Raw genomic sequence first — 71,183 nt, forward strand, 5'->3', positions numbered from 1 at the left:
CGATGGTGAGGCAGGTTACCAGGATAATGTCGGAGGATGACGAGCTGACTTTTATTTTCTTTATTTTCTTTATGTGGTGCTGAGAATTGAACCCAGTGCCTCAAACATACTAAGCAAGCGCTCTACCACTGAGCCACAACCCAGTCCTCCTTTTTTAAAATTTTGAGATAGGGTCCTTAAGTTGCTGAGGCTGGCCTCAAACTGTGTTCCTTCTGCCTCAGCCTCCCCAGTGGCTGGGATTACAGTTATGCACTACTGTGACCGTCCACTCCCTCCATTTTGATGCCAGCTGCCATGAGGTCCTCACCAGAGCTGAACCAATGCTGGTGTCATGCCCTTGAACCTCTAGAACTGTGAGCTAAATACACCTCTTTTCTTTATAATGTACCCAGTCTCCAATATTTTGTTATAACAACAGAATATGGACTAAGACAATCTTCCATGACTGTTACAGGCTGAACTATGTCCTCCTAAAATTTATATGCTAAAATCCTAAATCAAGTATCTCAGAATGTAGCTCTATTTAGCTTTTATGGAGGGAATTAAGGTAAAATGAGGGTATTGGACAGCTCTAATCCAATATGACTCGTGTCCTTCTAAGAAGAGAGTAGGACACATATAGGATGAAGAACAGGAAGAAGATACCATCTGCAAGCCAAGGAGAGACAGAGGCCTCAGTAGGAATCACACCTGCCCACACTTTGATCTGGGACTTCCAGCCTCCAGATCTAGAAGATGAATTTCTGCTGCGTGCATGAGCCAGCCAGTCTGTGGTTCTTTACCACAGCAGCCCCTCTGCACCTTCGCTTGGGCTCACAGCTCCTGCAGCCTCCAGACCTCGCCATCTGCCTGCCTTCTCCCAGGCTCCCTCCTGTCTTCTGCACCTCTTCTCGCTGGCTGACGTCCTCCTCCATCTCTGGCTCAGCTTCTTGAGGTATGATGGCTGCTGGCACCAGCTGTCCATCCCCTCTGTGCCAGAGTGTGTGCTCAGACCTCAGGAGCCAGATCTTATTTAAACCATCCCGACAGGCCTTTGGGGACAGTTGCTGTCATGAGCCCTCACACTGACAAGCTGCTCAGAGTTTCCGAGGGAAGGCAGTTGCCCAGGGCCACCAAGCTAGTGTCAGAAAGAGATCCTAGCTAGCGTGTGTGGAGCAGCACCTTCGTCCCAGGCTGAGGTGTAGATAGCTGGCTGCTGGGCCCGACATGGGCAGGGTGCTGCGGTAGCATGTGAGAATCTGTAGTGGGCCTTGACTCCTCAGAATCTGTGGGCTGCACTATTATTTCCTGTGAGCCTAAAACCGCTATAACAAGATTAATAAAACTGTACTATCGGGGCTGGGGATATGGCTCAGTTGGTAGAGTGCCTGCCTTGTAAGCATGAGGCCCTGGGTTCAATCCCCAGTGCCACAAAAAAACAAAACAAAACAAAAAAAAAAAACAAAAAACTGTACTATCATTCTGCATTTTGCAGGCAAGGAAACAAAGCCTCCAGGGTTTAAATGAGTCAAGTGCTCTGATGAGAGAAATCCAAGTTGTCAAGCTCCAAGGTACAGCTAAACTTGCAAAAAGAGTGTTTTGGGGCTAGGGAAGGGCCAGTGTCAATTTTAGGGGAGAGCTTGGGAGGGGACTAGGGGGACAGGGACAAGGAGCCATCTTAGAGTCTGGGCTCTATACAGAGAGTGACCAGGAGCTATTGGAGAGTTCGGTGTTTTGGGTTTTTTTTTTTCTCAATATTTTATTTTAAAAATTACTTATTTTGCGGTGTTGGGGATTGAACCCAGGGGTTTGCTCATGCTAGAAAAGTGCTCTGTCACTGAGCTATATCCCCTGCCCTTTTTATTTTGAGACAGAATCTTGCTGAGTTGTCCAGGCTAGCTTCAAAGTTTTGATCCTCCTGTCTCAGTCTCCTCAACAGCAGGGATTCAGGTGTGCACCATGGCACCCACCTAAGTCTTTAAGAGGAAGTTGGGGTTCACAGAACAATTGAATGGAAGGTACAGAGATCGTGTACACTCCCTGTACCCCACTATCACCACCACACCTAGGAGTGGCACATTTGTTACAGTGGATTAACCTCCATGAACACATCACTGTCATCCAAAGCCCACAGTTCACACTAGGGCTTGCTCTTGATCTTGCACATTCTATGGGCTTAGACAAGTGTACAACGACATGTCTGCTAATACACCATCATAGAAAGTATTTTCCTTACCCTCAAAATCCTGTGCTCTGCTTATTCATCTCCCCTCCTCAACCCCTGAACTTTTACTCTATTTTTGCCTTTTCCAGAATATCACAGAGTTGGAATCACAGTGTTAGTCTTTGCAGTTTGGTTTCTTTCCCTTACTTACATGCATTTAAGGTTCCTGAGATTTTCATGGTTTGATGGCTCATTTCTTTTCAGTGATGAATAATCATCACTGGATGTAACATAGTTTACTTATCCATTCACCTACTGAGGGACATCTTGCTTCCAAGGCTGGGCAATGGTGGATCAGCCCACAGTGGACATCCATCTGCAGGTTTCCATGCAGTCTTCGACTTGTTGGAGAGCTTCAGGTGGGGTGTGGCAGGGTGTTGGGCAAGGGACAGGGCCAGCTCTGTTTTGTGGAAAGATCCCTCTGGCTGCTGTGAGGAGTCTGGAGTAGTTCCCAGGGAGAAAGGGGAACTGAATGTGATGACTGATCTTGTGACTCCAGAGCCCATCCTCCTATGAAGGTGGGTGGTATGTTCTATTATGAAACCAGCAGCCCGCCAGGTCCACCCATGAGTAGAGAGCACCAACCTGTCCCCAACCAGGCAGGGTTCCCAGCTCCTTCAGGTGGTCCACTGCTCCACGCTCCTTGGAGGCATTGGTGGTCAGCAGGACTCCTCCCCTCCACAGCCTCATCTCATTTCTTCCAGTTACTCACTCTCCTGAGTCAGAACACAGTCTGACCTCTTATCAGGCCTGGCTTGTCTATTAGGTGTCTAGGGCCATGATAGTTTGGGGGCCCTTGTCAATGTTCTGATATCTTTTAAAATTAGAAGGGGACTGGGGTTGTAGCTCAGGGTGCCTGCCTAGCACATGTGCAGCACTGGGTTCAAACCTCAGCACCACATAAAAATAAAAAACAAAGGTATCATGTCCATCTACAACTAAAAAACTTGTTTTAAAAAATAAAAATAAAATCAGAGGGACCCTCATAATCCAGTCTGGATTATATTCATCTTTATGCTAAGTTGTAAAATGCAACTATATAGTCATTCTCTTGAAAGTTCTTGGGCTGAAGAGGGTGGTGGAGGCTCCAAATGCCAAGGTGACCCCCGTGTCCCAGAGGACCATGATGATGGCCTATGACCTGCAAATACACAGTGGAACCCATCTATCCCCTGGGGGTTGAACCCAGGGACACTCTACCACTGAGATACATTCTTAGACTTAATAATTTTAAGACAGGGTCTCAGGGCTGGGGAGATAGCTCAGTCGGTAGAGTGCAAGCATGAGGCCCTGGGTTCGATCCCCAGCACCGCCAAAAAAAAGACAGGGTCTCATTAAGTTGCTCAGGCTGATTTCAAACTTGCAATCCTCCTGCCTCAGCCTCCCAAGTAGCTGGGATTACAGGTGTGCCATTTTAATGGAGGAAAGGAACCATTGAGGCAAATGTACTTGAAGCCCATGAAAGCCACAATGGGCTCATACTTTCAGTTTATTCCTTGGGTCTTATCATGTTAGGATCCGTTTCTTCAGTTTGGACGCCATTATTAAACCCCTTCATTATAGTGACCAGGAAGGAGAGAAAAAACTCCACTGGGATTGAAATGTTACATTTATACTGTGTTCATAGCAACGTTATTCACAATAGCCAAAAGATGAAAGCCATCCATCCTCCCATGGATGAACAGATACACACAACGTAGTCCATCCACACACTGGAATAGGGTTTAGCTTTAAACAGGAAAGAAATTGTGACACAGGCTACAACATGGATGAACCCTAAGACATTATGCTCAGTCAAATGAGCCAGACACCAAAGGTCAAATACTGCAGGATTCCACTCACAGGGGGTCCCTAGAATCATCAGATCCACAAAGACAGGAGGCAATGGTTACGCCAGTGATCTGATTGATACACACTGTATATGTGTTGAACTATCACACTGAGCCCTATGAATATCTACATTATATTAAAAAACACACACACACACACACACACACAGACACACAAATCTGAAGGCCTCGCTCCCTATTTAAACCTACAGGGCTGGTGATGTAGCTCAGTGATACAGTGCTTTGCCAGACATGTGCAAGGTCCTGGGTTCAACCCCCAGTTTTGGGAAAATAAAAATAAAGTGAGGGACTGGGGAGGTAGTGTTTAATGGGGACAGTTTAGTTTGGGGAGATGGGGATGTTCTGGAGATGGATGGTGGCTACGGTTGCACCACAATGTGAATGTACTCAGTGCCACTGGGCTGTACACTTAATAATTGTTAGAGGGTAATTGTTATGTTCTATATATTCTACCATAATAAAACCTAATAATTGCGACCAAAAACAAAAAGAATTCAGGAGTCAGATTGCTCCTGTAAATCTGGGCAAGGCACTTTACCTCTCTGAGCCTCGGTTTACCTGGACATAAAATGGGGATAAAATTAAATACCTTGTAGGGTTGTTGTAAGGAATGGAGGGTTCAGCCGTCTTTGGTGACATCCAACTTTCAGGGACATGAGTACCACACAGCTGTGTTGTTAAGACCTGGGGCAGAAGACAAACGAATGGAGAGCCTTGGAGCTCACCCAATAGCCTATTAGTTTCCGATTCTGCTGTTAACAAATTGTTGGGAACTTGGTGGCTTAAAACAACACAAAACTGTCCTCTTACAGTTCTGGAGGTCAGATTCAGCAGCCTGAAGTCAGAATGCCAGCAGGGGTATGCTCCCTGAGGCTGGACGCTTTGGGGAGGAATCCATTTCTCACCTTTTCCAGCTTCTAGAGAGGACTAAGTTCCTCAAGTCCATGCTCCTGGACTTCCCGCCAGTAGCGCAGCACGTGGCTCCAGTGGTCGCAGTATCTTTGGTCACATCTTCCTCTACTTCCCTTTGGGATGACGTTGGCCATCTGAATAATCCAGGATCATTACCCCATCTCAAGACCCTTAACTTAATCCCATCTGCAAAGTCTCTTTTGCCATGTTAGGGAACATATTAACAGATTGAAGGCATTAGGGGCTGGACGTCTCTGGGGATCATGATTCTATCTATCATATAACCTGGGTCAGAATCCACCTATACCTCCAGGGGCCCCCCCCCCTTTTTTTTTTTGGCGGTACTGGAGATCAAACTCAGGGCCTTGTGCTTGCGAAACAAGCACTCTACCAGATGAGCTATCTCCCCAGCCCCAGGGTGGTCCCTTTTTTGTAAGCTCTGGTTTCCTAACCTGGGAAATGAGACCAGTAATTTCTGGTCACATGACTGCCAGTGGGTGAGGACCCACCGGCCCCAGTACAAGGCCAGGCAAATGGGGGCCAGCCCACTCCATGCAGGCCCTGCTCTGAGGAGATGCAGTATTTGGAAGGGTTGATTTCAGGATCCTCAGCTGACAGCACCCATTCTGAACACTGCAGTAGCCAGAGAACCCCCTCTGAGTAAGTTTCAGGGAGATGGGGCTGGGATGGGCTCCATTATGCATTATCACGGGCTGTCAGCACAGTCGTGTGGGACACTTGGGTCGCCTTGGCATTTGGGGCCTCCACCATCTTCTTTAGTTGAAGAACCTTCAAGAGAATGATAGACCCGCCGCCTCCTACCCCAGACCCAGATCTGGGTGCACACCTACACTTGCTTTCAGGGCATCTGCCCCTAAGATTTTTGTTCAAGGCGCCCTTTTTTAAAAATGACCCTTTGTGTGTGGGGTCTCGAGCGTGCTTGGATTAAGGTGGTGCTTTCTGAGGGGCCCTAGTGTGAATCTGTTGCTTGCTATGCATTCTGTACATCCAAACAGACCACCCCTAGCATACCATCCATACTTGTGACAATCTAGCCAGCTGTCTTTCCGGATGTAGCACTTTTATGTGGGTGAAGGAGAAAGTTTACGCTAATCTGTAGGTAAAAACAGCAATCAAGTCCTCCCACCTGGATTCCAGACTTCCCTGAGGGTCCTCAGTCCTTGGTGGGCCTGGCATTCTCCTGAGAGACAACTTCTGGGCCTCACCCTCCCCAAGCCTCTACACTGCTCATAGCTGGCTATTTGGCTGGGGTTGGGGTGTGCAGTTTACACTTCTGACCCACATGCCCCCACGCCCTGCCTCTTGTACTGGGTTCCTTCAACCGGGAAGGGCCCTTCAGTGGCTTGTCCTGAGGCCTGGTCCCTCTCACTCCCTCCATGCAGTGGCTCTCTGGACTGCACTTTTCCCTTCGGATTCAGGGCCTCACTCACAGGAGCTCTCTTCCTCCCCCTCAAGTCTTCTTTCCACTTGAAAAAAACTGGACAGAATGCAGTCCTAGGGAAGAGGTGAAAGGCAGATTTTGAAACTCCATGTTCTGCAAAAAGTCCAAAGACAAGCTGAAAACCCCTGAACAGAGACTAAGAGAGAATTCCCCAGTAGAGGCCATCAACATCTGCGGGAAGGGCCCTAGGGAAGAAAGCTGGCTGGGAGCACAGGGTGAAGAGGGGAACACGTGAAGGTTGGCCTTGTGGGCCTAGACTCTCTGATGCTGAGATCTTGAGCTTCTAACTGTCAGCATCCCATCTCTGGGCAAGTTGCAGAGTTACACTTGTATTCCTACCCCCAAAGGAATTTAGTCCCAGAAGTCACGCTGACTGGCTTCAGGAGTGGCCCTATTAGGATCCACCATAGGGAAAGGGGATGAGGAGGGATCCATTGGCCATCTTCAGGATAAGTGAGGCCAGATTTTGGGGAGAGCTGGTATAGAGAGTAGATAGACAAGTCATACTCAGGGACCCCAGGTGGACCTAAGGACTGTGAATCTATAGTGAAATGGAACAGATAACAGATGTCAACTTTGAGAAGTGGGGCCTCTGGGGCTCAGAGGGGAGAAGGCTGGCTTGTGAGCTCATCCAGGAAAGGAAGAAACATCTGGGCAGAACCAGGAGGGCCATGAGAGAGCTGGTCACAGAGCACACCTGGATTGTCTGTGGACTCCATCCCTCCCCACATGGGTAGAGGCCGTGGCGGCCCAGGCTTACCAAGGAAGGAGGACATCACCAGGCGCTTTACTTGGCCATGGGCTGCTCACGAGTCACACACGATCACCCCTACACCATCGCATCTCAATTATCCCACTTCATTTATTACCAAAATATCACAGAATTCCAATCATTGGTAACATACAGTGTTTAACACAAACCTGATACCTGCAGAACGAACTGAGTTTCGGACAATTGAGTCGTTTGGAATCATCGGTAACACCCCGAACCATCACTCCGTACTTCAAAAATACGCTTTTGAGAGCTTTGGAAGCTGAATTAAAATGTCTACACAGCTATGAACAATTGTTTAATAAAACTTTTTCATGTTTCCATTACATGTAAATATATCAATTTGGCATCTCTATAAAAACTCTGAAAATGGTGCAAAAGTTTCATTCTCTTTGAGAAAGCCATTGACAAAAAATATTCACACTTCACTAAAATTTTGAAAAATGGTCTTCTTTCAAAGCTTCTTTATTAATCTGAAATCTTCTGGATTATCAAAATCTAGGTTTGCTTTTTCCTCCTAAAACACTAAAGAACATTTATTCACAAGGATTTAAAGGAAAAAAAGAAAAAGGCAATGGGGAGATGGAAAACTGATAAGGGCTCCCCCCCACCCTCTTTTTCTGAAAATAATTTTAAAAAGCTAGTTACATAAGCATCCTCAAAAGAACACAATGGGATTCATTTTATTGTTGACTTTTGGACAGCAGTGTCAGACTTTATTGAAAACAAACCCATGTAAAAACAAAGTTAAAATGAAAAATGGTACCTGAAAAATAAATTATTTCATATAAAACAAATCAATAACTTAAAACACACTAGTATACAAAATGTCTAGCCATCTACTGTACAACACGGGAATCAGTTGAGAAAGCCCCCCCTCCCCCAAAAGCAAGCCACTGTAAACGGAACATCACGTGGGAAAGGAGGTGGCCCCAACCAATGGACAGGCCTTCTCTTCTGGGGGAAGGAACACACAGTCCTCCCAAAGTCTCCATCAACCTAACTTAGGTACTCTTAGTTGCTGACTTATAAGTTGTTTTCTTTTGTTTAGTTTTTAATGACCAAAAAAACAAAACAACAACAACAAAAAAAAACTGAACTATATAGCGGAAAAGTTGTGGGAAAATGCACTACAATCATCAAAGGACAGGGGAAAATCCCTGTTGGGATCGAGATTCAGGTTCTACTGCTTTTGCAAGAATGTGTCAATAACCAATGCCACTCAACAGAAAGCACTTGTGACTTCAGGGCTGACTTGGGAAGAGTGGGGACAGGACCTCTGGAGTAGGATAAATGCTGGGGGCCTCTCCTAAGGAGCTGCCTCAGGTTCCATAGGTCAGGCAGGTCCTGGAAAGATGGGAAGGATGGAGGTGGAGGGATGGGGAAAAGGCCCTTGCCAACTTCATGTTACTCTCTTCCACCTAACACAGGGGAGGCCAGCTGCACAAAGCTTGTAAAAATAAAATCAGGCTGAATCTGATGAGAATCGGAATAGCCAAGAGATGTCAACTCTGATTTTCAAAGTCATGGGGTAGGTAATGTCTTTTTAACACCTTATAGACCAGTGGCTCTTGTCGGCAGGTAAATCAGGGCAGGTAACTAATTGCCACTAACCACCTTGGGGGTTCATCTGCTTGTGTGGCCCAGCAGGGACCCCTTGACTGCCAGCTCCGCGGCATAGGCCTTGGCTCCCTACAGCAGCACGGTTCAGTCCCTGCATGCACAGGGTTTCCTGAACTAATGCCAAGTGCAGACTCTCAAAGGTTAAGGCAGCTGCCCTTGGCAAGGGGGAGACTCACCTGCCAGGAGGAGGCAGAACCCACTTGGCACAGTCCATTCTGGGCCCCAAGGAAGCCCGGCTTTCAGACAGTCACATGAGATGGTGGCTGTGGAGAGGGACTAAGTACCCCAGGAGGGAATCAGTCACAGTACTTCAACCAGAGGCACAGCCAGCACAGAAAGCCACTGCTTGGCACATTACAATGGAAAGATAGATCAGGCAAAGCCACGCAGCGGAGACATGAATAATCCAACCAGAATCAGGTTCACAAATTTGGAGCTGCTGAAGGTTTAAGAACTGCCATGGGAAGTTACATAGGTCAAAAGGAAATTCAATCAAAGCCTCTTTGGTATTTATTAAACCAAATTTTTGATAAACTAACATTATCTTATTTTTTCATTAAAATTCCCAAATTTCTCCCAAAGGAGAGCACTCATTTTTGCTCCATACAAATATGATGAATCTATGTAAATATTTTTAAGAAATAGTTTCTTTTGTGTTGGAACTTTTTCTTTTTTGGCAGGGGAACCAGGGATGGAAGTTGGGGCCTCACATATGCCAGGAGAGAGCTGTACCACTGAGCTACAGCCCAGCTCCCGGGTGACTTTTAAAAAGAGGGCTTTTCCCTTTGCAAATGGGCCTAGATAAGATTCAGCAAACTCTCAGAGCCCAGGACCAGCATCTAGTACCTTGGTGGGAGTGAAAATTGCTTTTCGGGAGTGCCATTTCAAAAGCTAGCTCCTTCCACACACTGGCACATGAAAACTCCCAGAGAAATGCCTCAGGGTTTTTATTAGAAGACTGTTCAAACGGTGAAGAAGTAAGAATTTCACGGTAATGAGAAATTCCAGGTGACTCCCAAAGGCTCACACACTCCACAGTTCCCTCTCACGTGTCCCAGCATCAGAATGGTCGCTACAGTCCAAGCAGGAGGGCAGGGAGGAGAGCAGTGGAGGCTCTGGCTGCTGGCTCATCACCTCTTCACAGTTTCAGCTTAAGACGAGTTCTCTCCAGGGGTGGGACGCTAACTAAGGCTGGCAGGAATGTGCGGGAGTGAGGGGCCTGCAGGTGAGGTTCTGGGATCAGGAATCCCACCTTCCCTCACGGGATGTTGGCCAGAGGAACCTGAAAGCCCATTTTTCCAGGAAAACATTCTGGTCCCATGGGGAGGAGTGCTCTGGGGCAACAGAGCAGGGACCCTCTTTGTGTGGAAGCTGGGCAATGGGCCTTGGTTCTGGGTTCCATGAAGAGGCCGTGGACTGGCTTAGAGTGAGAAGGGAAGTTTCTGGGGAGGAGACAAGGCCTGGGTGCAGAGCAACCTCTTGGATTTGTGAGCACAAAGCACACAAGCCCCTCTGTGAGGGATCAAGGAAAGGGGGTCGGGGACAGACAGCCTCAAACTGTCCAAGGGCTTCTAGAAATGCTGACCTGCTCTGGAGATGGCTATGGCTGTCACTCAACTTTCCACTTAAATAAATAAGTAGCTAGATAAATAAATAAATAGATAAATAATGCTGTCATTCCATGACATCAAAGAACTAAAAACCAGCCTGTCATTACATGTTTCAGACTCATGTCAAGGTTAAAAGCTGCAGATACTGAGTTATCCTGGTTTGGATTCTCTCCACACACTATTTACTTATAAAATCAGACCACATTCCTGAGGAGCTGCGGGGACCAGGCCTTGTTTACTCCACAGGCCTTCCCTCGGACCCTTCCTACTGGATTCCGGATTAAGAACCACCAATCCATGACTACCCATTCCTGAGTCTTGGATTCAGAAATTCTTTCTCTTTGAGGCAAGTGTTTGTTTCTTAAGATCTTATGACTCCTCCCTGCATGCTGGGCTGTCTGTGCCTTCCCTAGCCAAAAAGAAAGAAAAGGTAAAACAAAAAACAAAACAAAATTCGAGCAAAACAAAATCAAATTTAATGGTCTTAAATGCAAAAGTAAAAACAAACAAAAAACACAAAAAAGCAAAAGAAAATTAACAGAACAGAACAACCCAAAATGTCAAGGCAGTTATGAAGAGAATTTTGAGGGTTAATCTTTAAAACTACAAATCAAAGGTTTTTGTTAATAGATAACTGGCAAGAAGTAAGTACTTTTCTGCTGAGTGTCCATATGAAAGCAAAATTCCAAAACAAAATTCGACTAAGATAGAAAAAAGTCTAGCACTCACAAGGAGGGATGCGAGAAATACAATGCTCAAATGTTTATGTGTTATTAAAAAATAGAGCTATCTTATGTATTCAAGCTATGTTAAATGCTCTTGGAAACTGGAGAAATCGTTGTGAACAATAGTATCTGATGTGTGGGGCACTGTGCATGCAATGTGTGGACAGAAATTCGGGATGTCAGAGCAGCGACACATTTTCAGGCGTGCCTGGAGCTCAGGTCTGACTCTGGAATATACTGGAGTTTCCCTGAAACTCTTTGGTCCATTCCCATTGGTGCCCGGGCTTATGAAACACCTTTGTGTCCTTCTCTGGAGGGCCCAGCCTGGCCTGACATGTGGGACCCTCCCCTCCCTGGTGGTGGCCCACGTTGGACTGGCCCGCTGCCACTCCCAGGACCACTTGGCAGAGCCCAAAACTGAGTGAGCAGGAGGTGGCAGAGGGACCTGCTTGGGAAAGCAATTTCCTGTCAACCAAAGCATACATTGCTTAAAATGTTGAAGCAGTTGAGAAAACGCACACTCGGCATCTGTCTAACATCTTTAGATTAAAAACTAAAACTAAAAGATCATGTTTTTTAATCCAGTTTGTGGAGACATCAAATGAAACGAGTGTTAGACAGTCTTAGAAGTAAAGCATGCTTCAGTTTCACCACCATCCAGAGGGACTGGTTAGTCAACGCAGTCTACTTAGGTTTCTGTTTAATATATATTTTAAAGGAAATAACTTAAGAAACTTAAAATTGGTCTAACATTGTGGGATTTCAAACATTTGAACATGTCGGTTGCATCCCAGAGTATAAAAACCTTTTCACTTCTCATTTAGACTAAGACAAACACTTGGTGAAAATTGGCGCAAAATGAGTTGTACACTAACAAAAAAGTTTCAACTTCTTCACTCTTAATTATCTATTCCGTACAAAAAAAGCATGAGCGAGTTATTTGTGGGACTTGTTGGTTTTGAAGGAAACCTGTAAGATTTTGTCCCCCAGGCGGTAGCCATTCAGACTTGCTATGGCCATTGCAGCTTCTTCATAGTTTGTCATGGTCACAAAACCAAACCCTTTGCACTTGTTGGTGTTGAAATCACGAATCACTTTCACATTGGTGACTGCGCCAAAGGGGCCAAACATCTGCCAGAGGATCCCCTCATCAGCGTCTTGCCCAAGGTTGTAGATGAAGATGCACCAGCCTGAAGAAGCGTTTCCTGGGACATTGACACCAGAAAGCCCACTCATGTGATCTACACCCATAGGGGAGAACCTAGCAAACAGAGAGCACAACGTTCAGGTCAAGGTCAATGCAGGCTAGCGCGAGAACGCAGGAGGGTGGGGGGCGACCAGGATAGGGACAGAGAGCTCAGGCGCTCTGGAGCACTGGGCCCCTTCCTATTCTACGCAGCTGGGTTCCTCCAAGCACGAGATGCTCAAGGCTGGGGCACTGTGTGTGTTAAAAATGACTCCCCCCGCCCCCCAATCAAACCAAGAAGAACTCAGTGTCTCAGTGGAAGTGTGGAATCTCTGCTCTGCGGGGCATCAACTTCGGAGCCCAGTCAGTGACCTCCAGCGGCAGCGCCTTCCACTCCTCCCTGTGTGTGTGTTGGGGGGCCTGTTTAGCTATTCCTGAATTTTAAATTATGGGCGCCTCTTCCACATCCTCCTATGAAAGTGAAAGCTCTCTGTAGGAGCCTGACTTTGCCATCCCGATGGGGGAATTCCTTTGTGCTATCTGCATACACGTGTATGTGAACCTGAGGAGTTTTCCACCTTTGCACACTCCCCTCATCAGGACTCCTCTCCCAAGTTTCATGGCCATCTCTGGTTAGAGCACAACCCTGTGAGAGGCCACTTGCAGGACACAAGAACTTCCTACACAAAGCTCTAGGCTGGCTTCACTCACCCCCCAAGAACCAGCCGAACAACCAAAGGCTGTGAACTCAAGAGTCAAGGGTGGAACCAGGAGGGACACCAGCAACCACAGGTCACCTGACTTGACCAATACGTGGAACCCTTTCCCCAGCAACACTTTTAATAAAAAATAAGCCTGAAAACATGTGGACACTGCATTAAGGATTAAGATAGATAATAAAACTGTTAGTGTAGCTGTGCTGCCCTCTCACCTAAAATTTAAAAAGTGATGGACTTAGGGCCAATTTAAGAACAGTCAGGTATAATACAGCATCTGTGAAGCTGACAGCGCAACTTGAGAAGTCTCGCCTGCTCCGAAATAACACTGGGCTTCCAGCATGGGCCCCAGCAACCCAAGCCTGCTCCCTGCAGGCCCCACTGGAGGAAAGGCAGGGTGCCTCAGGCGCTATTGAACAGTCACCCTCTTGAGAGACACAAAAGAAGAGTGACTGGCCCTGGAGGTGTAGCTCACTAGCCCAAGGATTATTTTCAATATAAGAAGAAAGAAAGTAAGTTAAACAGCCCACACTAGGATATCTGAGTTGAATAAATGTCTCTGATGGCCTTCTGGTAGTCCCAAGGCTGTCTGGGACCACAGTGAGACCACAGTGTGACTGATACAAGGTAAGAAAAGGCACCCAGGTGTCTATGGGACACTAAGCCAAGTGGGTTTTGAATGAGAACTGGAAAGAGGTGCCAACTGTACAGTCCTGAGTCATGAGAGTCCCCTGCATTTTCACACAATTATTACCATCTGCCCTCCCTATCCATGGGTTCTCCACCCGTGATCCAACCGACAGCGAGTGAAGGAGATAGGCAGATGGAAACAATGGCGTCTGCCCTGCCCTTGTGCAGACCTTCCTGCACACCATGCCCTAACCAGACAGACAGTACAATTGTTATGTAGCGTTTACATGATATGAGGTATTCTAAGCCATCGAGAGAGGATCTGAATGAAGTACAGGAGGATGTACAGAGGTTCTATACAAATACTGTGCCATTCTGTATAAGGGACTTGAGCATCTAAGGGTTGCCCTGGAACCAAACTCCATGGATACTGAGGAACCACTATACACTAAAAAATAATCTGACGTTCTACTTTACCATCTTTAATTCAAACGACTCTCATTCTGATGAACTATCTTTGTTGGCTGGTCTTTCTCCTGCTGATGAGAGCTGGTTTCTTTGACCCTGACAGGTGTGAAAGTCTCCCCTCCCCATTCTTGTCTTTGAGGGGATAGGAGATCTGATCCTGACTTGATCTTGGGGCTTTTCTGGATGCCCCTGGACCTAACTCCAATTCCTTGCTCTTGTGGGGTTTTCTTCCACCCTTATCTCAGTCTGCCTTCTGTGGTGCAGCTCTTCCTCCTCCACTCCCTACTCCCCCGCTTGCCCCTTCCTCTCCTCTCTAGCCATCACGTCTCTGACTGTTCCATCACGCTCCTGCTGGATCAGCAATGCTGTTTCCCAGTTTCCTCTCTTTTCCAATTCTTCTGACTGTGACCCAAGTCCCCTTTTCCTCCTCCAGCCTTCCCTCGTTCTCCAGATGCTGCAGAGCTCCTGACACTACTGGCTACACACTCCACATTTTTAGAAGCGTCACTGCTTGTGCTATGGACTGCTAAGAGTCCAATTTTAAAACCTAGCTTCTGTCCAAAGACACTTCCCCAGTCCTTGTCTGTGAACCAGGAGGCTGAGACAGACCAGTTTCAGACGGAGTCAGGGTGGGAATGCTATAACTCCACTGTGAAAATGACACCTCTCAAGGTGGCATGTGTGCAAGTGAGCAGGGTCTACCCAACCTCACTGCCTGCCACAATAGTGAGAAATCTGCAAAATCACCAAGAAAACCTACCACACCTAAGAGAAGCCCTGTGCCACTTCTTGACTTTCTGACAAAAAAACAAATAAACAAACAGTGGCCCTTAAATTAGGCTCTCCAATTTGAAAACAAGGTAGATGCATGGGAAATTTTGCCTCAGGGCCACAGAATATCTGAAACCAGTTTAAAAACTCTGGATGGGGCTGGAGGTGTGGCTCAGTGGTACAGCCTAGCAAGCTCATGGCCCTGGGATCCATCCCCAGCACAGCAGAACAAAACAAACCCCCAAAACTATCTCTGAACCAAGAATGGTTCTCATCTGAGAACACCTCAAGGGGTATTTTTTGCCCCACAGATACAGAAGAATCTTTTAAACTCATGGCTCCATTCCCGTGTTACTGGAAACTGCACTGGAGCACTAGCCACTTGCCCTCCCAGGGGCTGGTGGGGGCTGGTGCCATACTTTCAATTCCAGCAAAAGGCAATGCCCCAAAGGAAATATGGTCAGCCCTCTGTATTCACAGATGCAAGCAGCTGTAGATTGGAAATGTCAGATCAAGAAAATATTGATCTGTACTGAACACACAGACTTGTTTCTTGTCCTAGGTTCCCTAAACAATACAATATAGTACAACAACTATTTAAGTACATTTATATCATATCAAGTATCATAAGTCATCTGAAGATGATCTGAAGTATACAGAAAGATGTACATAGATTCTATGCAAATGCTATACCATTTATATAGTAAGCTTCTTGGGTTTTGGTATCTGAGGGTATTTGCCCTGGAACCAATCCCCTATGGATACCAAGGGGCGACTGTAAATGGCTTAATGGATTTTGTACGGATTTTTTTTTGATGGGGAGCAGCGGTAGTGATTGAACCTAAAAGCACTTTAACATGAGCTAGACTCCGGCCTTTTTTATTTTTTATTTTGAGACAGGCTCTCACTAAGCTATCCAGGCTGGCTTTGAACTTGTGATCCTCCTGCCTCAGCCTCCTGAGCAGCTGAGATTATAGGTGTGTGCCACCACACCCAGCTGTATAGATGCATTTTTTATGAAGATGGGGCAGAACTAGAAAATGATCCTCAGGTGCAACTGTCTACGAGGATCAGCCTAGCATTCCAGCATCTCCCAGCTTGTAGGGTCACCCACCCAGCAGGGCTATGTGTAGTTTGAAAGAGTGTAGCTGGCCCAGAACAGAGAGCCAGAGCGCCAACCTCCAGACCCACCTGAACCTTTGCGCCTGGTGATGCACAGGGCCTCCGAACCGCCTCGCAGGCGAGTGGTACAGCTGCGAGAGGAGCGCCACGTTTTTGTTCTGGTTGGGATTGGCTGCAAACTTCACTGTGATGGGCTCGGAGGAACCTGGGGGTTTATGACCATTGAAACTGGTAATTGCCTCTTCTGCTTCCGACCGTTTGTCAAACCGGATAAACGCAACCCCTCTGGACAAACCTTTTTAACAAACCAACAAAAATGGAGTTAGGGGGAAAAAAATGCAAGGACTTTTAAAACTGAAAAGCAAAAGTCAAGTCAGTCTACTGTGGTTTAAACTGGACGTCTGGTTAATGAAATAAAAATTAAACCTAAACACAAAAGCAAATAAATGGATTAAAGAAAATAAACAATGACTAATAAAAGGTTTCAGACTTCCAAATTGAAGAAGGACTCCACAGTCTTATTGCCAAAAGATATTTTGGTGACAGACATCCCAAACAGACACCTGAACCTACTTTTTAAAAAAAGCAACATCAGAAGAGATACGACATCCACTGTCACTATTGAGCTGCCAAGTGCCCACCAGTGTGGGTGCATAGACATGTGAGGAGGTGGGGGCAGCCAGGTGTGGCGAGGGGCAGGGGCAGGTATGAGAACTCCTGCCTGGCTCTGGGTCTCTGTCCTCATGGGTCTGCTGTGAACAACAAGCTAAGGGAGTGTGTGGGTATGTTTCTTCCCAACCTGCTCTGAAGGCACTATCAGTGGCTTGGTGCCTGGTTCAGCCTGCACACCTTCTCCTTCACCCCAGGAAGGCGTGGGGTCCTGGAACCAACCCTCTCCCCAGCTCTTTCTTCCCAGTCATCTTACCCCTTGCAAACTCTCTCTCAGGCTCTGGGACCTCCAAGAAGCAGATGGGGCCACTTGTCCTCTTGGCAGAATACTTCCCATGCGTATACAACAGAGCAGAGCCCACCCACTGGGTCAGGAGTCACCACTGGGGCCCCCTTTGAGTGGGAAAGGTCTCCAGCTATCTGAAGGCAGGTCCTAGGCTGGAACACAGTCCCTCAACAAAGCGGCCTGAGACATGAGGCCTGACTGCTGAAACAGCATCTACCTAGCTGGGGTATGAGATGCCAAGTCAATTGGGTGGAGGAGATCTCAGTCATCCTTTACCCCTTGCCCATCCATACTCTATAGTCCTGGGGAGGAAAAAACAAGTAGATCCCATCCTCTGAAGGACTTGAGGAATGGAGTGAGTCTGGATGTGCTGAAAGGAGAAGCCAGCAGTCCACTGGCTCCTTCTGGGGAGAATAATGAGGTCGAGGTCAAGGTCAAGACCACACTGTGGGGAGATGTGACGGATGTAGGGCTTGAGTGACATCTACAGGTTGAAATCATGGGTGTAGCCTGGTGGGAGAGGCTGCCCCAACTTAGCTAAGCACCCTCATTCCTAAGACCACCAAAGGCTAAGATGTGGTTTCTTCCTTTCAGCACATGGTGAAGGACGATGACCAAAGCAGGACAGCCTGGGGCCTTAGGTAATCTGCTGAAAAAGCATACTACCAACCCACCCCAAGTTTGCTCCCCAACTCTTGGCACCCTTCTTGTGGGATCCAGGAAGGTCAATTGCCCTCACAATTGCAACACTGAGCCCCATGTGAGCACACTGACAGGGACCCACAGGCCAAGGGCTCTTTCTTTACAACTGTGGGGTACCACAGACACCCCAACTCTCCAAATGGGACTTTCCTCCTGATCCTGGGCCAGAGCTCCCCTGCACAGTGGCCTCAAAGCTGCCCCAGGCTTGGCACCATAAATCTTTAAACATGCACTAAAAACCCACACACCCAGAGGCACTCACTGTCTTAGTAAGGTCAGACCTAGCAATAGGCCTGTATGCCAGGAAAATTTTAGGTCCTGAGCTCATTTTCAAACTTCAGGTCAGAAGGAGTCCCTGAAAACAACACACTTGGCAGCAACTGTTTTTATTTACCCTTATGCAGCATAAACAAGAGTTTATTCAGTCCTGGAAACCTACAGACAAATCTAACTTTAGGCAAATATGATGGAAAGCTGTAGCTGCTAGTTCTTAAACAGAGATGCCTTCAGGTTTTGTACAATGGCTTTCGAATGAAAACTGCCCAGAGCAAACAAAGAAAACCTGAAAAAGAGAATAGCACTTCATGTAGGGGAACAAAAATTCATTAAATTATTCGATGAAGGTATAGATACTTTTTTTCTTCAGTCCTGGGGGTTGAACCCAGGGATGCTTGACTACTGAGTTACAACCCCAGCCCTTCATTTTGAGACCAGGTCTGGTTAAATTGCCCAGGCTGGCCTCCAATGACAATGGTCTTGCCTCACCCTTCCAAGTAGCTGGGATTACAGGCATGCATCACTGCATCCAGCAAGGGTAGATTTTGAGGATGGCTCTGCATTTTTATTTTTTCTTGTGTTTTTAGGATAAAGAGCAGAGACCTAGAAATGGCACAATCTTCAGATAAGTGAACTAATAAAGTTCACAATTAATTTTGGATAAAGAAGCAAAGAAAGAAATAAAATTGGCTCAGGATGTAAAGATTCTTTTCTTTTTGTACCAGGGATTGAACCCAGAAGCACTTAACCACTGAGCCACATCCCCAGCCCTTTTTATTTTGAGACATGGTCTCACTAAGTTGCTTAGGGCCTTGCTAAGTTACCTTGAACTTGAGATCCTCCTGCTTCAGCCTCCTGAGCCCCTGGGACTACCAGTGTGGGTCACTGTGCCCAGCTAGGATGTGAAGATTACTAAGAGAATGTCCCAGTTTCTTTCTTCAAAAGCATGTCATCTGAAGGTGAACTCGACACAAACTCACCTGCTACACCCTCCTCTCCCCTCCCCCTTGGGCCTTACAAGGACTCAGCAAGAGCAGGCTCTGTCCCCAGTGCAAGTAGCACTGGGCAGCAGCCTCCTTGAGGTTCACATTCCTGGGGGAGGGGCTGTGAAGTGGGAGATATCTGGGATACCTTCCTTGCCTGGCAAAAGTGTAGGCAGAAGTACTAGTTCCCTTTGCTAAACTGGCTAAGTATGGCAATGAAGTCCACGGGAGAGAGCAAGGGTCCTATGCACCACCTTGAGGTTCACAGCCAACTGTGGGAGACAATATTGAGGTACTGTGAATACCCTGGGAGACAATTCCCTTGCAGAGGGGAAAAAGGCACAGATGAGGAAGTTGTCTGCAGTGACCACTTCTGGTACTGCTGGGTATGTGTGTGCTCAAGATGTTGAGGGGAGCCCCTGAGAAAGTCAGGTGGTTGGGAGTGTATTCTCAGTGGCGGAGTGCTCCACTTGAGAGAGAGTCTGCTTCATTAAAAGGAGTAGTGCTGAACCACGGCTGGACAATGACACGCCACAGTAGAGCAGCCTGTGTGCCAACTGGTCGCCCCACTTATATGCTATGATGTGGGGTGGGGTGGGACTAACCCTGTGCACAAGGGCCAGCTAACTAGATCCTCTCTTAACTGGCACTTGAAAGTTAAGTAAGGGGTATTTCAGGGACCTCAGGAAACTCTTCTGGTACAGGCCAGGGATCCCACCAAGTAAACAGCTGTCCCCATCCACTCCAGGGCAAGGGCAGAATGAAAGGAAATCCAAAGCAAACCTCAATTTGACAGCCCCAGCCCAGGATTATAGTACAGCAGCTCACCAGGCAGAACTGCCACCTCTAGGCAGGAGACGGGGGATTAGCTGACAAGGGCACCTGCCCCACAGCAAAAATTTCAGAAGGATGTGGCTCAGCATGTGAACTTCCAGCACCAACTGTCACAGGCAGGAAGGCCCTGCTTGTACACTACAGAAGAGCAAAGGTTCTCATGGGTCTGTCCTGTTCAGCCTTCGAGGGCACTGCTAGTGTCTTAAGAGGAAGGTTGCCTAAGAGCTGGGATTTCTGGAGCCCACCTACCCAGTGTACCTGGACACCACAGTCAAGCAGTGGTGGGCACAGTCTGCAGGAAGAATGTAAAACTCAACCAGGGATGACTCAGCAGGCTTTGCTGAGCCCTATGAGCAGAGAATCTTCCTTTGTGGTCTGTCAGCAAATCCCATTCCTGCTGGGAAGAGAGTGGAGGAAGTCTACAGCAGGAGTGGCCTGAGTCCTTGTCCCACAGATGGGGCCACATATGGGGCCTGGCAGAGAACATCCTGGTGCCCATCTTTAAACCAGTGGGGCAGGCAGTCAGGTGTACAGTCAGGATGGAACTGCCATGGGCATCTGTGTGCAAGTTCTAAGCTTCTCTGTGCCTGATGGCTTCACATTCAACTCAGAGGCCCAAGACCTGTGATGAAATGGCCTAGCAAGGACCACCAAGTGGCCAGGACTGCCAGCAAGAAACTCACTGCCCTTGTACTCTGTGCTTCATATGTACTCCTGGAGTGGGGCAACCCAATCAGGGAGCCTGAGAAAGGGCCTCTGAATCAGCCAACCATGTCACACCATCTGCCTGCATTAGGACAGCTGAGTTAGCAGCAGTCTTTTTTTTTTTTTTTTGTGGTGCTAGGGATTAAACCCAGGGTCTTGTGCTTGAGAGGCAAGCACTCTACCAACTGAACTATATCCCCAGCCCCAGGAGCAATCTTTCTACCTCATTTGCAGGCCTAACTTTGGATGCCTAAGAAAAGGTGCCAGGATTTCTTAGTGTTTACACCAGAAAACACTGGCCTAATGCTGGGGGCTCCTTTAAATGCCATCTTACTTCCTCAGTCTCAAATCAAAGTCACTATTTTCTTGTTTCAATTCTGCCCTTGATAGAATAACTGACATCTAACAACCAAACAGTATATCTTCCCCAGAAAATGTGGCCCCGACCTGGAGGAAAGCCCTGGTCATCGGTCCCAGGCTGCCTGCCGTACCTGTGGTCTGATCCACAAGGACCCGGGAGTTGATGATTCGCCCGAACCGAGAGAACATGTCCTCCACGTCCTTCTGGGTCATGGTCCTTGGGAGCCCACTGATGTACAAGTTGGCATCTTTGATGACCTCTGAGCTTGGGCGAGCATATGACACCTTCAAAACAAAAACAGCTTCCTAGGATTAGGGTAGGTATGTAGATGAGGCACTGAGGGAGGGTGCTAAAATCTGGGGTTAAGGAACAGCGCACAGGACACTTTCTCATCCCAAACGCTTGCCACCCACAGTGTCATGTGCAGGCAGCCTACCATGGGCCAGGCTCCTTTAAATGCCATCGTAAAGGAGCCAACCCCAATAAGGTGAACATCATTCATATTTCACAAAGTTGAGAGATTAAGGGGCCCCACCCACTGGGTGGCAGGGTTGGGATCTAAAACTGGCTGCCTATTTTCCCACCATGGCCTTATGCCCACTTCAATGTGCTGCCCAGTGAACCAGTGCTGAGGACAGGTCCTGGTCTCTGCCTACAAAGAGCCTATGGTGTGGCAGGTAAGAGAGCTGGGAGCCCCTTAAGCAAATGTGTTACCCCTGCCAACAATCAAGCTTGTCACTGAATCCCAGAAGGGGCCCATGAGTTCAGTATTAGATGCCTGTGCTGGAGGGGTGCAGGGGACAGCTGGAAAAGGTGTTCAGTGCTTTCCCAGGCCAAGGCTGGTGGCTTTGTGGACTCCACAGAGCAGAACAGAAATGCTCTGTACTTTGAATGTACTCCCTGGACAGGGGCAGGGAATGGGACCAAGGCCACCCCTGATGAGAAGGAGCAATTGGCAGGATAGGACACTCAATCAAGTAAGAAGGCTGGGTGGTGAGGAGGAAGCAGGGAGCGTGTGCTTTAGAAGGGGTGGAGGCTTGGAACCATGCAGGAGAAAAAACAGTCTGAGGGGCACAGAACCACTGGGACCATACTACAAGGAACAGAAGAGCTCTGAGATGACAATGGACAGAAAGGATACTAAGGGCACTGGGTTCCCCTCAAGCAGCTGGAGGGTCCTTGAGTGAGCAGAGGTACACATGCTGGACATTTCCTGTAAACTTTCCTGTCTGCTCCCAGGCCCAGAACACCTTGGTTCAGCCTGTGGGAAAAGAGCTCTGGGTATACTTGGCCACCCTGTGATTTGGGTCGGGGGTTGGTGCACACACAGCACTGTCTCACCTTGGCCCACAGCCTCCCCAGCATCCCTCTCCATAGAGGCTGCAAGTATCCAGATTGACTGTCAGCCAGTCCTGAAGAACACCCTACTCTTGCTATTGCCAGTTACCCCCAACTTTACCAAAAGTCTTAGTGAAAGGCACTGTACTTTGGGTAGGATGGCTGAAGGAGGAAGGCAGCCTCCCTCATCCCCAGGGACTTCAGTTATTCTGCACTTTCCCAAGACCAGGCTAGACTGGAAAGAAGCTGCCATCTATACCTCCCCATGCTGGGCACTAGCCCTTTGTAGACCTGTTTAGCCTGGGCTATGCTTGGGACCATTCCTTAGCTTATCAAGGACTTGCAGCAGGAACAGGCATTCCCAAACTATAACCCTTTGGCTCCACTGATGTGGAGCAGAGCTCAGGCAGGGACTAACTACTTACTACCATGCTCTAGAGGAAGCCCAGAGGAGAAAGGCCTTTTGGAGCCAAATGTTGGGGAAAACTTCCATTCCACTTCTAGGACAACACATATCTTCAAGGACTGTGATAACTACTTTCCTCTTCTCTCCAAGTTCAGAGTCAAGGATGTACCAGAGCAGCTGGAACCCAGTGGGTATGCATGGACCCTGTGGGCTCCTTGGGGTGATGCTCCATGGCACCTTGGCCAGGAACCCTCTGTCCGAAGCTCCTGGTAACACTTATTGCCTCAACTGGTCCTCTCCTGTTCTGTTCTCAGGAAATCTTTTGTAAGGGGTTGAATTGTGTACCCCATGCCCCAATTCCAATTCATATGTTTAAAGAATTAACTCCCCAGGGTCCCAGAATGTGAACTGATTTGGAGATAAGGTACTTGCAGATCTACATAGTTAAGATGAGGTCACACAGGAGAAGGGTGGGCCCTTATACAAACAAGAAATTCAGGCACAGGCACACACAGGGACTATGTCAGGTGACAATAAAGGCAGAGTGAGGAGATGCTTCTACACGCCAAGGAATACCAAGGATTGCCAGCAATCGCCAGAAGTTGGTGCCCAGGACAGACCTTTCTCCAGTGCCTTTGTAAGGAACCAGTTCTGCTGATACCTCAACCTCAGACTACAGACTCCAGTGCTGTGAGCTGCCTGGTCTGGGGCAGTCTGTTAAAGCTGCCCTAGCAAGCTACACTCTTGAGCTGGGGAGCTCACAGCATACTCCTTGTCCATGTGGCACAGAGCCTGCCGTGAGTGAACAGCTCTATGAAGGTTGGCCACTGAGTTAATCAAGATCATAGAACAGTTAAAGGGCAGGGGCAGAAGTCCATCCACCAGGCTGAAACGGCACTGCTTCAGCCAGGTCAGTGTGCTTCCCTGATAGGCTGACAAAAATAAGGTTCCCAGGGTCACTACACAGAATGGGCAAACCAACAGCAGTCCTGGGTACCTGTATTTTATAACTTCCAGGTGGTTCTGATTATTATATAAGCCAAAGAACCATGCCATGAAGAAGGTCTCAAGAGAACCCTCCAGGCCTCCAATGTGAACTGGAGAGAGCACCTTATTATGGGGTGGGATGAAAAGGACAATATCATACAGGACACTCATTCTCAACAGCTTCAGAGCAAGAGAAATGACTCCAGCAGGTGTGTGTCTTAAGAATGAGATGTCAATCAGCCAGGTTTATGGGCACCTTGTGAAGGCTCAACCTGACATGCAGTAGTCCTGTGGTTGCCCAGCTGCTGCAGGAAATCAGGTCACAGGGAGGAGGCTCAGGGAAGGGCCAGCAGACAAAGGAGCAAAGATTGGGAGAAGGAAAAGGCTGGTCCCAAGCAGCAGGTATTGCCACGATCAGAGAATTCGGCAAGCAGACACTCAGGGCTGAAGAGGAGGTAGGGTTTCAGGATGAGAGAATCACCTCTCATCCTGGAGGGAATGGCAAGGGGCAGCAGGTTCAGAAGGAGGCAAAGGAATCTGGCCTATGTGACTGGGAGGTACTAACTATCCCAACAGGGCCCACAGCCCTGCCTAAGGCCTTGTCTGCAAGGTGCTACACAGCTGGCTTCCTCATCACCTGAAATCACAAATGAAGCCCTCCCACACCACTGCCACATGTGGCTTTTCTATTTTGTTTACTGTCTATAATCCTTATGACCCTGGTGTCTGGCTCCACAAGGACACTGAATCTGTTTTGGTCACTTCCTGGACAGTGGGTGCTCAATAAACAAGTACTCAATGAGATGTTGAACAAACTGGTGAGAGAAAGGTGGTAATGGGCCATGATGAAGCAGGAAGGGAGTGCTTAGCAGGGTGGGACTGTGCTAGTGCTGCCACAAGACAAAAGCCCACAGCACAAGGGCAGAGCTGGTCACATACCTGCAGGATGGGAGCCACATGGGGATGGGAAGATGGCCAGGTAGGCCTAAGAGACAAGTGAGAGATGTCTACAAGGAAGCTGCTTGTGAGCCACCATCCCCTGGAGACACCCTGGGCTGGTCTGATCCCTTCATGGGATCCTTTATTGGTGGGGTTCAGGAGGCCACAAGCCACTTGTATAAAGCCTGGGACAATCAGGGTGCACATCTGACAGACCCTCAGATTTCCTGAAAGCACCAGGTCTTGGAGGAGTAGTCATGCTAATGGTCCCTGAGATAGTGAGAGAGAGGCCAGGCCAGGACTCAGGCAGGGCAGAAATGGATGAGGTGTGATCAAATCTATTTACCTTGATGGTTTTTGACTGGAGCCTCAGGCCATTCAGCGTGTTGATTGCTCTTTCTGCATCCTTGGCAGTCACGTAGTTCACAAAGCCATAGCCCAAGCTGTGCCCTGTGGAGAACACAAGGACACCAATAAACCAGCTGCCAGCAAGTGGGCAGGTGAAAGTCATAAGGACAGCCAATGGAAGTTTTCAACTGGGGTCAAAGGCAAGGTCAGAAAAGAGAAGACTCTGGTGACACATCAAAATGTTAAGAGTGGCATCTGGGGATCTGGATTATAGATAGTGGCAACCGGTACATTTTTGTAATGAACACAGATAATTTTCATAATTTAAAAAAAGTTATTTAAACAGTAATAGCATGCTACTGACTGTATCTACAGAATGCTGACAACAGTTCCATGGGTGTCAAATGGGATGACCGGGATGGGCGAGGACAAAGACAACCACAGAGAGACAGGCTAGAAGGCAGAACCCAATGGATAATGTTCTGTGTTCCCGTTGATTCACTCTCACCTCATTCCCCAGAATGGAAAGCCTTGCTTAATTCTGGCACCACCTAGTGCCTGTTCCATTTACCTTACCAAAAGTAAGGCCAACTGGACCCAGTGGGAGAAGCAAGACAGAAAAGGAAAGACCCAAGAAGCTAGAGCTGAGAGAATTCCCAGGCCCAGCCAGTTTCCAGGGCTTCTCCCAGCAGCAAAAGAGGGTTTTGCAAAGTTGCTTAGAGCCTTGCTAAGTTGCAAGGCTGGCCTCAAACTTCTAATCTTCCTGCCTCAGCCTTCTGACTTGCTGGGATTAAAGGTGTGCACCACTGTTGACCCACTGTAACACCACCATCAGCTCAAGTTTAGGGGAGTCTTAAGAATGTAAAAACCTGAGTTCCTCCATCAAAGAAAATCAAGGTGACAGGTAGAGTGTCCCCAGCCTCTCTTTGTGAAACACTCACGACAAGCAGGAACAACCACTGGTTGGACACTCAAGAAAGACAGAATGGTAGGAGGAAAGCCCAGAGAGAAAGCTGCTGGGGTAAGTTAGAAAGGAGTCTCGGTGTAGGTCAATCAAACCCTTTCACTGAAGGAGAAATGGGAGGAGGCCCAGAGGTGAGTACAATCCACATACTCCCACCCAGCTCATGCCAGGACCTGTGACACCAGTCAGCACCCACTTCATTCTGTTTCAGAGACACAGCAGCCCCCTGTGACAAAGGCCTGAGCCATGCAGAGGCAGAGATCCTTACAGAGGTTCAGTTGGCTTCAAACAGAACCTCTCTCCCTGATAACAAGACCACAAACCTAGCACTCACCCGCTGTGAAAATCTGAGGATCTCTACCTCTGTGTGGCTCCAGGCTTTTGTCATAAGGATGCTGTGTCTCCGGTACCCAGAACAGATGAAGCGATGAAGTGGGTGCTGACTGGTATCACAAGTGCCTGCATGAACTGGGAGGACGTGGACGATGCTCATCTCCAGGCCTCTTCCCTGGCTGATGACAAGACCATAAACCCAGCAGAGAGCCTAACCCGGTTTTTGTTGTTGTTGCTGTTTTGGCAGGGGTGGGGGATACTGGGGACTGAACCCAGCAGTACTTCACCATTGAGCTACATCCCCAGCCCTTTTTGAGACAGGGTTTTGCTAAGTTGCTGAGGCTGTCCTTTGATCTTCCCACCTCAGCCTCCAGAGTTGCTGGAATTAAAGGCGTTCGCTACTGTACTCAGACTAATCCAGTTTTGCTACTTTCTTTTATTGCTACTTCATTTTTCAAATAAACTTTAATTTTTTTAGGACAACTTAAGATTTACAGAAAAATTATAAAGATAATACATGCAGAGTTCCCAAAGTCCCATGCCCTCTACTTAGTCTCCCTTATTAGTAACATCTCATATTAGCATGATACATTTGTTACAATAAATGAATCACTACTGGTATGCTATTATTATTATTATTTTTGGGGTACTGGGGATTGAATTCAGGGGCACTTGATCACTGAGCCACATCTCCAGCCCTATTTTGTACTTTATTTAGAGACGGGGTCTCACTGAGTTGCTTAGCGTCTTGTCATTGCTGAAGCTGGGCTTTGAACTCATGATCCTCCTGCCTCAGCCTCCTGAGCTGCTGGTATGTTATTATTACCTAAAGTCCACACTTGGTTGTCTTTTGTTTCTCCTTTAAGGTTTTTTTCCCTTCTCAGGACTCCACCCAGGATCCCACACTACATCTAGTCTTTGGATCTCCTCAGACTCTTCTGGGCTGTGAAGGCTTCTCAGACTGTGCTTAGTTTTGATGACCTTCACAGCTTGCAAGAGGGTTGGTCAGTATTTTGGAGAACACCCCTACTCTGGGCCTGTCTGGTGTTTTTCTCATGGTTAGACAGGGTGACAGGCTTAGGGGAAGAAGTCATGGGGTGAAGTGCCCTTCTCATCATGTCCTACCTTGAGTCAAAGGGATAAGCTGTCAACATGACATCACTGTTGATGCTGAACTTAATCACCTAGGTGGGGCAGTGGGTTTGTTAGGTATCTACACTGTCAAGTTCTCCCCTAGCCCCTTCCACGCTATCCTCTGAAAGGATGTGCTTCTGATGCCCAAAGAGTCCCTGTGAGTTAAGCTCTTCCTTCTCCTTCAGTATGTGCAAGCTACATGCATTATCTGCAATTCTGTGCAGGCCACTTTTTTTTTTTTTTTTTTTTTTTTAAAGAAAAGAACATCTCTTCTTCTGAAACACCTGTGGAAAAGAAATGGGGGTTGGGGGAGGAAGGGAAACAAAATCTGACCCTCCAGACCCATATTTCTAACAAAGACTTCATGGGTCTGAGAGATTCAGTTCCACAGTCCTGCCACAGTCCTGGACAAAGTGAGGAGCTGCTGTAGCAGTCAGGGGCCAGTGAGCACAAGCAGTTCAGGAAACTACCAATGGCACCAGGTTGGGAACTTCAGCTTCTTTACAAGCAGCTCAGACTAGAGTCTTGAGTGCAGAAAGTCTGTGGTAAGGACTCCAACCAGCATTCTGGTCAGGCTGGATTTTTATTCACAAGCACCTGCTCACTAACCCCTCTCTTTTGGTCTCCCACTGTGCCCAGGCCACAGAGCTTGTCCTATCTGCCCACAAACCCCAGAGCACCTCAGCTTCTCTCTGGTAGGAACCATTGCTTTTGGGCTTTGTCTTTCTGATCCACCCATGACCCTAAACCACCTGTTTCCTTTGCTGTCAGTTCCTTGGTGGTCTATGGGCTTCTAGGGAAAATCGAACACCACTAAGGACTAGTGTCCCAGGCTCTGTTCCTATGTCTTCCACAGTTAGCTCTGCTCATCCCTGCTCACCCCATTCCTGCCTCCTTACTTTTCTGTTGCTTGGTGGCCCCCTCCCAGCTGGTCCCCCAGGGTGGTTCACTGCTGACTCTGGGGTGCCACCCCATGGGCCTTCCTGAGTTCCTGGTAACACTAGGTACTGCTTGCCTCTTTGGACACCACCTCCTTGAGGAAATGAAAACACCACCAGGTTTTCCTTCTCCTGACTATTCCTCTTGGGTTCCTCAGGCATGTGAACCTCCTGACTATGCTTGCACCCAAGCCTGCCAATGTCCCCAAAGAAATCACACATCCTCAGATGGTCATGTCTTCCTTGGCCTGCTTCTTCTTCATCCTCTTCAATGAGCTGACATAGCAGCTGAGCACCTACTATGGTGTCAGGTCCTATCCTAGATGGGAAACTAATGAGCAGAATCCCCCAAGATAAAGCCCTGCAGAGGTGTCAGGCCTTGTGCCTGGCTGGGAAGTTAATGAGCAGAGACCCCAAGAACAAAGCCCTAAAGACAACATCTGTTGTGCTGTGAGGTGCTGACAGAACAGGTTCATGCCAGGGCAGTCAAGAAGGCCCTTGGCAAAGGTGATTTTGAGTCAAGACTTCAGCACGGCTGAGCTTGAGCAGTCCAGACAGAAAAACAAGTGCCAAGTCTCAGAGGCAGAGACAACTCTGGATTACTCTAGGAAAGGAGAGACAGCCAGTGAGGCTGAGCAAAACTTGTCTGGGAGAATGGTCTGGGAGTGGCTGTTGAGGGCAAAAGCCCACACAGAACCCAGTGGAGCACCCATAAATTAAGTTTTGATGTGGGACATGGGCAGCAGGCACGGATGAGGACAGCAGAAGGATAAATCACCATGAGGACTGCAGAAGGTATGATAGGGGAGGCAGTTCCAGAAGCAGTTCCCTAGGGAGGGCAGTTCAATGGCCCTAACAGGCTGGGTTTTCTGGGGTTGTATCCAAAGAGAGCAGGGCTTCCCACAATGCCATAGGGAAGCCCTGGCCTAGATCATGACCCTGAGCAGGCACCTGGTGGAAGGTTTTGAGAAAAGGAAGGGAAGTGGCCCGCAAGTTATTCTTTTTGCACACAGTATGTGTAAGCTGCCTTTACCACGGCATCTGGAATTTGGGGTGACGATGCAACTCCCCATTTCCTCTTCAGCCCAGGACCCAGGATATCAGCAGGTTGGCAGGGGTGTGAATCTACAGTTCTAAGCTACCTTCCCAATGCTTCTGTCCACTAGAGGCAAAGAGCCTATTAGGGCTCTGCACCCTTCTGAGAGATGGAAGGGAGACCTGAGTCTGGGGAGCAGCAGGGGTACTGGGGGCTAAGTTAGGCTGGGCATGGTTCCTGCACAGGCTGCTGTGGGCTTGGTGGTGAGGCCTGCCTGAGTCACAGCTGGGAGCAACCAGGGCCCCTGAGATGGGAGATATGGTGGAAAAGAAGAAGCAGGAAGATGAGAGAAGGAAAGAAGGGGAATATAAGGGGGGAGGGACAAAGACTGAATAAGTCCTAGGTCTAGGATCTGAATGTGCCCACAGATTAGTGCTCCCCTGACTCTTACTTTCCAGAATTGAAGGAATACAATTCTGGCTTCAGGTAAAGAGTCTGGGCTCTGGTTCTCTGACTTGTCCATCATTAGCATTAAACTCCCAAGAAGTTACAATGCAGATGATAGTTGTGATTTGGTATATCCCCAGATACTGCTGGAAGTCAGGGTACACAGCCTGTGGAGAGACAGTACACTGAAGAATACAAGGCTGCTTCCCATGGAGCTTGGTTCATGCTGCCCAGTCAGGCGTCCCTTAGGCAAACCTGGCTAGTGTTCTTGCATTCCAAACATACTTTTCTCTCTCTTTAGACAAGGGTTAAGACTGAAGAGACAACTTCTGGCCTTTTGTCTTATGTTGCCAGACATAATGCTTTAATCCCTGGTGCTTCTTGGAATGGGAGCCTTGGCTCGACCTGCGGTGAACAGCTGAGAGAGGTGAGGCCTCCTCTGCAGTGTGAGATGGTAGGTGCCATGAGCTCACTCTTTTAAAGGTCTGGGGGCTCCAGGAAATACATTGCTGAGAGACAGAAACCAGATCTTGGGGTGGTAGGAGGAGTGAATTAATTAAACAATAACAGTAAGAAACAGTTAAGGGCCCCAAAAGAAAGAAAATGGGCAAAGAAGGGTATGTTACAAAAGAAGAAATACCAACAGCCATAAATAGATGAAAACAATGATGAACTTCACCTGAAATGTGAATCAGTGCCATGATCAAATGTCATCTGTCACTTAAGAGGCTGGCAAAGAGGAGAAATCCTGCTGGGCTCTGGGGACGGCAGGGCTGAGTTAGAAGGGAGGGCAAATTGGCAACAGGGACCAAGAGTTCTTAGAAGGAACACTCTTCCATTGACTGTTTCACTTCCAGGAAGGCTTTCTATGGAAATAACCAGTGAGCAAAGACTTGTGCCAGGATATTTATCTTCATGGGACTTATAAACATGGAAAAATGGAAAACAGATGACTATGCACCCACTGTGGTGATGAGACAGTGCAATGTTTGGTGACAGGAAATGTTCAGATGTAGAAGAAAGTTTACTGTACAGCTTGTGGGGGTGCCAGTTCACTTCTGTAAAAGTGCAGGACTATTTATGATAATTACATAACAAAAAAGTCTGGAAGGACATGTACCCAAAAGGTAACAGTGGTGGGATTACGGGTAATTTATGCCTTCTTTCCTTTTTATCTCATGCTTAAATTTTTTCTGTAAGAAACAAACACACATCAAGGATTAAAAGCACTCAGTCAGGCCAAGTGTGGAAGGGCACTCCCGCAGAAGGAACAGTGTTTGGGAAATACAGAGAGCTCAAGAGTGGGCATGATTGAGAAATGACAGCCTCAGTTCAGCCTGAGAGAGGGTGGGCAGTGGGGGGTGGGGAACAGAAGAGGGAAGAAGGGGCAGACATCCAGGGGTCTGGAGAGCCATGGGTGGGCAGAGGGGTGGGTTTCATCCTGCTCCAAGTACATGGTCACAAGTCAGAAGTCAAGAGGATGTGCTAGGCTGGAAACCTAGTGGCTGGTAGGATAGGCAGTCCATGAGGTGGGAGGGGGGACTCCTACTCTTTGTGGGTCAGAAAGAGCCAATGCAGGTAGAGTACACACCAGAGCCAAGAGCAAGGCAGGACTGGGCAGGAAGGCACTGAGCAGCAAAGCTGGATTCTGGAGGAACCCTACAGCTAGTGTTTATGAATGAGATAGCCATCAACAAACTCCACAACCCCATCAAGGGGGCTTGCACCTGGCTGGCCAGAAACATTCTGAATCTTGAGGCCAGCACAATGGACATCCCTTTAGTCCCTGACCTTCAACAAAAATACGCTAAATGAATGAATGAGTGCTGGCCTGCAATCTCCCCAATCCCTAGCTCCTTTCGCTCTTCGCTCACTCAGTCATTCACTCATTCAGTACTGTACCCTACGTCTAGGGCTGCAGAGTTAATAAGGCTCCTGCCTCCTGGAACTATTGATGTACTAGATGAGGAAGTTCTAACCTTAGTGCAGTGTAGAAACCCCGTGGTGCAGGACTTCCTGGTTGCTATGGGAACTCACAAGCAGAACATCTGCCACAGACTGGGGAGGGCCAGGAAAGGCCTCCTCAAGTACATTCAACTCAAGACCCAAAGGGTTTTAGAGGAGACTGAGAGGGTCACATGCAGGTTGGGGAAGAGGTCCCTTTGTTGCAGTGAAGAGAAGATCTGGAAGGAGGGCACAGGACTACTTAGGAGGTCACAGTGATAATGCAGGCAAGGGCAATGGTGTCCTAAACTAGGATGATGCCTGGGGAGATGCAGCAAAGGGGTGGACTAAAGAAATACCCAGGACGACAACTGCCACAGATCACAGGCTACCCTCTGATTTCTAACCATAACCAGTGGGTGGACAGTGGTGCCATCCACTAAGGGACACTGGAAACAAGTGGTTAATTTGCAGGACAAGATTATTTTAGGATAAACTCAATCTGTGATGAGGGATATGTAGTTCAGGAGTGCTTTCTGGTCAAGAGAGAAGTGGCAAACTGGGGTATTCTGAAGCCATGGGGATGGTCTGCTCCCCCAAGTGCCAGCTTTGAAAGGAGGGCTATGAAATAACCCTGGGGACTGCCTAACTTCGAGGCTGGGAAAAGGAATGGCTGTGAGAGAGTGAGAGCGAGAAAGCAAGAGCGAGAGAGAGAGAGAGGCACATGGCTTCAAGGGTAGAGAAAGTCAGCCAGGGTGGGTGGTTCACAAACACCAGAGTAAGCCAGAATAAGGGGGTAATTCTAGAAGGAAGTGTGGGGCGGGGGGGGGGGAAGAAAAAAAAAATGGAGTGAAGATAGGGAATTTGACAGTCTATTCATGGGAGAACATGCAGAGCAGTGGCTCTCACCTAGGGGTAATTCTGCCTCCCATAGGACACAGAGCAGGGTCTAGGGACATATTTTGGTTTTCACAACTCCAAGCAGGTGGGAGCCAGGGATGCTGCTCAACACCTTACAATGCACAGCCTGGCTCCAGACAGAATTATTCAGTCCTAAACATCAGTAGTGCTGACACAGAAAACCCCTGAGCAAGAGGAAGTTAGGAGGCTTAGAAAGGACTCTTGAACACTGATGGGGGATCCTGCAGAGACCCAGGCAAAGTGAGTGCTTGGAGAGCTTGATGGTCCTGGGAAGCTGGAAAGGGAAGGGATCTGGGCAGGTAGAGACAGCTGTTAGTTCCATTATGAAGTAGGAAGTGGTCATCAGCTGACAGTGAGGGTGAAGTTGTATGCCAGAGGGAAAACACATTGAAATGGTGGTTTTGGAGGCTGGAGACACCCATGGAACAAGTTGAGTAGGCCAGAATTGGACTCAGCAGCATGACTATCTGGCTGGATGTAAAGGACTCTCTTGCTATGGTGGGTAGCTGTAGTCCTGATCGGTATAAAGCAGACTGGTGTTACAAAAGGACAATGAGGTAGTGAAATGTAAGTACTTAGCTCCAGGATCACCTAGTGAAGAAGTTTCTATATGCTGGAAGCAGAAGGAGAGAAATGAGGCTCAGTGGGTACAGTGGTCATACCTGTCATCCTAGAGGCTTGGGAGGCTGAGACATAAGGATCACAATTCCAGGCCAACCTCAGCAACTTTGCAAGGCCCTAAAACTTAGCGAGATCCTGTCTCAGAATAACAGTATGAGAAGGGCTAAGGATGTGGCTCAGTGGTTAAGTGCCCCTGGGTTAAATACCCAGTGCCAAAAAAAAAAAAAAAAAGAAGGAAAGAAAGAAAGAAATGAGGGTTCAGTGAGCCTCACAGAAAGCTCCATTTGTGGACTCTAAAGATGCTCACTAGAGCTGGGGGCCCATGCAAAACTTCTCTACAACCCCTCGCTCACTGACCACTGCCCAAGAAGATAAAACTTACCTCGGAATTGAACTAATTTCCAAATCATATCCACTGCCTTCACTGGCTCCCAAAACCAGTTCTCTCAGAACTAACTTCACCAAGCCTAGTTGTTCCTATTTGCACAGCTCATGTTCCTCCCAAAACTAAAACAGGCCAACAGACACAGAAGTCAGATAAAGTCAGGTCACCCTCACAAATGAGACTCTAATGCTGGGAAAGATTCCCTTCCACCAGAACATAAGTGGGGAAAGGCAAGACTTCTTAGAGGTACTGAGGCCCTGGAGAGTTTTAAAACCCCTCTGATAGAATTCTTTTGTGTGTGTGTGTGTGCTGGGGATTGAACCTAGGGGTGCTATGCCACTGAGATGCATCCCTAGCCATTTTCTTTCTTTCTTATTTAATTTTAAGACAGGGTCTCGTTAAGTTGCCCAGGCTGGCCTCAAAGTTGTGATCCTACTGCCTCAGCCTTCCAAGTAGCTGGGTTTATGGATGTGCACCACTGTGCCTGGCAGGACAGGACTCTTATTCAGAAGTGTACTCTAGAACATTCTAACACTGTTCAAGTTTTTATATTATCTAAAGTTTCTCTTTAGAAAGGTGTTTATTAAATCAAAGACTCTCAGATTTGGAAGGAGAAAAGGCTTCTGGGTTCAATGCCTCCATCTGATGAGCTAATTCTCTGGACAGCCATCAGACAAGCTCTATAGAGGTCATCCAGGGGTCAGGTATCTTGAAGTTACTAGGAAAATGTTGAAAGTTGATGAAGCAGGACCATTGGTACACTGGGTTTATTATGTTACTCTTTGTTCATGTATACTTGATATTTTACATAACAAAAATGAGTTGTTTTGTTTTTTTAACTTTTAAATCTGTTTCTAGTATAGAGAATTAAGGTCCCTATAATCCAGGTGGTAGCCAGAGTACTCCTGAGAGGACTGCTCATTCCTCTCACTGTGGGGGATGGGTGGGTGGTGGGAGGGCAGGCAAGAAGAAGGTAAGAGCTCCTCAGAACAACAGTTCTCTGGGGAGAAAAGGAAAGAAACAGTGCTTTGGAGTACCAGGTCTTGTCTTTGCTTCAGAATCCCCAAAGTCACACTCTCAGAATGAAGGCCAACACTTAGGCAGGGCCTCAACTGGAACCTGGCCTTCTCTAAACACCAACAAGGCAGGGAACATCAGGCCGTAAGTGCTGCCACCCCTGCTTCATGGAAAGGGACTTGGACAGCCCAGGAGTCATACTGTGAGGGAGCACAGGAATAGGGCTGTCAGTTGCTCCACTCCTGTGCCAGAGAGTTCAAGCCTGATAGAGTACAAAAGTTCAATTTGATGGCATGACAATGAACAACACGGTCCTGCTGCTGGCTGGATTGTACATGGGGGTCTGTACAGACACAGAGATAGGCCTGCCAGTACCTACCCAGGGCAGGGGGCTTGTCAAGGGCCCTCCCACACAAGGACTTGATCAACCTGTGTAGAACAAGCTACTGGCCCCTTCTAGCTCTCAAAGCATTTCCTGTTTCTGCTGGTTCCTCAGTTTTCCTCTCCTCTCATGTCTTATTTTGTGGGTGTACTCTGTCTTACAAAGAATTTTTCCTCTTTTGGAAACCTATGTCCAAACTCATAAAAGGGCAGTGGAAAAACAGAGTTTGAGATAAAAAAATGAAACTTCACAGCCACTGCTCCACAGCTGTGGCTATTCTGTACCGAGAAATGTGACAAAGTCACAGGCAGGCATGACAGGGCTCAACAGGACAGCTGCTGGTACCCACTTGGCAAAAACTTCTCAGGTCTTTACCTGCTACTTTATCCCGAATAAGTTTTGCAGATTCAACTTCACCAATGCTGCTGAATAGACTTCGCAACTCGTCCTGGGTCATGTTCTGAGGGAGGTAGTTGACAATCAGATTTGTTCTCCCAATGTCGTCCCTGCAGTCTTCGGCCATGTGGTCTTCATAACCATTAGACATTGTATTTCTTAAAAATCTGTAAAGAAAAATAAGATCAAGGAAGTTCATACTGCAACATGTGAAGGCAAAACTAATGCCTAGGTTCACACTTGGAGATTTTGACTATGGCAACAGAAAAACCTGCCCATGGATACTCATGGCAGTTTTACACATATTTGCCAAAACCTGGAAGCAACCAAAACATTCCTTAAAGGGTGGAGAGAAAAATAAACTCCATTCCTATGGTACATCATAAAATTATTATTCAGTGCTTAAAAGAAATGAGCTATTAAGCTACAAAGACAAGGAGGAACTTTATTTTTTATTTATCTTTATTTTTTGCAGGCTGGAGATTGAATATAAGGCCTTGCACATGTGAGGCAATCACTCTACTAAGGAGCTACACCCTCGATCCAAAAGGATGAATTTTAAATGCATATTGCTAAGTGAAAGAAACTATATGACATTCTAGAAAAAAAGGCCAAAGTACAGAGACAGTAAAAAGGTAAATGGTTGTCAGGCATGGGGATGGAGAGGGACAAATCGATGGAGTAGAGAGGATTTTTAGGGCAGCAAGTGTTCTGTAGTATTTTCTAATGGATGCAGTACATTATATGTTTGTCAAAGCTTATATAATATATAGCACAAAGAATGAACCCTGGGCTGGGGTTTTGGCTCAGTGGAACAGTGCTTGCCTCGCATGTGTGGGGCACTGGGTTCGATCCTCAGCACCACATAAATAAATAAAATAAAGGCATTGTGTACATCCACAACTTAAAAAAAAAAAAAAAAAAAAGAATTCTGATGTGAATTACGGGCTTTGGTTAATAAAATGTATCAATATTGGCTTATCCATTATAACAAACATACCCTAATAATGTAAGATATGTATTGTCCCAGGTATGGTGTATGGAAGGAAAGGTCTGAGGGAACTCATCACAGTTCCTGTAAACCTAAAACCACTCTAAAAAGTAAAGTCTGTTAACACAAAACAGAACAACTTCAAGTTTACCCACACCCACTTCAAGTTTACCCACTGAGAGGGCTTTAAAGTAACCTAGACCCAATTCCAGCACCACAAATTAAGCTCCTGTGAAGAGTGCTTGGGCCCCTTCTCAAGTGATTTCGACTGCTTTCTCCCTGTGTCCACTGCTGATTCCAGCTGGCTATACTGCGAGCCTGTGATGTGTGCCCCAACTTCCCAACCATGGACACCCTGTCTGTTATCAGGCAGGCAGTAGTCCTTGTGCCCTGTATCTCCAAAGATCCAGGAACTGAGCTGCAAAGAGGTTGGTGTTTCTCTGCTGGTCAGAGGAGCCTGGTTTTTTCATGGCTTTCTTGGAAACTACCAGCCTGCCACAGTCTTCAATTTCAATGACCAGCATCGGAACCCAGAATGGCTTTAGAGTAAGGTCTGGAGTGATACAGCTAAGAGCAGGGAGATCACTCTTCTTAAGTGCAGCCAACACTGGTTTGTTTGCAAGTCAGCGTGGTGCCTCACATAAGCAGTCGCACATCCCTGCCTCTGAATATGCAGGCATCACTCACCTACCACCCAGAGATCTCAGTGGGCAACACCCACCCACCCCTTTTTCCAGATGCCTGGTGTGCAGTGTTATATTTGAATACCCAGTGCCCATGGGCATAAGCCTTTGGCCTTCTTTTAAAATAGCTTTGCCACAGTTACATAAAACTCTGAACACATCTCTAGTAGAGATTTCCCACCTACCCCTTGAATACTAGGAGAAGAATTAGGCCTGGCTGCTTTATTCCTGGTGGAAATGTTCAGGTCTTCCCTAGCCTACTATCAGACAAATGTGCAAATTTAATAGAATCTCCCAGTATTTCTGCTACTTATTTGAAGGTGTCTCTATTACTTGCTCTTTATAAAGTAGGTTCATGTTGAAAGACAGAAGACTGGAAAGTTAGATGTCATAAAATTAAAACTTCTGTAAAGCAAAAAGCATCATAAACAAACACAAGCAGCAAAAACAGAAAATACTTGCTGTATATTATTTAGATCAAGGGTTCTCATGCTGAGCGAGTCTGCCCCCAAAGGACACTGGGTGGTTTCTGCAGCCATCTTTGGTTAGTATTACTCAGGGGCAGGGATGCTACTGGCATCTAGTGGATAGAGGCCAGCGTGTTGTTAACTCAACCTTCTGCAAGGTGCAGGAGAATGCCCATAATATCCAGCCTAAAATGTGAACACTGCTGAGGTTAAGAAAACTTAATTCACAGCACCTAATTTAAAAAACTCAACATATTACACAAGCAGGACATAGCAAAGTGGACAAAGAATATGATCTACAACTTTTGGATGCTGGCAATTCCAACAGGTATTAAACCCATGAAAAGCTCAGCTTCATGAACAATGAAGTAAAGCAAAATAAAATGAGAGGCTGCTTTCTGCCAGTCAGATGGAATAAAATCCAGGATAGATAAAATCTTCTGTAAGTAAGCATAAAGGGGAAAGACAGACTTATTGACCATTGACAGGAGTATAAGATGGTACCAACCTTTTTGGAGGATAACCTGGCAATGCCTACCCAAACTTTTCAGGTAAATGCTATCTGTGACTCAACTGTAGGAATCTTTCACAAAAACAATTGCACATGTACAGGTTAATATGCAAGAAGAACATACTATACCCCATGACTTGTAAAAGTATAAAACTGAACTTAATCTACATATATATTAAAGGGGGACAGCTAAATAAATATCAACTTTCAACACAAAGCATTAAAGTTTAATTCAGAAATGCTACATGTATCTGTTAAACCATCTGTGGCTGTGAGATTTTAAAATAGATCATTAGCTCAAAAATAAACAAATGAACAAAAACATCCGCTGAAGCATGATTCAAAGCACACAGGTTAATGATGAAAAATTAAAATGCACACTGAAGTTTGCCTAAGATGTATTCAAACATTTGTCTTCTTCCTTTATCCTTTATTTTTTTTAATTTTTAGTTGCAGATGGACACAATCTTTTTTTATTTATTTTTATGTAGTGCTAAGGATCGAACTCACTGCTTCACATGTGCTAGGCAAGAGCTCCACCACTCTGCTACACTCACAGCCCTGCTTTCTCCTTTATTTTTACCTCTTTCCTCTCCTAACACTTTCTCTAAGAGTTAGGCATCCCCTCTTCGGCTTTTCCCCTCATTCTGCTTTCATAGAAGATGAATTGGAATTAGCCCCACTTTTATCATCCTCCATGCCTGGTAAAAAGTAGACCTAGCAGGGGTCTGCTCAAAATGGTCTGCAGGATGAATCCAATCCACTGCCTATTTCTATAAAGTTTTATTGGAGCACAAACACTCTTACTTGTTTGTGTACTGTCCGTAGCTACTTTTTGCTACCATGACAGAGCTGAGTAGTAACAACCTAGTACCAACCATATGGCCCAAAGGCCCACAGAGTCAAAAATGGCCCACAGAGCCAAAAATATTTACCATCTGGCTCTTACAGAAAGTTTGCTGACCTCTGTCCTAAAATGTAAAAGTTTAAACTTTATTGGAGAAAAATCTTTTGTAACATTAGATTAGGCAAAGATTTGTTAGAATACCAAAAGATAGCTTTTTAAAAAAACTTTGATAAACTGGTTATCATCAAAATTTAAAATATAGTGCTAGAAGAATTAAAATCCAGACTGGAGAAAATATTTGCATAAAAGGGCTTGTATTCAGGACCCTACCACCCCCACTTTTCCTCATGCATGCTAGGCAAGTGCTCTATCAAAGAACTTCCTCCCCAGCCCTAGAATGTTTTTTTGTTTGTTTTGTTTTTTGCGGTGCTGGAGATTGAACCCAGGGCCTTGTGCTTGCAAGGCAAACACTCTACCAACTGAGCTATATCCCCAGCCTGAAAATATGTGTTTTACAAGTTCTCAAAAGAATAAAGAAAACAACCCAATTTCAAAAATACCAGAAGATTTGGACACTGTGTAAAAGAAGAAAGATGGCAAGTAAGTGCATGAAAAGATGGTTAGCATCACTGGACATTAGGGAAATGCGATTTTGGGGGAAAAGCAAGTTAATGTCACATGAAGATACCACTACCTGTTTATCTGAATGACTAAAACAAAATTAAATATTAAATGACAACATAACATGATGTCAAGTGCTGGGGAGAATGGGGAGAAACAGAACTTTCATGTACTGCTGATGGGAATGCAAAAATATTACAGCCACTTTGGAAAGCAGATTGACGGTTTCTTAGTTAAATACAGACTTAGCGTATAACCCAGCAATCTTACTCCTAGTTTTGGTGCAAAAGAAGTGAAAACTATGCTCATACAAAAACCTATATACAAATGCTTATAGAAGATTTATTCATAGCCACAAAAATTCTGAACACCATAGATATCCTTCAAGCAGTTCATAGATCAACTATTACTCAACAACAGACTACTCAACAACAGAAAAAGTATACAAATTCATGATACTTGTATAAATCTCAAATACATCATGCTAAATGAAAGAAACCAGACTCAAAAGGCTACATACAGTTGGATTCATTTTTATAACATTCTACAAAGGGCCGAAGCACTGATGATCCCCAACTTAGGATGGTTGAAGACCTTTCATTTACAATAGTTTGAAAATCTCATTCTCATTTGAATTGTGGATTTTATTCTTTTCCTGGGTTAGTGATATGCAATCCAAAAATCTCTTGTGATGCTGTGCTACTCCCAGCCAGTCATGGGATCAGGAAGGTAAACCACCAATACTCTACAGTGAACTATCTGGTGGTAAGTTAGGTGTATTACATGCATTTCCCAGTACAATATTTTCAAATTAGGATGAATTCATCAGTATGTAACCCCACTGTAAGTCAAGCAGCATCCATATAGGGATAGATCATGGTTGCCAGGAGTAGGGAATGAGGGGAAGAGTTGGCTAACGGGGGCAACAAGAGGCAATACTTTTGTTTTTGAAGGATGAACTTTCCAGTATCTTGATGGTAGTGGTAGTCACACAAGTCTGTGTGTTGTCGAAACACAAACATGGCACATGCCTGTAATCCCAGGGGCTCGGGAAGCTGAGGCAGAAGGATTGTGAGTTCAAAGCCAGCCTCAGCAAAAGCGAGGCACTAAGCAACTCAGTAAGACCTGTTTCTAAATAAAATACAAAATAAGGCTGGGGATGTGGCTCAGTGGCCAAGTGCCCCTGAGTTCAATCCTGGGTACCCACCCCGCCACACCAAAAAAAAAAAAAGACCTCAAACCAAGCCAGGTATGGAGGTGCCATGTTGAGTGATTCCAGTCACTCAGGAGGCTTCAGGCAGGAGGATCACAAGTTTAAGGCCAGCCTGGGCAACTTAGCAAAATTGTTACAAAATAAAAAGGGCTGGGGGTATAGCTCAGTGGTAGAGCCTGTGACTAACATGTTTGAGACCCTGGGTTCAATACCCGGTGATGGTGGGTGGGCACCAAAGAACAAAAAAGCAAAACACCCTCAAACAACCCTACACCAAAAGAATGAATTTTCCCACATACAAATTAAAAACCACCAATTTCAAAAAAACTTCTGCTTTGCTACCCTGCTCCACAGCATACTGTCTTGTCTTGACAAGCAGTCCAGTCTGAACAGACACCCCTGCAGGCCAAGGATCAGGCTAATTCAACAATGGAGAAACAAATCCTCCAAAGCAGTTTCATGGTGCCTTGAGATCATTCTGCTCTGCTCTCTAGGGCCCTGTCCTTGATCTGTTCCAAATCTTCATGGCCTGTGTCCTGGGCCCAACCAACCTTGGTGTCCACAGGATCTAACCACAACCTCACCATATAGCCAGGCCTTATAATCACCCAATTATCAATGCCCCTAAGTCACTGCAGCCTCCTGCCAGCTCCAAGTCAACTTGCTCAGCCCCTCTGGATTTCCCTGTCGGCAGTCACAACCCACTGAGGCTCAGGGGTCACACTATTTCACTGGTGGACGTGCTGTTAATAAGTGGCAGGACTTGGTCCTGACCTGTCCTGAGCTGTCACTAGAGTAGTCTCCCGGGCATGAATCACAAGGTTTCTGTGATGAGGCACCCACTAGGTCCTGCCTCATCCTTCCCTGCCCAGCTCTGCCTCAATGTGCCATCCTATTTTGGGGCCTGTTTTAGCTACTCCCTTTGCACAGCACACTCACTCTCCTTTGCCTCCCTGCTCACCTTTTAAGAAGTCACCTCCACCAGAACAATAGGTGGCAGTAGGTCTCAGTGCCCTACACCATTGGTGTAAACCTTTATTACTGCCCTAATCACTCTGCCTAGTAATTATTTGCTTTGCAACACTGTCAAGGGTGAGAGCTTAGAGGGCAGAGGGTACATATGTATCATGTAAGGGTTTCCAAGTAAACCCTGGGTGCCTGGCAAATCCAGCATGTGTTACACAGTGAGAGGGAGTCACTGGCTCTGAGACTCGCCCTCCCCTGGAGTCAAGTATATTAGGAGCATATATTTTATGCTAAAGAAGGCCAGTCAGAAACTGTCCTGACATTCTATTAACATATTCAGTACCAAACTTTCTTGGAATCGTCAATGAGCCCTGTCGCAAAGAATCAGAGTCAACTACAGGAGGCAAAAAGGGACTTTGTGTTTAGCAAAATTATTTCCACTGATATGGAAAGGTTTCCAGTAACTGGCGGCATTAGGGAGACGTCTAGCTTGGATGATCTCAGGGATTTCAACTCTATCACAACTATTTCAAATAATATTGGTTGTGCCTGTGTGATACCAGTGATATACTGTTCATGACTGTGGAACACTTGTCACACACAGGCGAGATACATGCATCCTTATATGTGACATAAAAACATATGCAGGTGGTGTACCAGTGAGACTGGTTTCCATTAGGTACACATGAGAATCTGCATCACTTTATAGTGATAGAGCAGGCTTTTTAAATGATTTAAGCCAGAACAAAACTAGAACAGTCAAATATATCTTCAGGTTCAACCTTGACACTTCACACATCATCTGACAGGGCTTGGACTCAATTTCTAAGGTCCTTTACAGATGTAAAACTCTGAGTCTTCAAGGTAAAAGCCTCCGGTCACCCAGGAAACGTTCTGGTGCCAGAAAAAACTGAGGACACCACCTGACCCAATTATGAAGGCTCAGGTGGATGTGGTGTGCACAGCAACTTACTGGCCTCTGTCCACAGCCTACAGAGGGGAAAGCCGCCTGGCTGGGGCTGCTCCTGCTAAGTCAGAGCAATTCTGTATCAGCCAGGCTGAGAAGCCAGTGTGGGGGCGGGGGGGGGGGGGGGGGGAGCAAGTGAGATGCAGCCAGAATATGGCACACTCCAAATGCTATATGTGCCAGAGGGGAACTGATCAGCTCCAGAGCCTTGCTAAGAGTCCCAGCTCTCTCTAGCTGGGTAAAGCTCTCTAACAAAAGCACAAAGCCACACGGCATAACAGGAAAAATACATGGGTTCTGGAGTCTGACAAGCCTGAGCTCCAACACCAATCCGACGGCTGACCAACTTGACAAAAGTAAGTCACTTTCCTCCCTGAGACTGTTTCCTAACATGGGGATGGGATGTCAACACCTGCGACACAGCACCTGGCACTTGATAAATATGTTTCCCAATCTCCCTGTCTCTAGATGCAAGCACCCTCATCTTCTCTCTTACTAGTCACCTCTTCAAATGCCCTCAACCCAGAATTATTCCGGGTGGTGACACCTCCTTCACTGTCCTTCAATCACCTCTCTCCCTTTTGTATCTAGTCAAGCACCAATCCTGCCAGTTTGACATCTGAGATACCTCTAACTCTCCCCATCTCTCTGCCATCATCCTTGATCAGATCCCTGTCACCTCTTGCCTAGACCAACTTCTAAGGGGGTCTCTAAACCCTCCAAATGACTTCTCTTCCTATCTTCCATTTTCTTGTTCACAGTGACACCTTCCTTGCCATTGAGTTGTTCTGTACTATTCCCTCTCCTGTGACTCTTTCCTCTGGCATAAAGGTCTCTTTGATGGGTGGCTAGATCCAGCCCTTTCTGAGCCCCCTGCTAACCGTACCTTCCCTTGGCACAGATGGAGCACTAACCATGTGCCAGGCATAGGACACAGCACAGGACATATAAAACACAGGAGCACTCTTACCCAGGCAAACAATATTCCAGGATCACTTTGACCAGTCTGAGGAACTCACTAACCCTGATTTATCTCCAAGTTCACCTTGTGGACCTGCCTGGTCAAACCAGTCCACTCGGGGTTCCACAGCTTAGTTACCACTGGATAGCCCTCCCCACACCTCTTTGATCACAATGACCTATTCACACAAAAACAAAATCACAATATCGGTTAATGATTTCTTTCAACACATTGCCAGACAGGCCTCTTCATCCTTAAGTCTCACACATCGAGGTCTCTTCTCCCTAATTCAGGTTCTAAGTTCTTTGAGGAGGCAATTTCTTCTTCCCACTGATAATGAACAAGCAACTCAGTTCTGCGTTTTCAAGTTATGAAAGTGCAAGTGCTTTGCTGACTGACACCGGGGCTCTGGGTAGAGTGGGGATAGATCGCTGAGCATATGAGTGAGTCTCTGTGCACATGCCCTGTGCCTTATCCTATGCCTGGCACGTGGTTGGCATTCCATCGGTGATGGGGGAAGGCAGGGTTAGCAGGGGGCTCAGAAGGGCAGGCGTGGACACTCTTCTGCCACCTTCCCTCAATACTGTACTCTGCTCCAGCAATGTTTCTTGTCTCAGTCCACAAACTCACTAAATCACAACTCTTGCCTTCTTGGTTTCTTTCAGTGACCACTCATCAAGCATAAGCAGAGTCAGACATCATTCTTTCTTTTTTTGTTTTTTTTTTTTTTTTTGCGGTGCTGGGGATTGAACTCAGGGCCTTAGTGCTTGTGAGGCGAGCACCCCAGCCCCATCATTCTTTCTTGATCACTTCCCACATATAAGTACCCCAAGTCTTGTGACTCTGGACCCCCAATTATGTCTCAGCACTTCCCTCTCTGTTCTGATCACTGCAGTCCTGGGTCATATTTGTAACTCTTCTGACCTGAAGGAAAGAATTGCCTCCTGGCTGGTTTTCTGACTTTTAGTTCTATCCCTCTCCTGCTCTCTCTATGCACACCTGACTGCCTCTTTGGGGACTAATGGTGCTCAGTAGTCCCTCATAACACGCAAGCCTTATGTCCAATAGACCCATAATTATGGCCACTATTCACTGCATTCTTGTTGCTCTAGAAGTATCACATCCCATGGGGCTTCCCTAACAAATGGAGAAGTTCCCACCTCCATGTCTTTTTGCCCCTGTGATCCTGCATCTCACAAAGCCTTCCCTCTGGTCTTTGCCTAACCACCAAACACATTCTCTACTCTGGGATTCTGTGCTCACTTGGAGTTGGATAACAGTTCTGTTTTCTGCGCTTCCACATAAACCAGTGCATAACCATCACCACACTCGGTAAGTGGCTGAGACCATCTACACACGAATTGTATATACCACTGCCTCCCTAGAGCCTGGTGTGGGGCTGGGGACACAGCAGTGGAGCAGGGATTCCTTCAAACCAGGAAAGTCAGGCTCACTTCCCTTCCATAGGCTCGTTTCCTTTGGTCTTTCCCTGACCCCATAGCCTCAGGTTGATAGGCTCTCAACTTCGCTACTGCCACCTACGGGTGAAATGCCAGCATTGCGCCTCTCTCACCATTCAGCATTTAATTTGATTCAATAAAATTGAATGGGATGGGAACACATGAGGAACAGTTGACTCGGGTGGCAGTAGGGGTTGGCTTCAAATGGTGAGTGGTGAGTGAGCTCTGGGATGGGTCATGTAGCATGAGGAAGAGATCACCAGGTGGCATAAAACAGCATTCCAGACAGAGGAAGAAACAGGCATAAAAGGTCAGAATTGGAAGTACATGTGCAGATGAACATAAAGGGAGGGAGGGTTAGAGTATGTAAGAACTGGCATTCTAAGCTTAGGGCTTCTGACTATCTTTCAAGTCACTCAAACAGATCAACAAAATTTTCTTTTTTCCACTCAGAATTTTAATCAGGAGGGACACGATCAGAACCACATTTACAAAAGACAATTTTGCTCCAGTGTGGAAAGAGGACAGAGACGAGAAGCGGCAAGTGAAAAGAAGTGATGGAGCAAGTATCAGGAAGACAGCATTTTCATAATTCTCTCCTTTTCTACTTGCTGCCCTATTATCCCAGACTCAATATAACCAAAATGAAATTCTGCTCCCTCAAACCAGTGCTTCAACAGAAACATTATTTCCTGCCACATCTGGAGGTGTTTATAAATCTGGGCCTCCTCATGGACCTCAAAGTTGCAGCATTTTAAAACAGACCTCAGCACAGTTATGCACACAGATATGCAATGAGAACTGAATGGGACTCCCTGAAACACTGCCCAAAAGGGTGCCCCAGACTCTTGTAATTAGAAGCAGTAAAGCCCAATGATTTGGGGTAATGGCTTTGCATCAGAGCTCAAATCCTTGCTCAGCCACTATAGTGCATGAGACAAGTCATATCAAATGACCCATCTAAGCCTCAGTTTCCTCACCTCTAAAATGGCAACCAAAACAGTTCCTACCTCTAGAGTTGGAGACAAATGTCTGTGAAATGTCAAGCACATGGTAATTTGTCAATAAATACTGCCTATTATTTATAACATGTAGTTCATGTCTACCATGCAAAGGCCATGCACAACACGAGGGACTTCTCACATACTTAATTGTGCACAATACTTTTGTCCTTACTATTTTAGAGATAAGAAAACTAAGGCTAAAAGCAGCTGAGCTTGTTCAAGGTCTTGGGAGCATCTCCTAGGGCCAAAGGAACTTTTAGAAGATTATTTAGTTCAGGGATGGTTCTTATGGGGGTGGGGAGGATGGAGACACCCCAGGTTATCATCTGGAGATATTCTGGACCATCACAACTGGGGGCAGGGACAAGGATGTTGCTATTACCTAGTGGACTAAGCCAGGGATGCTCCTCAACTTCTTGCAAGGTACAGGGCAGTGCTCCACAACCAAAAATTATGTGACCCCAACTGTCAGAAAAGCTGAGGTTGAGAAATTCTTTTCTGGCTAGATCGTCCTCCCAATCTTCCCCCTTCTGGTGCACTGGCCACAGAGATCTCATATGAACACTTTTGATAAGGGGGCTCTGTCGCTCCAGGGGCAGACCCACTCAAAAGTTCTTCTCCACCTGCCCTGTGCACAGTAGGTTCCAAAACTCATTTTAGTAAGCCTAGCAGCAGAAGATAAGGCAAGAGGAAGGAAGACCATCCGTTCCCCCATTGTTGAACTGCGTGCATTTTGTGTTTTCAACATATGCATACATTTTACAAATCTAAACGTCCCACGCCCCACTAACAGCATTGTTAGAAATGGCGATCAAAAAAAAAATTTTTTTTTCTTTCCTAAGACTCCCATAGGTACTGAAAGGTTTGCACACTTCTAAAAGCACTTCAGACCGGCAGCGGGGCTGACAACGACCACAAAAGAATCTGTAGGATTTCCCGGGGGAGCGAGCCCGTGGGCCGTGACCTCTGCGCGCTTAAGGCGTTCGCCCCACTCCCCCGCCTCTGGCTCCACTCTCCCGCCCCCGGATGCCGGGCTTCCAAGACTACCGGGGCCACGGCTGCGGAGCCCGGCCCCCAGGCGCGTGCCCACGCCGTGTCCCCCTCGCCTGCCTCTCGTGGCGCCCGAGGAATCCAGCCCTGGGCCTGTCGCCGGCCCCCACGCAAGTCGGCTCCCGCCCGCCCGCCAGTCTGCCGCGGCCCGCGCGCGTCCCCTCCCGGCCCGGTGCGGCCTGGGCCTCGGCCGGTGCAGGCCCGCGGGCGCCCGCGGCCCGGCCAGGCGAGCTCAGGCCTGCCGCGGCCTACCCTGTCGGGCGCCGCCGAAGGTTCCCCGCCTCACCTGGACGCGGGCGGGCGGGCCCGGGGCTGCTCCGGGGCGGGCGGGCGGCGGCGGCGCGGCGCTAACGGCTCCGCTCGGCCTCGGTAGCGGTGGCGGCGGCAGCGGCGACGGCGACGGCGGCGGCGGCTCCTCCTCAGCGCGCACGACCCGCTCCGGCCCGCGGCCCGGACACGCCCCCCCGGCGCGCGCGCCCATTGGTCGATGTCCTCCACGGCGCGCTCTTCATTGGTCGGCGTGCCTGTCGCGGCACCCTAGGGCGCGCGGCGGAGGCGGGACTTCCTGTCGGCGCCGCCTGCGAAGAGCTCGGCGGCCGGCGGAGACGCGGGTGGCCAGCGATGGCCGCGGAGGGGGCGAGCTAGGGCCAAGTCCACAGAGGCCGACTAGAGATAGCGGCCGAGGATTGGGGGTTCTTGTCGGACGTATGCCGCGTGCCCCTCATCTGTCTGTTCCGCCGCCTCCCATCAAGGTAGGAGCGGTCAGCGCGCCGGGGGTAATGGGGACAGGACCCAGGTTCGAATCCCGACCCCGACGTTTGCGCACTACGGGTGGCTGGGCGCGAGCTGACGTCACCTCACCAGGCCTCAGTTTCCTTATCTGGTGCTGTGAGAAGGCGGGGCATGGTCGTGGTCACCGGTGCATCCGTTTGGTTATTAAAACAAGCTGGTTCCCAGGAAGGTCAGCCTCCCATTCATTCATAAAAATTTTATTGAAAGCATATTATCTGCCTCTTGTTGTCTGGGCGGTGAACAGACAAAATCCTACCTGTCCGTTTTGGATTGACATTCTAGGCCACCGCTGTCCATGAGAAATTTATACAACCTACATAGTAATTTTAAAATGGTTTAATAACACATTCTCAATCAGCGCTGTGCAGTAGAAATTTAAACCAGCCACAAGTTTGTCAGTTACACGTTGAGTTTAAATTGATTAAATTGTGGGCTGGGGTGTAGCTTAGCGGTAAAGCACTTATCTGGCATGTGCAAATCCCTGGGCTCCAACCCCAACACTGCAGCAACAACAAAACTAAGTGATTAATTGATTAAATTATTACTTGTGTTTTTAAAAAGTAAATAATTGCAGGTGATGTTGATGTTAATAATATGTTTTATTTAACCCAATGTGTCCAAAATATAATTTCAACATGTGATCAATGTAAAAATTATGAGATGTTTTACATTCTGTTTTTTTTTTTTTTTATACGCTTTTGAACTCTACATTTCCAATTGAACTGACTGCCTTTGAAGGACTCAGCAGTCACATGTTGCCAGTGGCTACTATATTGAACTATGCAGTGCTACATGGGGAGACAGAAGAGAAAGCAAGTGGATGCCATCTCAAGTGATGAAAAGGGTAAGAAGAAAAGTAAATTGGGGAAAGGGCATGAGAAACATGGGGGTTGCAATTTGAAAGAGAGTGGTCAGCAAGATTGAAAAGATGGCCTTTGCAAAAGGAACCAAGGAGACAAGAACACTGAACAAATAATTACATTCTTCATTGTTCTGTCTTATCCAGAAGAACTTTCTGAGAGGATGGGCATGTTCTGTATTGGCACTAATTCAGTAGCCTCTGTCTCCATGTTGCTTTTGGACATTTGGCTGGTGCCACTGAAAAACTGAATTTTTTATTGTATTTAATTTTTAATAATTCAGATAGTCACGTAGGGCTAGTGGCTCCTGTAGTGGATGGCACCAGCTTAGCACAATGGTAGCAAATGCTCAGAGCTGAGCATGTACTTTATGCTGAAGGCTCCATTTACATTCCTTGTGAAATCTTGAAAATACCTCTGCAAGATGGGTGCTGTAATCATTGTTATGAATAAGAAGGAAGTCCTTAGGCCAGGTGTGGTGGTGCACATCTACAGTCCCAACTACTTGGAAGACTGAGGAGGGAGAGTTATTTGAGCCCAGAAGTTCAGAACCAGCCTGGGTAACATAGTGAGACCCATCTCTAACAGAAAAATAGAAAAAACAAACAACCAAAGTCCATTCATTCATCTATATTCTATTATTAATAATAAACTTTATTTTTAAAATTTTATTTATTTATTTTTATGTGGTGATGATGATCAAACCCATTGCCTCACATGTGCTAGGCAAGTGCTGTACTGCTCAGCTACAACTCCAGCCCCTAGACTTTATTTTTAATAACCATTTTAGATTCTTGGGATTAGTACAGAAATAATGGGGTTACTATTATTCACCACATATGGTTCCTGTTAGTAACGTTTTTTATTAATATGATACCATTAAAATGGACCAATACTGATACTTTGGGGTTTTTTGTTTGTGTGTTTATATTTTGGTACTGGGGATTGAACCCACTACACCCAGTGATACTTTGTGATTGATGGAAGTTTATAGTTGATTATACTTTCCTTGTTTTTCTCTAATTTTTTCTCTCTGCCAGGACCATATCCAGGATCCCACGTTACATGCAATTTGATTGTCCTATCTGATCTACTCTTGCCTGGGGCCGATTCTCTGATTCTCCTTATTTTTGATGACCTTGACAGTTTTGAGGAATGCTACTCAGGTATTTTTTAAGATGCTCCCCTCTTGGAATTTGTCATGACAAGACCATGATGGTGGGTTATTGGCAGTAAGACTAAAGTGGCAAACTGCCCTTTTCATCACGTCGTATCCAGGTACCTCCCGTCAACATCGTTTGTATCTGTTGATGTCAGCTTTGATCACCTGACTGAGGTAGTATTGTCCGCTTTTTCCACCATAATTACTTCCATCGCTTTCCTTATCGTATGCTTTGGAAGGAAGTCGGGATGTGCAGCCCACACCTAGGACATGAGGGGTTATGCTCTGCCTCCTAAGGGTGAATACCTACATAACGAATCATTGAGACTCCTTCTCTGTTCATTAGTTCATTCCGTCATCTAGTTATATTGGTGTGGACTCGTAGGTATTTATTTTATGCTTTAGGTTATAACTCAGCACTACATTTTTGTTGCTCAACCTGTTCCAGCTCTGGCCATCTTTTGGCTCTTTTGGCTCCTGTGACCCATGGGGTATTCCCATCATTGAGTATTTTGTGTATTTGGTTCCTTCGGCCTCTTCACAGCATTTCCTCACTCCCTGGCTCTATAAGATGATGCAGTCTCAGCCTGTGTATTTCTTGTTGCAGTCCTGGAATCAGCCACTTCTGTAAGGGACCCTGGTTCCTTTTTCAGAGAATGGTATTAGAAATTGAGATCTCGCTCTGGGAGTGCCCGTTGCTACGGGGCATTGTTTCTTTCAGCTCATCAATACTTTTTATTTTTTTTATTTATTTATTTTTTTTGCGGTGCTGGGGATTGAACCCAGGGCCTTGTGCTTATGAGGCAAGCACTCTACCAACTGAGCTATCTCCCCAGCCCTCATCAATACTTTTTAACCACCCACAGCATGTGAGGTGTAAAGTGCTCAGCCTCAGGGACACAACAGTGACTGTGCTGCATGTGGCATCTGACCTCGTGGACCTCAGCCAACTTGAGGAGGCAGGTTTGAGAGGGGAGCTGCCACTCTCACTAGCTATGTTGCCTTAGACACATTGTTTAATCTCTGAGCTTTAGCCTCCTACTCCATAAAATGGGGATGATTGTAGTACTTCCTGTGGGCACTGTGAGAATTAAATGAAATAACCCATTTTTAGAAATTCTGGAACAGAGCCTGGCATGAAGTACTTATTATGTCTTATTAACAGTAACAATGAGTTTCACAAATGATTATAATCTGCATAGGCCAGAGTTCCAGGAAAGCATGCAATAGGAAGAGCTAACTGATTTGGGGGTGTCTGAGAAGGCTTTCCACATTAGTAGTATTGCAGCTGAGGCATGAGGAGGGAGAATATTTCAGGCAGAAAAAAATAGCAAATGCAAGGGCCCTGAGGCAAGCAGGAGCCCAGCACCCTTAGGAGTAAGAAAAGGCCAACTGTGGAGACATAGGCCTCAGAGGAGACCTATAGAACTGACAGGGGCAGGTCAAATGAGGCCTGTGATGAGTTAGGACCCTATCCTGAGAGCAAGAGAACTGACTTGGCCCTGTACACGCATCTGGTAAGGGCAGAGTGGTGATTTGAACCTAGTTCTGGTCAGTCTCGGAGATCTTTATTTTGCTTGTTGGAATTTGAGATACAAAGTCCTTGTTTTCTGTTTTGTATTTGTTTTTGTTTTTTTGTCAGAAGAGCAGTTTCAGCCCTCAAGGGTAGGAATCAGCATATACTCCAGCCAGAGTTGTTCCAGGTTGTTCTTGCTGTCCCTGAAAGTCACAGTCTCTTCCTTTAGCACAAGCTGTAAAAAGGCTCTGTAAGGTCAAGATACACAGAAACGACCCAGTTGGGACCCTTCTCTCGAGGACACTGTTGCCCTGAGGGAGAAACAGGAACATTGAAACACAAATCCATCTAGTGTGACAAGGGACAGGCACAGATAGACCTCTGGTGGAGGGTAGTAGCTGAGCCAGATTAAAGAATAAGGGAGGGTCTGCCAGCAGAGAAGGTGGGAAGCTGGGACTGGCAGGAGCAGAGATACAGATTTGTCCAGGACGATCATTCAGGTTCAGGGATGGAGGTTTCGAGAGGAGGAGGGAGTGATTTGGGACTAGAGAGTCGCCTGTCCCCTGCTTTGAAGGGCCCCAGAGAGTCAGAAAAGTTAGAACATTATCCTATCAGCAAATAATTACATGACTATGCCCATACCTGTTTTTGTATAGCCTAGAGCTAAAAATTAGCTTTATATTTTCATGTGGTTGGAAAAAAAAGAACAGTTAGTATTTTGTGACATATAAAAATTAGATGAAATGCAAATTGCATTGTGCATAAAATTTGACAGTAACACAACCATGCTGCTCCCCTGTATGTTGCCTGTGGCTGCTCAGAGCTACGGGAGCAGAGGTGAGGTTGCCCTGGCAGGGCCTGTGTCACAAGTGTGCAAACTGTGTGTGAAACTCACCATTTTGAAGTTTTTAATAATTTATGAATATAGGGCCCCACACTTTGGAAAATTATGTAGCCAGTCCTAGCAACAGAGACCATGTGGCACACAAAGCATCAAATATTTGCTCTAGGACCCTTTCCAGGAAAAGTTTGTAGATCCCTGCTGTGGTTGGCAGAAAAATGGTCCCCAAAGATGTCTACATCCCAACCCCCTGGAACCTGTGACCATGTGACCTCACACAGCAAAAGGGACTGTAAAGTGCTTGGAGTAAGGAACTTGAGATTGAAAGATGATCCTGGGTCAGCGGGGCTCAGTGTCACCACAGGGTCCTCCTAAGAGTGAGGCAGGAGGGTCAGAGGTAGAGAGGAACTGGAAGATGCAGCATTGCTGGTTCTGAGATGGAGGAAGGGGTGCGGGCTCTTCTAGAAGCTGGAAAAGGCAGGATGTGGGTTCACCCCTGGAGTCACCAGGAGGCACCAGACTTGTCAGCATCTTGATTTTAGCCTGGTGAGACTAATTTCAGACTTTCGAAGTCCAGGGCTGTAGCATAATATGTGTTATTGTAACCTGCCAAGGTTGTAGTAATTAATCACAGCAGCAGTAAGGAATAATAGGCAAAAAGCAACTGAAAGAATTTATCATTTAGCCAAGAGAATTTTTAAATGTGAGACGTACATGATATTTTTCTTTCTTTATTGGAAGGGAACAGGGCAAGCATGGAATTCAATCTGAGGAGAGAGGCTCTCTGACTGAGGAGTGTCAGCACAGGGAAAGCTAGGGAGTCATGTGGGGTGTGGAAAGAAGGAGGTAGAGTTCAGATGTTCACATTGGGCTTGGTGACCAGTGGAGAAGGTGGCAGTCAGATCAATTAAATACAGAGATAAGGGGAAAAGTCATTGTATCTCAACCATTTGTAGATCTCAGTATGTGGGTTGGGGTGTCTTGGGGGACATCAGAAATGAGTGTAAGGGTCAGGTGATCAGTTCACTGGTCAGCCTCCAAACAAAGCTGAGGTGTAACAGCAGGATGCCCATTCTGGGAACAGAAGCCAGGCAAGCTCAAACAAGCCCAAAGAACCTTCAGGAAGGCTCAGGTTCTTTGGGGACCTGACTTAAAACTGATTCCTCCTCAAGTGCCAGTAGTCACAGGGGAAAATAGGAAGCTTGAGTTGACTTTTAGGTTAGCAACAGTGTGGAGCTGTTGCCTGATGAAGTCACCACCTGAGAAGCAGGTAGCCTCAGAGTCCCAGCCTTCCAGGCGAACACCTTTTGCCATTCCTGTTTGTGCACAGTGTGACCCAAAGGGGTTGGCCTGGAGCAGACACAGAAACGCTGGATTTCCTTCAGGAGTTCCTGTGCTAATCAATCCATTCCCTGAGCTCAGTGTGCTTGTCTGTAATGGCAGGTGTTACAGCCACCCTGCGACCCATGCAAAGCAGAGAGGAAGCAGAGCACTTGACACACCATCACAGCACCCGTCCAGTAAACAAAACTGTGGTCAACGTCCCCAAGAGCAGCAAGGGCTGCTCCACCTCTTGTCTCACAGTTACCTCCCTAAGTAAACATGGCTCACTGATCTGAGCCAGTCTTGGAAGTTTTGTTTTCCAGTTCTTCCCACTGGATCCAGCCTATAGTACTTCTACCCAGTGTCTTTCTGGGGAGAACAGCAGTGGGCATTTTCTCTCTTTAGAGTCAAACGATAGGAAAAGCCCCAGAGCTCCTGGCTCCTAGGGTCATGGAGTGGCCCAGTCTGCCCTGTTGTATTGACAGTGACCACATTCACTCAGCATTCCCGGGTGGACCATAAATTAATAAATCACACTCCCACCCTCCCTGCTTCTGCAGGGACTTACTTGGCAGGAGCCCCTACCACTCTCTGTTTATGAGCTTCCTGTTTTGTTTTTGCATCCAACTTTACTTTTTCATCTCACAAACTCCCTTTCTTGTAGTGTCTCTCACTGGTCTACATGTATTTGTTGGCTTTTTGCAGTGCTCCTTGGTATCTTTAAGTGAAAATTCAGTGGTTTCTAAACCACAGAGGAGTGCAACTGCCACCACTATCTCATTCCAGAACATTCTCATCTCTCCAGAAAGAAACCCTGTGTCCCTTAGCTGTCATTCCCTGTCACCCCCCTACAGCTGCTGGCAACAGTTAATCTGCTTTCTGACTGTGCATGGCCTCTTCTGGATACTTTGTATAAATGGAATCTTATAGTATGTGGCCTTTTTTCACTGAGCATGATGTCCTCAGGGTTCACCCATGCTGTAGTGTGTCACTGGTTCATTCCTTTTTATGGCTAAATAATATTCCACTGTATGGGTGGACCATGTTGTGTTTATCCATTCATCCATTGCAGGACATTTGGGCTAGTTCCACCTTTTAACTTCAGGGACTAGTGTTGCTATAAACATTCATGTACAAGTTTCCATGTGAACATAACGTGTTCATTTTTCTTCCGTATATTCTATCTAGAAGTGAAACACATGAGCACTCTCTTTTGTTTTTTTGGTTTTTGGTTTTTCTTAATGCTAGGAATGGAACCCAGAGCCTTGTGTGTTAGGCAAGTGCTGTGCCACTGAGCTGCACCCCAGCCTTTATTTTCCACTTTTTGAAGAACTTCCGGGCAGGTTTTTCCAGTCTTTATTTATAAACGAGAGATGAAACCTTCACATGCCTTTCAGTCGCTGGTAAGCAGTCAGTTTACCACTTGAATGTCTTCATCCTAGGCTAGAGAAGTAGCTCAGTGGTAGAGTTATTTCTCTACCATTGCAAGGTATGTGCAAGGCCCCGAGTTCAATCCTCAGCACCCCAAAGAAAGGAAGAAGGGAGAGAGAGAGAAAGGAATTCTAGCTTTGTTCCTTATCCAGCAACCCAGGGGAAGCACCCACAAGCACTGGTCAAGGAGCCAGAATCCTGGGAGTTTGGACACCCCCTTCTCTTGTAAATGAAGCTGACCTGGAACTCTGGTGGAAGGACCATCCACCATACATTAGGGGCTCAGCCTTAGCGAGGGGCCACCTGCAAATCCAGAGACTGACCAGGGTAACTGCACCCTTACAGCAGGAACAAGACAAGGACAGGGACCTAGGAGCAGGCAGCTGGATTGGATGTGCCCAGGTGGGAGCAGCAGCCATCCCCCGAGATCAGCTTTCCCACTCCCAGAGGTAGCGACCCATGGATTTGCCAGAGCTTACTTGCAAGATGGCTGCAAGCATTCTTCCCTGGGGAAGAATGAGCACTTGGGATGCGGCCAGGTTCTGCCCTACCCTGGCAACTTCCATTCTCAGTGCATCTCAAGACCCTCCCAGTCCCTCAGACGGGAGACCAGAAAGTGCAGATCAAAAGCCATAGCCAGAGCATTTCTTGGAGCACTCCCGAGGCTCACCCCCAAGTGTTCAGAATAAAGAGAAAGTAGCATTAAAAGCTCGTGCAGGAGCCAAAGGGGCAAAGGTCAGGAACAGTAACTCACTGAAGAAGAGGAGTCAACTAACCTGATCCTGGGTTAGCAAGTTGCCAAGGCGGGAGCCCATGAGCGGGATTGGTCAAGGCAAAGTCTCACTCCAACACAGGCAGGACCCACACTCACTTTCCTAAGGGGTGGCACCCACTTTACTCAGAGAGACCTTTTGATGGACATTTACCCACCATATCATAGGGTTCATGATCTAACAGTGAAAATTATCCCTAGCCACTGGTGAAAGGGCTATCCACAGGAAGGTGTGTCTTACCATCTTTAATAGATCACCTTCAAGTGGTGTCTAGCTCAAAGCCCAGGGATGGGACTGGTTTGGTGAGTCACAGGTCCGCTAGAAACTACAGTTAGGAGGCCTACAGCCACATGGAGTCATAGTGGCTCCCAGGCCTTGGACCAGGTGCAGTCCAGATGCCCCTCAACCTACACTTGCTCACATGCTCTGACTCTCAGAAAAGTGGCCAAAGCGGGCAGGGGCTGGGATCAGCAGACCCTGGAACTTGTGCACCGAACCCTCAACGCTCCACTGCACATGACGTAAGAGAAAGGAGCATGGCCCCAAGTAGCAACTGCAACCTGCATGGCCTCTACTTGTGGCTCCCAAAGGTAAGGATGGTGCAAGAAGGAATGAGGGGGACCAACTGGTGGGACCCCAGCCCCAGGGGTAACACATGACAAAGGACTGATGTGAGGGGTTGAAGTTAGGAGAAGAGAGGAGGGGGCTAGAGGAGATGGTTTGAAATTGGCCACTTGAGAAGGAAAGGAGACCAGGAGGGAGGACTCCTTCATGCTGGCATGGGTGAGCAGAGAGTTCTGTTCCATCCAGTCAGGGACCCACAGCTTCATAAGGTGGACAGGGCATCCTTGGCAGTGCAGTTAAGCAGTGGCTTCAGGTGCAATTGGGAAAGGGTAGGGTGGGGATGGGGAAAGCGTCTTTTATCTTTGGTCCATCTGGCAGACCTGTCATTGGGTTGCACTTTGGGGCAGTGGGCTCTGCTACAGCCTATTAGGTCTCAGCAGGAGATCTTGGGTGGCTCTTATCGCCCACAGGCACTGTCTGGTCTTCCACAGGTCAAGAAGCCAAAATCCTGGGGGTTGGACACCCCATTCTCTTGCAGATGAGGCTGGCCTGGACCCCTGACTGGGGGACCAGGTGCCATACATCGAGACTTGTACTCAGCATGGAACCACCTAGAAATCCAGAATCTGGCTGGGGCAACTGCAGCTTTGCAAGGACAGGGATTGAGGAGCAGGCAGCCGGATTGGGTATACCCAGGTGGGAGGGGCAGATGTGGGGCCTCCTGTGGACTCACCTCCAGGACCCAGGCTTCCCTGGGCACATGCTTGCCTTCCTCTTCCTCCCACGCCCCCCACTGTGCCATTGCACAGGGGAGTTGTCTGCCCAGATCCCTGCTGCCTACCTTCCTCTTGACTGTCATCTCTGCCCTGGCCCCAGGAATGCTGCTGTCCTGCTCTGGCAGAGAATGGCGGTGAGACACCTAGCCTAGGATCTGGCTCTCAGCTAAGCTGTCAGTGAACTTAAGTGCTGCCCTCCCTGGTCCCTGTGGCATGAAGGAAAGAAGCTCAGATGTGTCCATCTTGGCCTCTCCAGCTCCCTGCACACTGGGCCTGGTGCTCAATAGGTGGCAAAAGTCCGCTGACCAAATGAACAGCAGCCAGCCCTTGCTCTCAGTGGCCAACAGGACATCACCAACCAGGTTCATTATGTCCCACACATTGTAGCCTGGCCCCCGGCCTGTAGATCAGTCCTCCCAAACACTATAGGAAATGGGGGGGCACCCTACACCCACTCTAGGGGGGACCTGTCAAGAGTCCAGGGGGTGGCAGTTGTGGAGGGGATCAGTGACATGAATCCTGTGGGGGAGGCAGCAACAAGGAGCTCAGAGAACAAGGCAAGCCAAAGGAGGGGGACCCTCCACCCCAGCTTGCCATCTCCTGCACTGACCCATTGCCTGCTGACCATCCTTGAATGAACTAGTGCAAACCTTCATCCAATGACTGAAACAGGCTCTAGAAGTTTCCCCAGGACATTGTCCTCCCCTGCCCCACCTTTCCCAGTATAGCAAGGGCCTGGGACCCAGAGGCTGCACTGGTAGGCCTGGGGGTGGAGGGAGAAAACATTATTAGATCTATCTTCCTTCCAGGACCCAGGCCTCCTGGGCCTTCGCATTCCAGAGTAGGAGCACGTTCAACCCACACAGATGCTTCCATTCCAGGGCCAGGCCAAGGTCACGAGGAACTAGAAACTACTTTTCCCAAGAAAGGCACCAAGTAGAAGCCCTCCAGCTGTCCATGGGGGTAAAGCCCCTCTGAGTTTGGTAGAGGGGGTTGAAAGCTGTTGACAACATACTTTAAATAGGGACTTCTCTCTCTGCCCTGCACACCTCTGGGCTGGATGATTCTTTGTGGCAAGGGACTGTCCAGTGTATGGTAAGACATCAGTAGCATCTCTGGGCTACTCTTGCCTGTTGGGAGAGCCAAATATCCCTCTGGGTATCACCTGGTATCTTGGGAGCCCTGCTGAGAATCCTCATTTTGCAGAATAAAACCCATGTGGATGTTAAGGGCCTTGGGTCACATTCAGGTATGTAGGGAGCCTGCTATTCACTTGGTGGTTTTTTGGTGCAGGGGATCAAACTCAGAACCTTTTGTGTGCAAACCTTTACACCTAAAGGACACTCCTAGCCCCAAGCCTGCTGTTTTATGTGCCCAGTCCCCTCTGCCTGGAGTCCCATCCCCCAGCATTACCTGCCATCTTCCAGAACTGAACCCACATCACCTCCCCCAAGAATGTTCTGTGGACCTTCATCTTATGGGTTTGATCACCAAGGTATTGTGGAAGGCAAATTAATGCCCCTTCCTATAATGTCCACATCCTTATCCCCAGTACCTAGGAACATAAACAAAGGGAGTTTGTAGGTGGGATTAGAGATGGGGGATCATTCTGGATTATCCAGTGGCCCAATGTCATCAAAAGGGACTTCATAAGAGGAAGGCAGGAGAATCAGAGACGGAGGTGGAAGCACTGATCAGAGAGACTGGAAGACGTCGACTACTGGCTCTGAAGGCGGAGGAAGGGGCCATGAGCCAAGGGGTGTGGGCACTTCTAGAAGCTGGAAAAGGTAGGAGGTAGAATCTCCCCAGAAGCCTTCAGAAAGATCCAGTCCTGCTGATACCTTAACTTTAGGACTTCTGACCTCTGACACTGAAATAACAAATTTGTCTTTCCTCTCCAATTAAAAAAGTTACCTACAAAGTCTCTGTGTTAGCTTTGCATTGTTAAAATACATGCTGCAACTAGCACTTTTTTCCAAAGACTGTAGACAAGTTTGTCTAGGAAAGTGGGTACATTCAAGGGAGAATGGGAGCTGTCTCAAGAGGGATGCCCAGGGGGTAAAGCAAGAACTCCACATTTAAGGGGGAATGGGAGCCGTCTCAAGAGGGTCTGGAAGGTTAGTGATTACTGTGGGGTGGCAATGGTGGATGAGCAGAGCCAGGCGTGGCTACCCTTTCAGCCATTCCCCTACATCTTGCCTTGCCCTCACCTTACGAGGACATGTTGCTCAGGAACCAAGGTGACTGCCTTATAAAGACAAAAGGTTTCTTCAGCTGCACAGGTTCAAGATCAGGTGACCCCACTGTTTTAGACCTTGAGGGAACTGGATGGCCATGGTGGGAGTGCTCTAGGAGCAAGAGTCTCTTCTCAAACCAGGAAGCAGGGACAGACCAAGGGCCTGGGGTTCCGTGGGTTCCAACAGATCCAAGAAAACACATGGAAAATTAGAAAATATTGAAGATGAATGAAAAAAAAATTATGGGATGCAGCAAAAGCAGTGCCTACATTATATACAAAGAAATTTTTAACTAATAATCTGAATTTACCCCTCCAGGGACTAGAAAAAGAAGAGTAAATTAAATCCAAAGCTAGAAGGAAGGAAGGATATAATGAAGATTGGAGTGGAGAAAAATGGAAATAGAGAATGAAAACACAGTGGAAAGAATCAAAAATGAAAATTGGTTCTTTGATAAGAAACAAAATTGACAAATTTCACCTTGAACAAGAAAAAAAGAAAAAAGTTATTAAAAATGAATCAGCTGAGCGCGGTGGTACATGCCTGTAGTCCCAGTGACTTAGGAGGCTGGAGCAGGAGGATAAGTTTAACTGGTGTGTGTTTAGGATGACCAGAAGCCAGGTGGATGGGCAGAGCCTTCTGCTCTCCCTAAACCTGTGGGCACCAGTGGCCCCCTGAACCCCTTCCTACTCATGACTGGTATTCACAGTACTACCAGGGTTCCCAGGTTTGAGATGACTGCAGGCGGGTCTCAGATTTGTCATGGATCCGTCTGCCACTTCATCTTGCCTGCACTTTTGAATCTCCTGCCCCAGTGCATCTTCCACAGGACCTTGCAGTGCTCAGACACGGGCTTGACCACAACCTTCCCCTGGCTATGTGAATCCCCTCAGCAGCTCCCGAGTCCGGGTGATGAAGGTCACCTTCCTTGGCTTAGCATGTGAGGCCCTGAATAGCCTGTCCCTCCCACCTGTCTTCCGCCCTCCACCCCCGCCCCACTCTCCCACCCAGCTGTTGGGCAATTGGCAGCTTCTAGCATCCTGTTCTGCTGGCCTCTGACACCTGCTCATCTTTCAGGTCTCCATTCAGCTCTTGTTCTCTGTGGAGGCTTGGTGGGTGCCCTAGGCATCCTGCAGCCTGCAGCTACCTTCTCCAGGATGCCCACCTCCAAGCCTTGCCGCATCCTGTGAACATCCCCTGGGGAATGGACTGTCTGTCATTCCCTTCGGTCCCCAGCTCCCTGCATATTACTTGCCACCTGTTTTTAAATGTAGGTTTTATGATTATGCAGGTATAGGAGCCCAACAGATCAGGAGATGATTGACATTGAAAAGATACTTTGTTACTCTCAATTCCCAAGAGGAGGGGCACACAGGGCCATATGGGGAAGCACCAAGGGCCCATCAGAAGGTAGACGGGTGCAAAGGGAACCCGTGGGCACAAGTCTTTATAAGAGTTTGCACAGAAAGAAGTCAGTGAGGCAGGTTAAGGGGCTTAGGCTGGCCTCGTTTAACTCATTTGATAGGGTCTGGGGCGTTCAGATTGTCTAGAAGCATCTGGTACCTGGCTGAGGGAACTAAAGCAGGTGGATCAGAGTTGGGAATGCAGTCAGAGGTAGAGCACTTACCTCCAGGTTCCATCCCCAGCACCACAAAAATATTTGAAATTTTTAAAGATAAGTTTTTGGGTTTTATGTTTAAGGATCATTAGTAAGCCAGGTGCAGTGGCACATGCCTATAGTCCCAGGTACTCCAGAGGCGGAGGCAGGAGGATGGCTTGAGCCCAGGAGTTCAAGTCCAGCTATGTTAGCTTTTCATTGCTGTGACAAAATACCTGAACAAGCTACTTAATGGAGGAAACATTTCTGTTTCAGAGTTTCATGGTTTCAGAGATTTCAGTCAGTGGTCTGCTGACTCCATTGCTTTGGGCCTGAGGTGAGGCAGAACCTCATGGTGGAAGGGCTTGAGGGAGGAAGGATGATCTGATGGCAGCAAGGAAGCAGAGAGAGAGCAAGGAAGGGGCATGGGACACGGTTCACCTCCAGTGACCTACTCCCTTCAACTAGGTCTTACCTCCTAATGTTCCCTCCATCTCCCAACAGTGCCATCAACTGGGGACCGACACGTGGCATTTGGGGGACAGTAAGATCCAAATCATAATACCAGCCTGGGCAACACAGCAAGACCCTATTGTTAAAAAAAAAAAAAAAAAAAAGGCTGGGGTTGTGGCTCAGTGGTGGAGCACTGGCCAGCATGCGTGAGGCCCTGGGTTCAATCCTCAGCACCACATAAAAACAAAATAAAGGTATTATGTCTGCCTACAACTAAAAAATATAGTTAAAAAATCATTTGGAAGACAAAATGGGCCCAATCAACAGGGTTAGTTCAGCCCCCAGCCCGATGCCTGGCACGTAGTAGGTGCTGAGTATTTGTTGATAAGTGAAATATCAAATGACCTCAAAGGGATGATTAATGAGGAGTTAATGACATTCATCCATGATGGCTGTGACACACCCATTTTTTTACTCTGTCTCCCGGGGCCTGTCCTGATCGATGCATAGGAGATGCACAGAAAACCTGTCTTACAGGGAAGCAGAGCTCAGCAGCTTCAAAGAGGGACTCAGGGCTCCATGGGACCCTCTCTGCAGGGCCCACCACCCTCCACCCTCCCCGTGCCATCTCTGCCCCAGCCCCGGATGTCAGGGCCAGCATCAGGCAGTCACCCTTCCCAGATGTTCAGTCCATACACATGGGAAGAGCAGGAAAGATACAAGAACTTGAGCCATGGCAAGGACCAGTACTGAAAGTCTGAGTCCCTCTGAGTCCCATGGCCTGTGCCCAAGGCCATTGCTGCAGCTTTGTTCTCTGGAACAAAGGCCACCTGTCAAAGGGCAGGAAGTCCCTTGAAGCCAGTCTTCCAGGAGGCAGCAGGGCTGACTGCATTGGGGACATAGCAAAAGGGGTCACACAGACTGTCCATAAACCAGGTCCTGGAACATCAGGTCGGGGGCTTACAAAGCATCCTGGTAGACCCATTTTCCTCTCCTCCTCTAGTTGCCAGGCAACCAGAGTGCATCTGGACCAGAGCAAGAGGTAGCTGGTTTCAGGACATACATAGATTGAAAGTGAAGGGATGGAAAAGCATAGTCCTAGCAAATGGAAACCAAAAGAGAGCAGGGCTGGCTATACTTATATCAAATAAAATAGATTTTAAGTCAAACTGTAAAATGAGACAAGATTATTACATAATGATAAAGGGGTCAGTTCATCAAAAGGAATATATAAATATAGCACTCAACATCGGAACACCTAACTATATAAAGCAAATATTAATAGAACTAACCGGAGAGACAGACTCCGATATAATAAAAGCAGGGGACTTCAATGTCCCACTTTCAGCCATGAATATATTATCCAGACAGAAAATCAATACAGAAACATTAGACTGGAACCACACTCTAGACCAAATGGACCTCATAAACATGTATAGAACATTCCATCCAATGGTGCAAAATATACCTTCTTCTCAAGTGCACATTGAACATTCCCCAGGGTAGATCATATGTTAGGCAAAAAACAAGTCTCAACAAATTTAAGATTATAAACAGATTAAGTATCTTTTCCATCCACCACAGTATGGAATTAGAAAGCAAAAGTAGGAGGAATTTCAATAATATGTGGAAACTAAATAACACATTTTTTAATAATCAGTGGATCAATGAGGAGATTAAAAGGGAAATTAATGGATGAAATTGGAGAATATCATGCTAAGTGAGATAAGCCAATCTCAAAAAACAAAAGACGAATGATCTCGCTCATAAGTGGATGATGACATATAATGGGGGGTGGGAGGGGTTAGCGTTAGGGTTAGGGTTAGGTTTAAGGTTAGGGTTAGGGAGGGGGGCAAGAATGGAGGAAGGAAGGACTGTATAGAGGGAAAAGAGGGGTGGGTGGGGTGGGGGGGAAGGGGGAAAAATGGCAGAATGAATCAAACAACATTGCCCTGTGTAAATTTATGATTACACGAATGGTATGCCTTTACTCCATGTACAGAGAATCAAAATGTATCCCATTTGTTTACAATAAAAAAAAAGAAAAAAAAACTGCAACTCTTTTCCGAGTTCTTCATGTGCTAATTACACCATGAAATCAGAAAAAAAAAAAGGGAAATTAAAAAATATCAAGAAAAACATAAATGGGTACACAATATATCAGAGCTTATGGGATACAGTTAAAGAAGTTCTAAGAAGGAAATTTATAGCAATAAATGCCTACATCAAAAAAGAAGAGCTGGATGTGGTGGTGCATGCCTGTAATCCTAGTGGCTTGGAAGGCTGAGGACTCAGCAATTTAGGGAGGCCTAAGCAACTTAGCTGGGGATGTGTGGCTCAGTGGTTGAGTGCCCCTGGATTCAAACCTTGGTTAAAAAAAGAAAAGAAAAAGAAAAGAAAGAAAGAGAGAGAGAAAGAAAGAGAAAAAGAAAAAAATTGCAAATGAACAAATTATTTTTTAAAAAAAAGAAGCCGCTTCAGCCACACCTGCCAGATAAGGCACCTGGTATCAAAAGTCCTTGTGAGATGCACAGATGATGTTGGGGAAGGCCTCTAGCTGCTTCTCCCAGAGACCACTACAGTGAAGATTTCTAGAGTCCAGTCAGGGACTTGGAGGCACCAAAGTTTTAGGACAGCTGTAGGCATTCAGGGTCTGATATGCAAAAGTGACTACAGGAGGACTCACTTCAGCCTGGAGCACTCACCCAGTGCCCCTGCATCTTTGCCCATGATGCCTCAGGCTTCTCCTATGCAGTCCTCCAACATTAGGGGTCTGTCACACTTTCTTTCAAGGCATTAAAAAAAAAAAAAGAAAGGTAAATGACAAGGCCTCCCTGGCCCTCAGTCTCCTCCTCTGTACATTTGAATCTTCCCTCTGTGTGCACACACTGGAGGTGCCTTCCTCTGGGCAAGGAATAATTCCAGAGTTGAGCCCAGCCCCTGCCCACCACCTGGTCACTATGGTTGGCTCAGGAAGTGGTCAGTACCTGACTTTGGTTGAGTTGCAACTGGAGACCACCTTCAGCTTTCCACCATCATTACAACTAATGACTAGAAGCCAGAAGGGTGGGAGATTCTGCCCCACTCCACCCCGGGTTGGGTTCATTTCACACTTTCAGAGAAGGCTCTGTTGGTACCAGTTTTGCCTCCAGCAAAGGTAAAGATGGGAGAGGTGTGGCCTCCCGGCACCAGTTCAGCCATGACCGTGAAGATCTGGTCCTCACATTTATCAGAACTTCCTCAGAACTCCAAGCTTTAATTCAGCGCCTCCTCTTCTTGAACAGCCTGTCTCCTACCGGGACCCCTGGAGTGTAACCTACATCCTGGCCCCTGGGGGGGCCCTCCCTCAGTCCTCCTCCTCCTCATGAAGGTAGTTGGTGGGACCAACCCTGAGGGCAGGGCGGGAACGTGGGCTCACATTCCGGGGACTTCCCGCCAAGTCTGGGTCACGCCAGACCAGACCGCTGCCCGCCAACGGCCAGGTAGGAGGGCAATGGGCCATAGCGGGTAGGCCAGCTCTGACCCGCCACGCCGCGTCCCCAAGCCCGCAGCCACGCGGAGCCGCGTCCCCGCCTAGCCTCACCCACCCAAAGAAAAGAACCTGAGCAGCAGGCGGGTGCTCCTGCACCCGCGGGAGCAACCGACCGGACCGCGGGGCTGCAGGACAGCTGAAGGGGAAGAACTGAGCCCGTAAGCCCCGCCCCGACGCTAAGCCCCACCCATCAGGCTCTAAGCACCGATTAAGTCCCGCCTCCAACCATAAGCCCCGCCTGGCAGCTCTAAAAGCCATTTATCAAGCCCCGCCCATTTCAATCTCCACCCACTAAGTTCCGCCCTGGTTTTCAAAGCCTCGGACCCTCCCCCCGTAGTAAGCCCCGCCCACCTGGCTGCAGGCTTGTAGGCCCAGGGCCACCTCTAGGGACTCCCCGCAGAGGACAGGTGGTGTAGCTCGGTGGTAGAGCGCTTGCCCTTCCATCCCCAAGCACCGCAAAAAAAGAAGAGGGATAACCTCGCCAATCATTAAAAATGAAAAGCAATGCGATGCGAAGTCTCCGCAGCGTCCCCTCCGCTCCTTTATACCATCCTTCCCTAGCCCCTCACTCTATTGCAGGTGAATGTTGCTTTGCTTCCCGCGGACATGGTTATCTGCGGCTCCTGGCTTTGCTTTCTTCTTCGTGGCTGTGGTCTTTGTTTTCTTCTCCCGTTCTTGGTACAGGGAATTGAACCCAGGGGTGCTCTACTACTGAACTGTATTTCCAGCCCTTTTCACTTTTTATTTGAAGAAAGGTTCTCCCTAAGTTGCCGAGGCCGGCCTTAAACTTGCAATCCTCCTGCTTTATCCTTCCTGGTCGCTGGAAACAGGAGTGCACCACCATTTCCGGCTTATTGAGATTATTCTTTTTTTTTTTTTTTTTTCTTTTTTCTTTTTTTCTTGTGGTGCTGGGGATTGAACCCAGGGCCTTGTGCATGCAAGCCAAGCACTCTTACCAACTGAGTTACATCCCCAGCCCTAGATTATTCTTTAATAACCCACAGGTCATACACTTTACCATCAATGCGTACCTTTCTGTGGTGTTTATTAGACATAGACAATCATTGCCATTTTCTGATTTCAGAACAAAAAGGTACACCTTGAGCAACCAGTCTTCCTCCTCCCCACTGCCCATGGCCGCCACTAATCTACTTTCTGTTTCTATGGATTTGCCTACCACAAACCCAGGGCATATTTGTGACATGATAAATTGTCTCCCTGTGCAGGAAAGGGAGATGGGGGTGAAGTTTGGGCCCCTCGTAGACGTGGGAGTAGGCAGCCAGGGGAAGGCTTTCTTTAGGGGCTCTGTCAGCTGAGGCTTTTGTGCAGGAAGACTGTGTATGCCCCTGTGTGCAGGTGAGGGGACAGGAGATGACAAAGGGCCCTTCGGGAAGAGTGCAAGGGTGTTGGCTAAGAGGCCTGGGATGGAGACGGCTCATGGGGCAGCCAGCCTTTGAGAGGAGCCAGGTGGAGATCAGGCTTGGTCTATCTATCCTGAGGGAGAAGCTTGGAGTCTCACAGAGCAGGTGGGGTGAGGGAGGGAGGGAGGGGAGAGGGAGGGGGAGCTTGTGGGGTGGGGCTCTACCTATAAAGAGTGGAGCCCAACCACCTGCACACAGTACACCCCAGCAGGCACTAGCTCCGGGACCCCATCGGCATTGGTGAGTCCTTTCCCTGGCCATGACAGAGCAGCAGCGGGTCCCTTCTGCTCAGCTTGTCCCTATTCTGAGCCACTTGCTTCTCTTGCCCTGGGCCCTGACTTGAGATGGGGAAGACAGTGCCTGCTGCTGTCTTCCTTGGGTCCCTATCACCGCCCCCTCTACCTCCCCAGGTGACCTGTCTATCCTTGAGGTGCCCAGAGAGGAGGTCCCGCCTGCACCATGAACACTTGGATCCTTGCCAGCCTAGTAGCCTGCTTTGTGGGGGCCTGGGTCCCTGCTGTCCATACTCAAGGTACTATATTTGGTCAACCATACTTACACTAGCCCCTGGTTCCTCCTCTCCCTGTCTATCCCCTCCCCGCATTTACCCTCTGCTCTTCTAGATCCCTTACCTCTACTGAATTCTCCTATGGCTCCTGTTCCCAACATAGCAGAGATTGCTGGCATTTGTGCCCTGGGATGGACGGAGACAGAGGGTCCCCAGCTCCTTCTTCCAGAGTCCTCCACCCTATGGTACCTCCTTTGCAGGACTCCAGTGGCCAAGGGAATGTGGGAGCAAAGGGTTGGTAAAGCCACCTGTAGCTAGGAATATACTTCAGTGTACTGACCCTGTAGAGCCGGAGTGGGGTTGGAGATCAGAGCCCTAGAGACCTTGGGAAGGGGCTTCCCATCGGGGCCCTGCCCAGCTTACCTGTGCAGTGCAGCTGAGAATCGCTACTCAACCTGTGTGGGCTTTAGTTTTCACGTCTGCAAGGTGGAAATCTGAAGTCCGTACTGGCGGGAGCAGATGTGAGGATCCAATGAGCTGATGGCTGCATGAGTCTCTCGGCCTGCTGTGCAGCAGCAAGAGTGATTACCATTATTGTTGTTAATGGGAAACCTTTTCCGTCTTCCTCTCCATCTCCACCCCAGAGAAGGCCCTTGAGGATTTTGGTTACCAAAGGCCAGATGTAGGCATGCAGACTCCCCCAGGACCCCTGAGACTGGGTACTACATTCCTGTGGCAAGGTCAGTGAGTCCCACCAGATGGCCTTGGCAGGGTTGAGGACCATGACTCCACCCTCCTGCCCTGCCTGTCCCCATATTAGAGCTTAGCCTTTGCCCAGGAGGGAGGCTGGTCTTTGTTTCCATTGTCCTGCTATCCCAGTGCCTGTCCTTTGATCCTTCAGGGAGGGGGAGCGGCCCCTAGCCTTGGGAACTACCTGCTGAGGATGTTGGCGCCCCAGGTCCTATCTAACATGACTGCTCTTTGTCCTCAGGGATGAGGTGGGGGAATACAAGGAGAATGGAACCTTCCCTCTGTTCCACCACTATTGCGTCTGCCAGGACTCAGACTTAGGTGGGCTCTGGCAGAGGTAGATTGCAGGGGACCCCCAAGACTGACTGGGCAAAAGAGCCACCTTGGCCTCCACCACCATCTCATCCACCCCTCCTCTGCTCATTCATTCCAACCTGCTTCTCTCTGAGGTCTTTCAAGCATCCCTGATGCTGTGTGTCCCCCTCCTCACGAATATCAACTTCCCTGTTTCCCCACCATGCTAGGAGCTCCCCAAGACAACATTAATTCCAGTTCTCTGTTTAGGTACTTGGCACATAGTGGGAATTCTTGAAGTGTTTTTGTTAGCTCCACAGTAAATCCCCTAGGACTCCTAGTATCTGGCTGGGTCACTTAAGTGGTCACTGTGATGGGGACAGAGAAGACATGCCTTCCACATGGAGACAGACCAGCCTGGAGCTGGAGCTGGGACCTCAGCAGGAGCTAACCAACCTTGTTTTTAGGAGACTGGCACTAGGAACACACACTTCTGATGCCAGACGTGAAGGGGTGGCACAAACTGAGCAGTTGCAGTCGTGTCAGATGCCATAGGTTAAGGATCTCCCTCCCACAAGACCCCATTACGATGAGGTCTCTTTGGGCCTGTTTTCCCTCCTCAGGCTGCTGCGCCTGTGCTCCCAGAGCAGAGAAGGGGCTTTGGGCTGTTTCTTTGGTGGTCCACTCCTTTCCCAGCAGGGCCCATGGACTCCTCCAACTCCTGCCTGCTGTCCCAGTAGCAAGGCTGAGTGGCAGTCAGGTAGTCCACAGGCCTCTGTTGGGTCTTGAAGGGTCATGGCATGCGTTTCCATGTGTGCGTGGCGGCCACGTCTGTGACTATCCCTGCCCAGTGCACATGCACGGATTCGAGCGTGTGGGTGGCTGTGTGGTTGCAGGTGCCTTCGAGGACTGCTGCCTGGATTACCACCCCCACACCACGCTGGCTCTGCTCCTACGCGCCAGGTCTTACTGGGTCCAGGAGGTGAGCGGCAGCTGCAACCTGCCTGCCGTGATGTGAGTGGGGCCGTGGGAGGGGAGGGGGGATCACACACGGCCTTGCTGCCCCTCACTGCTAACACGGCCACCCCCTCTCCACCCGCTGCAGATTCCACTTCCGCCGGGCACACCATCCGGTGTGTGGGAACCCACGGGACATCAGGGTACAGAAGGCAAAGAGAATTCTGGAGCGCAGGGCCTCCCAGAGGTCTAACTACAACACCCGGCTCACCATCCAAGGTGGGTGAGACCCCAGCCCAGTATCTAGGGAGCCCACCCTCCCTGTCTGCAGGCCCCTTTGCTTCTCAGTCTCTGAGGGAGAGAACCAGAGCTCAGCATGGGCAGCTGCCCCTGCTCCAAAGAGAACCAGTTGCTGCTGAGTGGGGTGCAGCAAGCAAGCGACCCACAGGGTCATCATCCAGCTCCTCTAAAACCAGAGCACTTTCAACTGGTGAACGTGGAAAGTTCAAGCAAAGGGGAGAATCATTGGCTCAAATAACCAGCAATGTTTTCAGGCTTGGCTGGATCCAGAGGTTCACGGGCTGTTGATGAAGCTCTTCTCTCTCCCTCTACCTTTGGATAGGCTTTCTGGCTGGGAGGAAGAAGTTGAACACTGGAACAGCCAGGCCACCGTTGTCCAAGTTGAAGGATCTCAGCAGCAGCAGTAGCAGCAGCAAAAGGAATGTTTCCCTAAGCTAATCCAGGTAAGGACTGCTCATGTGACCTTCCTCCATCTATTACTGAGGTTTGGAGGCTATGGTTGAAGGCTCATGATGGGTCCAGACTGGGACAGGGCATTTGCCTCCAGGACTAAGGAGGGCTGGATACAGATCCACCCAGGAGGATCCTTGGTGGCTGCCCACAGCTCCCGCCCAGCCCAGCGGGACATTGATAAGTGCCACGTGAAAGGTCAGGCCAGTGGACCAAAAGCTGTGGGACCTCCCATAAGATGAGAGAACAACACTCGACACAACACTTCCGATGCCAGATGTGAAGGGCAGCACAACCCAGGCAACCGGAGATTGTGTCAGATGCCACAGGGGAAGGATCTCTGTCGCACAAGACTGCCCCCATTAATATGCAACCTCTCTGAGCCTCAGTTTTGCCATCCCTAAAATGGGGACGATAACAGTACTGTCTATTCCAATGGGTAGCATCGTAATTTACAGTGTTTGGCATGCAGTTTGTGGTGGGTAGGTCACCACCTATACTTTGCCCAACCAGCTATAAATTGGGGCTTCTGTGACTGCCTCCTTAGGTTCGATCATTTGCTAGATCCACTCCCAGAACTCAGGGAAACACATTTACCAGTTTATTGTAAAGGATATTACAAAGGATCTGGATGGACAGTCAGATGAAGGAGAGTCACAGGCAAAGTCTGGAAGGGCCCCAAGTACAGGAGTCCTTGTCCACTCGGAGTTGGGGTGCACCACCCTCCTAGCCACGGGCGTGTTCACCAACCCGGAAGCTCCCTGAGCACCAGAGTTCAGGGATTTTTATGGAGGCTTTATCACACAGGAATGATGGATTATTAACTCTCCTTTCAGGCCTTCTCCCCTCTCTGGAGAGGGAGGGGTGGAGCGGAAGCTCCATGCCTCTAAGCATGGTTTGGTCTTTCTGGTGACCAGCCCCCATCCAGGAGTCCCCTCATCAGAACAAAAGCCCGTCCTATTGCCCAGGAAATTCCAAGGGATTATTAGCAGCTCCGTGTCAGGAATCAGGTCAAAGACCAAATGTTAGAACAAAAGATGCTCCTAACGTCCTTACTGCTCATGTTACAAGGCTTTGAGGAACTGTGTGCCCGGGCAGAGACTGATAAGTGTAGTTATTATTTTACAGCTCCTGGTCACTCCAGTTCCACCTCTAATCCCTCCTGCAGGGCTGTAAGCCTGCACCGCATCTCCAGCATCCAACAGCACCAGCAGGGCTGGGCCTTTCTCCACCACAGGGGTCGCCCCTCGGTCCTTCAGCCCAAATCCTAGCCCCTGTGCCTGTGTTGGTTTTCTCCTCTGTTTCTACCACCTCTTGCCCCTTGGGCAGCTGGGAAGAGGGAGGTGACCTTAGATTAGGCTCCTTACTGCTCTGGGATCAGCATCAACCCTGGGCAGAGGCTCTTGTAGACAAGATTCTTTGGGATACATCACCCACCTGCATCTTCTTGCCATTCATCCCAGGCCACCTACCAATGTGCCTCCAGGTCCTTGCAAAGTTTTG

The 71,183-nt window shown here is 47.9% G+C and overlaps 1 protein-coding gene, 1 long non-coding RNA gene and 1 other non-coding gene across 5 annotated transcripts; 2 read left to right on the forward strand and 1 right to left on the reverse strand.

Moving 5' to 3' along the window:
* The first annotated feature begins 1,339 nt into the window (after positions 1 to 1,339).
* Trnat-ugu (transfer RNA threonine (anticodon UGU)) lies at positions 1,340 to 1,413 on the forward strand. Its single transcript has one exon. It is a non-coding gene; the product is annotated as a tRNA-Thr (tRNA).
* Positions 1,414 to 10,885: 9,472 nt separating this feature from the next.
* Elavl1 (ELAV like RNA binding protein 1) lies at positions 10,886 to 47,601 on the reverse strand. Its single transcript, XM_047530616.1, has 6 exons — positions 47,430 to 47,601; positions 35,382 to 35,569; positions 24,883 to 24,986; positions 20,997 to 21,150; positions 16,120 to 16,345; positions 10,886 to 12,418 (listed from the first exon to the last, which is right to left on the reverse strand). Exons 2-6 carry the CDS (start codon positions 35,551 to 35,553, stop codon positions 12,094 to 12,096), a joined length of 981 nt encoding a protein of 326 aa, XP_047386572.1. The 5' UTR covers positions 35,554 to 35,569; positions 47,430 to 47,601; the 3' UTR covers positions 10,886 to 12,093.
* LOC124968337 (uncharacterized) lies at positions 47,436 to 59,730 on the forward strand. Of its 3 annotated transcripts, none has more exons than XR_007105679.1 (4): positions 47,436 to 47,895; positions 48,674 to 48,779; positions 49,836 to 56,431; positions 56,897 to 59,730. It is a non-coding gene; the product is annotated as an uncharacterized LOC124968337 (long non-coding RNA). The 3 variants fall into 3 exon arrangements; XR_007105680.1 differs by having other exon boundaries at positions 47,438 to 47,895; positions 49,836 to 49,961; positions 50,074 to 59,730; XR_007105678.1 differs by having other exon boundaries at positions 47,447 to 47,895; positions 49,836 to 59,730.
* Positions 59,731 to 71,183: the final 11,453 nt, after the last annotated feature.

This window comes from Sciurus carolinensis, chromosome 17 (genome assembly GCF_902686445.1).
Source record: "Sciurus carolinensis chromosome 17, mSciCar1.2, whole genome shotgun sequence".
Classification (NCBI taxonomy): Eukaryota; Metazoa; Chordata; class Mammalia; order Rodentia; family Sciuridae; genus Sciurus; species Sciurus carolinensis.

Coding starts and splice junctions, on each gene's coding strand:
- Elavl1 (XM_047530616.1), bottom strand. CDS start 35,553: ATGTCTAATGGTTATGAAGACCACATGGCCGAAGACTGCAGGGACGAC. Junction 21,151..24,882: donor TCCAGTCAAAAACCATCAAG/GTAAATAGATTT, acceptor TTTGTTTTGAAG/GTGTCATATGCTCGCCCAAG. Junction 12,419..16,119: donor CACCAGGCGCAAAGGTTCAG/GTGGGTCTGGAG, acceptor TCTGTTTGCTAG/GTTCTCCCCTATGGGTGTAG.